This window comes from Neltuma alba, unplaced genomic scaffold, assembly GCF_004799145.2.
Source record: "Neltuma alba isolate B1F8T4 unplaced genomic scaffold, ASM479914v2 tig00012148_pilon, whole genome shotgun sequence".
Taxonomy (NCBI): domain Eukaryota; kingdom Viridiplantae; phylum Streptophyta; class Magnoliopsida; order Fabales; family Fabaceae; genus Neltuma; species Neltuma alba.
In genome coordinates, this window is record NW_021636697.1 from 572,849 (window position 1) to 644,755 (window position 71,907).

The window sequence follows — 71,907 nt, forward strand, 5'->3', positions numbered from 1 at the left end:
TACAACTCAGTTTAGTGAACATAATTTCTTAAATAAAAAAAATTATGTCGCACAGATAACCTAAATATTATTAATCTATTTTTTAATATAAGATCTATTTAATTAATTTAATTAAATGAAAAAAGTTTTTATATGACACGTTTTTCCTAAAATATCATAACTATCTTCCTTAATATTATTTATCTCTCTCCTACTTAATTACGATTAAAAAAAGTATCAACACGAGTAATTTAGAAACGATTGATAAATATGAAAATTGAGTCTAATATTCAGGACTAAAATTAACCGAACAATTATGTCTTATAGTAATATTTGGATACGAAAGAAATATTACAAATAAATCAAGGTACATATTGAGTCTTTTTCTTCGAACTTGCCTGTAAAGTTACCCTTGATCGCTAGTTACGCTACAATGGCATCCTCTTTGACGAAATCAGACCCTTGTTAATAGTTTAGAAATTATACATACATACCCACAAGAGAGAGAATCGATGAAAAAAGTTAAAAGGACCCAAGTAGTTAACAAACTGACGTGCGCTTTTTGCTTTGTTGATTAATCAGGTAAAAAAGAGATAGATCATGAGCAAAACCTACTTAAACTTAGGAATTTTACAAGATACTATATCACATACCAGATACATCTAATATCTGTCTTCATATTACCAATATTTCGAGACAACTTAATATGTTCAAATTTGAAGCAGCCTAGGTGTTAAGACAACTGCGATTCTCAATCTCACCTAGCAGTAACATTAGACAACTGATCAAACATGGTAGTTTCAGAGTGTATTTCAATACTAACATCTTGCTTCTCTTTTGCGTCATCACCATCATTATTATTATTATTTGCTTCTTGAGGAGAAATTGGGAGATCATGAGGGTATTTTGTGTCACTCTCATTGTCATCTTTTGCCTGCAAGAAAGCCTCTTGAAGTTGCAAAGCATACTCCAAATTCCACAACACATCTCCCATGGAAGGCCTATCTGCCCCACTATCAGCCAAACACTTCTCAGCAGCCTCAGCAAACTTGTTTACTGATTCTGGGTCACATGCTCCTACTAGTAAAGGGTCCATAACCTTCTCAATCGAGCCCTTTCTCTTGCACTGTAATGCCCAATCAGCCAAATTCACTTGTTCTCTGGGCAATTGAGGGTTAAGGGGGGCCCTTGCACAAAGCGCCTCTAATAGCACTACCCCAAACGAGTACACATCAGATTTATCTGTTAATTGCTGCAATCTGAAGTACTCTGGGTCTAAATACCCGAAACTACCCTTCACTGCTGTGCTGACGTGTCCTTGGCCCATTGGCCCATCCTTGGAAAGCCCAAAGTCAGCTACTTTAGCTGTGAAGCTATCATCCAAAAGAATGTTGGTGGTTTTGACATCACGGTGGATGATGCCTTGTGCAGTACCCGTGTGAAGATAATGAAGTCCACGGGCTGCTCCGATACAGATTTCCAACCTTTGTTTCCACGAAAGAGGGGGCAAATTCTTGCCGTACAAATGGTTCCTCAAGGGTCCATTCGACATGTACTCATAAACCAATATCATTTCTTCATTTTCGTCGCAATAGCCAATTAAGGATACGAGGTGTCTGTGTCTGAGCTTGGACAACATTTGAATTTCTGTCTGGAATTCGGTGATTCCTTGCTCGGAATCTGAGTTTCCTCTTTTAACAGCAACCTGAGTTCCATCATCAATCACACAAAGAAAAACGTTACCGAATCCACCGACACCGATGATGGTTTTAGGATCCCAGTTCTTAGTTGCTTCTTGTAATTCTGCCAAAGAGAAATATCTGCCTAACCCTGCTGATGTGCTCAAGTGGGAACCTGAGGTCTTGCTGCCTCCCATAAAGCTTCCATCACCTGTTCAGTTTTTCCCCCCGTTAATAAATCCATAAATGTGGACAGAAGCAGTAATCGAGAACAAAAATGGGATAATTAATCTAAAAGTCTTTATAGTTTCAACTAATTTTAAATAAGGTCTCTATAATTTTTTTTCTTTTTATCAGGTCCTTATACTTTTATCTATTTTTAATTAAGTCCTTGCATTTATTTTTCTTTTTATCAAGTCCTTATAAATTCACCTTATTTTTAATTAAGTCCCTAAATTTTTTATTCTTTATTTTATAAATTCTAATATTACTATTCTATAAATATAAAATAGTATTTATTATTTAATATTAGTTATAAAGAATAATATTTTAAAAATAATAAATTATTATAATAATTTTTTTCAAAAAAAAATAATTGTTCTAACTTTTTTTCCTGAATTAATTAATTATATTCCTTATCTTTTATTATATAGTTATTAATTTAATTTAATTATTAATATTTTATGTTTCAGTATTAATTAATTTAATTAATTTTATATTTAATTAATAAATAAAAATTAAAACTAGATGAACCTGATTAAAAATTTAGTGAAATTATAAGGACTTAATAAAAAGAAAAATAAATACGAGGACTTAATTAAAAACAAATGAAAGTATAAGGACTTGATAAAAAGAAAAAAAATTATAAGGACCTCATTCAAAATTGGTTGAAACTATAAGGACTTGAGGATTAATTAACCCAATAAAAAATTAATGGCGTGCAGTATTTTCTTTGCTAACCAAGATGAGGCTGGAATTTTATCATTTTGAAGACTTTTTTTTTAAAAATATTATAGAGGAAAAATTTTCCTAATTTTATGTAATTGATATCCCCCCCAACCAATCTGAATATTTTGTTGTTTCATTATTTACCTTATTTTTTATTTTAATTTTTTTAAAAAAATGACCGCATAAATTGGGATAAATTTGACTAACCATGCAAATTGTCCTAATCCATAAGGTGATTATGTCTCTTGTTTAGCCTCTAGATCCCATAGAAAAAAAAATAAATTGATTCATATAATCACGGTTTGGTTGACGAAGACGCGTACCTGCATGGAGAGGAAGTAACCATGAAGAGAAGCTATTCCTTCTGTCCCAGTCTTGAGGCCTCTTGTGCCACTTGATGACCATAGCACCCAGACCTACAAATGCTCCAAACATCATGGCGAACCCGACCGCCGCCACTGCCGTACGGTTTGATCCGTCGCCTTCCTTTCCGTCAACTCCAAATTCCCCATCCAAGCTATTCACTGGATTGCTCATCTTCATCACCTCAATTCCGTTCATTATTGCATTTGCCGAATTTGCCGGTCCAATCTGAACAGTTAATCCTCCTGTCATCAATGACACGTCCACTACAATGTCTTTGAAATACGGTACTGCCAGAGCTCCGTTAATAGCCGACAAATCCAAATTAGAGACCGCCATTTTCTGATTCACATACACGTTGAAGTAGAGATCGTTCAGGCTCTTCGAGACAATGTCGCAGAAATGCAGTCTGACGAGGTAGCTGAATGAATTGTCCACGTCGAATTTCCATGTGAGGTTGTAATTTGTGTTGGTCAAATTATCGGCCATTGCGGTGGCGGAAGCGTATACGGTTTGCGGTGCGATTACAGGAGAAATTGATGGGCTATTGGGGAATTTGATGGCATCTGTAGCTACAGAGACGCTCTTCGCCATGTTGCTGTTGGTGAGGAAAGGCTGATCGGAGACCCAAACCCTCCCGAGCGTGTCGTTCGTAGAAGTGATCAAAGGTCCGCCGTTGTTCAGTCGGTACACTGGTTGGAAAGCGTAAGAGGTCAGGCCGTTGAAGTCGCCGACGGGGAACAGGGCAGCGCCTTTGTCGGCGATCAAGATGTTCGGAGCTGAAACGATTTCAATGGCATTGATAAAAGCAGCAGAATTCTTCAAGGGAAGAAACGAAATGGTGAATTGAGCTTCAGTTGCGTTTATGAGGTATTCCTTGAGGATAGGGTTGCTGTTATTGTCCACATTGAAGCTATGAAGCAGAACATATTTGTTTGCATTTACAGAGAATGAAGCTTGCTGAAGATCGAAGACATTGTTTTTTATAGGGTAGAAATGTAGGCGAACCCAATGGAAGCCTGGCTGAGTCAAATTGAAGGAGTATTTAGCTTCATCTTTGAAAATCCTCGCGCTTGAGTAAATAGGAGAGGAGACATTGGCGTCATTGGCTGAGACTTTATAACCGTCTTTGGCTTGTAACAATGAACTGGTTTGTGATTCTGATTGGAATTGTCTTCCATCTGGGACCTCAGTTGTATTATCTGAACCACAATCAACGAGGAAGTTGTCTTTGGGAGTGAAGGTGTCAGATGGGGATTGTGAGAAGGCAGTGGAAGAGAAGGACAAAAAGATAATGACCAGGAGGACAGCCATTGAAGGAGACATCGATGGCAAGGAGGATAGAAGAATTTACAGTTAATTTATGGTTTTTCTTTCTATCTTCTCCATATCCTCCCGGCAAGGAGGACGAGGATTCTACAAGAATCAGACGGAACGAGAAACCTCGTAAAAAAGGGATGCCATCTTTTAATTGGTGTCTTCAGCAGTAACATGTTGTTTTGCCTTATTTCAAGATTTTGATTGGGAGTGGAGGAAAATGATGACAACTATGACAGGAATTTGGTTTCCCAATTTTTAGGCAAAGAATTTCGCAAGAATCGAGATCTTAGGTGGTTCTGTAAATTTAGGTAAATTCTCTTGCCCTCTTTTAGAATTTACCGAGGAGAGATTTAGTCAAATTTAGTAAAACCAATTTCATTAATAAACTAATTGAACACCTGCCTTCTCCTCCAAGGCAAGGCAGTAGCGAATTTTTTGTTTAACTGGTAGATTTAAATGACATTGAGACATTGAAAACTTACTAAATCTGAACATATCTGGTATGAACTTTTCTGATACGTTATTTTGATGAATATGTGATGGTTTCTCAACAATAAGCCCGCGAAATGTTTGCTTCATAGAGTTTCTGAGCATTCTCATGGCTCTCTTAATGTTAAGTGCTCAATGCTGTGACTTAGCTCCCATTGGATGATAGGATTCCCTTGAAAGCTCATTTAGATAGCTCCTGTTAATTTTGTCCTGACACAATTTGAGTGACATTCTTCCAGAGGCGTCTCATATGTGCCTTTTCATAAATAAATTTATTATCGCCTCAAACCCAAGTCAATAAAAACTTGAGGGATTTAGAGAAGATATATTATATAAATGGATTGAGGAATGAATCTGCGTTTTTTAATCTATTATTACCGTCTTATTGATTCGGGAAGCTTAATTTATTTGAGTGATGTATTATTCAAAGCTAACATTTCAGTCCCCTGTGACATTGGTCCTTAGTCGAGTCTAGTAAAAACAGAGGTTCGGTTATTCCCCGTTCAGTGTATTTACTGTCAAGCCCTTGTCATATGCTTTATTTATTTTGGTTTACTAGAAGTTGAGTACAAAATTGCATCTTAATTCCATCCCCTCCCAACAATAAATATTTGGATGATTTAATTCGATCCTTTCCTTAACATCACTCTACCTCCTTCTTGGTGCTTAACTTTTTTAATTAGTATTTTATTAAAAAAATACAGTGAAAAATTAGGATTACAAAAAGTATTAGTTGTTTTTCAAATGATTGATTCACCTCCAAAAATTAGGCTGTAACTTGTGACACGAACTTTCATTAAAAGTTTGTTGCAAACGTAAAATCTTAATTTTATTTCTTCTATAGAAAATGTAAGCGCACACCCAAGAAAAGGCTTTTTCGATACAAAAGAAATGCCAAAGCCCAAAAAAGGCCGAATGTCAGCGACAATGTGACCAAAATATGCATCAAGATGAAGCTATCTTCTGCAATTTTAGATGTAGTTTTGAATTTAGAATATAGCAAAAAGAGTTAATCTCTTACAACATGACGAATCAAGATTCAAATTCTTGTTGAGAAATATATTAGTATCCTTCAATAGGAGGATACCTATACTTTGGGGGGGGAAAATATTTGGTTTTGAGTAAAATGAGGAAGCCATTTCATGCAATTCTTAATTTTTCTAAAAATATGCATCAGAAGTCACTTGATATCTTCAACTAAATTGAACAGAGGGAGATTTTGGTTGATAATATGAAGGGCTCTATAAACTCTGCATATATTAACCTTCTTCAACCGTTTTCCATCAAAATAACAATAACAAACCTCTTTAATGAGCTTCGCAGTGGTACCTGCGGAGATATTAAGGTACCATTTGGTGCAAAACATTAAAGATAAAGATAAGGGATTGAGATTGAAAAAATATTATTTAACACAAGAGATTATTTGTTACACAGCATCAGACAAATTCATATATCTGGAATTGAGGAATACTATAAAGAGAAGTGGTATTCCCTAATCCTATTTTTATGAATTTATCTAATCTCATAGAATAAATAATTACTTATTCTAAATACTTTTTTTAATTATAATTTTAGTTCTTATCTCTTTTTTTTAATACTTTGTACTAAATGGACCTAACTTTTTTGGCAAAGTCACAACCCAGATCCGCCGATGTTGTCCCGTATCGGCCCTTGTCAAGGAAAATTTAATAGCAGCACTACATTTTTGTTTCAAAAACATAAAAATATTTCTTCCATTCTAAGTATAAAATCTATTTTATAATATAAATCACATCGTTCGGTGACGTTTACATTTACCACCGAGCGGTAAGATATTACCCACGGCTTTTAAAGAGTATATTATATTATTTTGATTTTGTTTCCTTCCCTGTAGTTTTCTTGTTCGAGCGGCAACTCCCACCCGCCAACCTGATTCTTTTTCCACTCCGAAGCTGACACAATAGCCTTCTTCTCCGGCGAAGCTCAATTTCAGAAATGGCTAGTGAGGCGGAAGAAACTGTACGACGTCGCGTAGCGGTAACTGAGTATCGTAGGAAGCTCCTCCAGCATAAGGAACTCGATTCCAGAGTTCGTGCAGGTCCACCATCAAACCCTAACACCTTCTCTCTTTCTTTCACCTTCCACTTGATTTTTTCTCTCTGGACTACCAAATCAGTTCCACATTGAGAGTAATGCAATCTAAACGCTTTGTCACTTGAATTGAAATAGGTTCTGCTTGCTTCTCTGACAATTGGTTTAACTCCTTTTTTCTTTTCATTGATTTCTTGTTTCCTTTTTCTGACTTCGGTGGCATCGAAACTTCTGTTACGAGAATTCCATTTCAACTATTAAGTATTAACGCATATATCATGATCACCCACGGAAGCTAGGGGCTAGGTGTAGGACAGGACTTCAACTGAAAAACCTTAAGTGCTATTTGGCTAAATTTGCACTAGTTTCTTGAGTGATAGTTTGTTAACGTTTCGTTTTACTAATTTGATTTTCGATTTCAACTGTACTCAGTTAGAGAGAATTTGCGGACAGCGAAGACGGATTTCTCTAAAACGGAAGATGATCTGAAGTCCCTGCAGAGTGTTGGCCAGATCATAGGCGAAGTTCTGAGGCCTCTTGACAATGAACGCTGTAATTATAATTTGTTCTGCACCTATCTCTATCAACTCCCAAGTTTTGGGTAGTTCTGAATCCAACATTATATGTAGCTGTGTAGGCATTATTTTTGCTGGATAGGGAACTCAATCATTCTGTCAGATTCAGAGTCTCTCCTGATGATTTTTTTCCTCCCATAAAATCTATATTGTCTGTTGTTCTCTCAAGTCTAAATTATGGACAAGGGAGGAATGGTTTAACAGTCATAAAGTAGTAATGCTTATAATCTGAATTGTTCAGTGATCGTTAAAGCAAGCAGTGGGCCTAGATATGTGGTTGGCTGCCGCAGTAAGGTTGACAAGGATAAGCTAACTGCAGGCACTCGAGTTGTGCTTGATATGACTACTCTGACCATCATGAGGGCTCTACCCCGTGAAGTATTTCATCATCTACTATTGGACTGTTTGTTACCATCCTGCGTACATTCCTAAATTCTTGGCTTGTTTACATTTTTCTTTTTTCATACATGATAGGTTGATCCAGTGGTATATAATATGCTTCATGAAGACCCTGGCAATGTTAGTTACTCTGCAGTTGGAGGGCTTTCAGATCAGATTCGAGAGCTTAGGGAATCAATAGAACTGCCTTTAATGAATCCTGAGCTGTTTCTAAGGGTTGGCATCAAACCACCCAAGGTATGGTCATGCTGGAAAAAGTTGAATGGCTTAGCACATTATTGAAGAATAACAACTAATGAATCTTGTTTTTCTTTTTACAGGGTGTTCTTCTTTACGGACCTCCCGGAACTGGAAAGACATTGTTAGCTAGAGCAATAGCAAGCAATATAGATGCTAACTTTTTGAAGGTTTCACTTCACTCTTTGCTGTGTATATAAATGCTTGATACGTGGCTTGTACTGTCAATTGAAAATTTATTGCTGTCCAGATTGTATCTAGTGCTATCATTGATAAATATATTGGAGAAAGTGCAAGATTGATTAGGGAAATATTTGGATACGCACGTGATCATCAGGTAAAAACTTCCATTGAAGTAAACATGCTTCCTTAGATGCCTCTATTAAATTGACTTTAGCTAATACCCTCTTTTCGTGTAGCCTTGCATCATATTTATGGATGAGATTGATGCCATTGGTGGGCGCCGTTTCAGTGAGGGAACAAGTGCTGACCGGGAAATTCAGAGAACACTCATGGAGTTGCTTAACCAGCTTGATGGGTTTGATCAGCTTGGAAAGGTAATTATCTGCTCGTATTAGTTCATAATTTTTTGAAAATATGCAATCGGTGAAACAAGTCTGACCATATTGTTTATATATATTGGGATGACACGGGCTAAAAATGTAGGTTAAGATGATTATGGCTACAAATAGACCCGATGTGCTTGACCCAGCACTGCTTCGACCTGGCCGACTTGATCGTAAAATTGAAATCCCATTGCCAAATGAGCAATCAAGGATGGAAATCCTCAAAATTCATGCTGCCGGAATTGCAAAACACGGGGAAATTGATTACGAGGCAGTTGTTAAGCTTGCTGAGGTATTTCTTCAGTGTCCCTGTCCATGTCCTATCTTCACGACTTCTAAAATCCCTTGCCTAATCATTTCATGTATTTTATTGACTTCAGGGGTTCAATGGTGCGGATCTTCGTAATGTTTGCACTGAAGCTGGGATGTCTGCTATCCGTGCAGAACGTGATTATGTAATTCATGAAGATTTCATGAAGGTAAAAGACTTTCCCATTTCAAAAGGTCTAGTTAGATGCGTAATGTTGTTGTCGTGAATGGAGTGATAAAGTTAAATTGGTTGGCTTAGTGGCTGTTCATTAGGTAAATTGTAAAATATACCATCCACTGTTTGTCGTTCACATCGAGGCATGTCTGATCAGAAAATCAACACTGCCCTCTTGCATAGCAAATCTCACTTGAAATAATCTTAGCTGGCGTTTTCATGGGCGACTTTTCATTGTGGACACCAGAGTTGTAACTGAATGCCCACACTTCCTACCAAAGAGTTTAAAATTTGCTTCCGACTTTACAATTGAAATTTCCAAAGATGAGCCGTTCTATCCATATTCTAATGATTGAACTCCATTTCGTCTTATTCCAAATAATCTGTGGTTTAAATCTAAGGAGGTCAACTATTTTTGTTTATCAGTACAAATATGATCAGTTTGGGTTTGAAGACCTATGTTCTAGACCTATGTTCTACCCATGTATGTCTTGTTCTTAGTTACTGAAGTTTCCCCCACTGTTTTGAGCACTTCTCATCTTAACCTTGTTTTTGTCTTTATTTCAGGCTGTGCGCAAATTAAATGAAGCCAAGAAACTAGAATCTAGTGCCCACTATAATGCTGATTTCGGGAAGGACTGAAAGCTTTGTTATGCATCTTTCATCATCCAAACACTTGTGTAGCAGGGCAGGAATGTTATTATTGTCGGGCCTCTTCCTGCCTCAATCGGATGAAGCTACCTCAGCCCCATCCAATTCTCTTCAGCCATGCATTCTGCTCTCGGTTTGTTGTAGATTGTAGAACCTTGTGTTTCATGATATTTACATTCTCTTTTAATTTCAAGTAAAGGAAGAAGTTCCTTGTTCTTTTGTTCATTATTGTTGATAGTTAACTTGTTCCTAGCTGGGCAGAAACAAAACTACAGCTAAACTGCATGAATATTTCTTCAGTTTATTAAATAAATACCGATCAATTGTTCCGCCATGCACACCTATAACATCTAGGAACGGACGCTAGTTCTTCCGGATGATCTTCCCTTGAGAGGTCCAATATCATAGTCTCATTCAAATTCAATCCGCGGTCTCTGGTATTTGAACGGCATCAGATGATGTCAACTCCGCTGTAATGAATCTAGAGCTTGTCGATGAATCTGTTTGTCTCCAGCTGCCAGAACATTAAAACCTGGCACATCCAACTCTCATAAGTGAGAATGGAAGCTTAATCAAATTAAATAAGACGATGGAACTAGCCTGACTTTCTCAGCTCATTCATTTGGTGGCAAGGATAAAATTAAGCAATAACGGATCAAATTAAAAAATGGGAAGAGTTCCAAAGGCGCAAATATTCAATGAGCACGTACTTCTTGCAGGTGAAGTTGGAGAAGCTTCCCAATAGAGTTCATCGCCTTTCCAGTCAGTTATGACACCCCCAGCGCCTTCTATAACGGGGATCAAAGCAAGAAAATCATAGGGCTGCAACACAATTTAATAAAGTTAAGATTGACCTTGCTTATCCAAAAAAATATATATATCGAGCTTCAGTATGCATGACTGGCTCAAAAGTCAAAGAGACTCAAAAGTCAAAAATGCAACCAAAGGAGATGATGCAGTTTGGCTAACCTTCAGACCAGACTCAACAACGAGATCTACAAAGCCAGAAGCCAGAAGTGCATATGCATAGCAGTCGCAACCATATAATGGAACTTTAACCTGTAAATCATCAGAAAACCAAAAAAGAAAAATAACTGAATGTCAACGGAAGACATCGTAAAATAGAAATTTGAATTGTACCATCGCAGTTGGATTCAGTCACAATTTTCGCTCAAGAAAATTCACTCCTCAAAGGGTGCCATAGATAATATGCATAGGTCATAGAAATTACTTGTGCAAGAGATGGAGCAATAAGATATGATAAAACGAAAAAGCAAGTAGATTATGGTGTCATATAAAATAATGATAACTGCTTCAGTAGAAATTACCGAATCAATTTTACTGAGGGAAAAAATCATGTCTCAAACTGGATTGTGAGTAAATATTTCATTGTAAAATATCATTTTCCCAAACATTTTTAAGATGAAGCAACAATGCCATGTGCCACCTTGTTTCTAACGCGGACAAATGCGTCTTCTGCATCTCCACTGAATAGATGTGGACTTGTGGTGTACCTAAATAGGGAAAATTTCTGCTATCAGTTAAGACTTGTAATCCTACACATATCATGTGAAAAAACTACGGATAAAAGATGAGTGACGATTCTTTTGTTTCAAGAATCCCTCTTAATCAAGAACAGTCATTAATAAAGTTCACTAAAGAGAAGAAGAAAGCATACAAGTACGCATGAGAAAGATTTGTGCAACTGCGTGAGGAGACTTCCTGTCCATTCAGCCTAGTTTTCTTTCCAGATATCCCAATCCATCTTTCTCTTAATACAGGCTGATCAATTATGCCAAGGATCTGATGAAAGTAAACCGCACTTAACGGAAAGTTTACAGGTCAAATAACTCTAAATTATGCCAAAATATACAAATATATATCTATAAATACAAAAATTTGTGATGATGCTTATATCGACTTTTAATAAGACATTCACCTTCATTATCCTTTCCTTCATTTCCACATCATAATGAATCCAGAGAAAAGCGCAGATAAATTTACAATGACAAAGAAATGACAATGAAGATGGTGAAATATCTTATTTGTCTTCATTTATTAGAAAGAAAATATCAAGAAATGTGCTGTAAAACTCTACAATGGGCCAAAAAAAAAAAGGCAACTCTTCTAATTAGACGAAAGCAACGAAGTACAAGAGATCCTTACAGGTTTACCATTTAGTAGAAGGGCAATGAGGGTACCAAATAAGGGTTTCCCTGAAACGCATGCAAACTAAGATTACATGATGAAATTTTAGAACTCCATGACAAAAATAAGAATTTAGTCATCACTAAAGAAAATTACCGGTGATAAAACTTTTTGTCCCATCAATAGGATCCAAAACCCAAACATAGTCTGCACTACTTTCTTTACACCTCCACCCTTTTTCCTCCCCATAACTGCACTTTTGTGAAAAATTTCAGGCGCTTTAGTACTTTAATTACAGAATCTACCATCTCATCGATAGCTACGTGTTATTTCGTCAAGTTGCAAGCGAATCTTAGTCAAATCATTTAAACAGGCACAACCACACTCATCATAGGATTCCAGTTATTACTCTTATCATATGAGAATGCAGTAAGTACTTCTACAATTCATTAAGCGATAAGAGTAACTCGCGCTTTCAGTCATGCTGGCGTACGCATATAGGCACTAAGAAAAAGGAAGGGCAAAGATATACTAAACGTTACATTGCATGAGAAGGAAAATGCTCAAGAATGATGGAAACCATAGCCTCCTCAGCAGATTTATCAGCGATTGTCACGGGACCTGCAAATATCAAGTAAAATGAGACAACATCATCCAAAAATAAGATTGAAAATTATTTTAATTTCTCTTGAAAATCAATTAAAACTTCGAGACTCTCAAAATTTGAAAGTACTCGAAGCCTTTCAACATTTTACTGGTTCGGCAAGGAAAACAGATGGACCATATATAACTCCATTCCAAACAGAAGGAAATGAAATCCACAAATCCTTACTTACAACTTACTGGAATCATCTTTATCAATAATATCGAATTTCTGTCTGAAATACTTCCGAATAACTTGACCGGCGGCATCAGCGACCTTGTTACCAACCTCAGCCAATCGATTGATATCGGACTCATTTATCGCAAAGGGGGAGGAGTGGCCGCCGTTGCTGACCTTGGAGCCGGAGGCCATTACTCTGGTGGAAGGAAATCCGAGTCGAACAGAAGGAAAGGAGGTGCGATTTGAAGAAAAAGAAGAAGAGAATGAAAATGTAGGGTTCAGACAAAGAAGGTGGGACTGGGAAAACATTGAAGCAGAACAGAGACGAGAGAGGCAACGAAGGTAAGGACGGAGGGGTAAAGCAAGTGAAACGAGAAGCGAGGTGATGCCGAGCGGAAACTGGCGCTAAAGTGAGCGATCCAGTTGACCAAACATTATGCTTCAACTAGCCAGCTAGGTTTCGGTCCCGCGCTCATGCCTAAAGCCACTGTTCAGTTTTTTAATGTAACTCCGATGGTTCCTGCCTGTGTCTCTATAAGAGCTCATGTTGTAAATATAATTAAGATTATAATTCATTTTATTTTTTATATTTATCTATTTTATTTTAAGGTAGTTCTTATAATGATAGTAGTTCTAGCCAATACTCTTGATTAATAAAGATATTTTAGGAAAGATAACACATATTTATTACAAATAACTAATTTAACCAGTTTCCTTAATCTATTTAAATTAGTCAACTATCTCTAAGATCAGAAATAGTATGAGAGTTAGTTTAATTTTTAATTTAGTCCTAAATATAAGATATCAATCCAATTTATCTTTTATATTTATCTTTTTTTTTTAAATAATTCTTGTAGTAGTTGCATAGGTTAAATGTTCCATCAAATTGTTATTTTAGCTATGTATTTAGGTAATATGCATGATTAGCAAAAATATTATTAAAAAAACACTTGCTTCTTATAAATAAGTAAGTGAACTAATTTTCTTAATCTCCTCAAATTAGTCAATTAGATCTTATACTAAGAACCAGCATATTTTTTTATTTGTTTTATACACAAATATATGTAATATTGGCCAAGAATTTTTAATTATTCTTTTCCTTATTTTTCTCCCAATACATCATTTATATTTATATTATAATTTTCTGTGAAATTATGTTCTCATTTTTGAAGTTAATCATTGATTGAAAACACAAATAAAGACATTAGTATTTCAAATTTCTTTGAGAAATTATAGTTCATAATTTTTTTTAAAAAGAAAAAAAGACAAATAAAGGCTCCTGAATTATCAAAATTACAAGGAGGTCACCTAAATAAGTCAAATTATCATGAGGGACTAATCCCACATTGCAAATATGAAATCTTGATAAAATGTCTGAAATGCCCTCAGCCAAATGACAAATTAACTATAAAAAATGACAAGTTCACTTTAACGAATGACAATTTCAGTAAACCAAATCACAACTTGACTGAGGTTATACCAAATAACAAGTTGATTATGGGAAATAACAAATTCACTTTAACGTATGACAATTTCAATAGATCAGATCACAACTTAACTAAGAGACATTTCAGATCACAACTTAACTAAAAGACATTTCAGACATTTCACTAAGATTTCATGTTTGCAATATGAGACGGATCCCTCATAGTAATTTAGCTTATTCAGTTGACCTCCTTATAATTTTGATAATTCAGGAGTCTTTATTTGTCATTTTCTCTAATTTAAAATACATTAAGTTAATCGAATGATCTGAAGTCAGAGAGATAAAAAAGATCAACGCTATATTAACAACGTTTTTTTATGAAAATTATTCGTTAAAAACTGTGATGTTTTTATGTAGGGATTCACTACTCAACTTACAAATATAATGGTGAGAAACCAGGGTCTCCATTTTTTCCCTCCTCAATGGAATTTAAAAGAATCTCGATGAACAAGACTTACCATTGAAATATACCCTTTTCATTAAAGCAACATGATAGAGGGGGACACACACACACATTTATGTGCTCACACAACATTTAAGTTATAGGTAGCCATTTATGAAACACATAAATCTGATCTGAACTAACATAATAAAAAAACGAGTGGAAGGAAACATGCACAATTGAAATTACAATGCAGAAAAAGTTACTAAAGAGCAGGTAGCAGAAGGAAGGGGTGGTTCAGTGATGAGCGCCAGGCAACTTCTCTTTGATCTTCTCCATAATGCTCTTCTTCTCATGGTGGTCATGCCCAGCAGGGTCGTGGTGTTTTCCGCCAGCACTAGCGGTGGTCGTCGTCGGAGTTGGAAGTTGGCCATGACCAGTAGCCATGGTTGTCGTATAAGTACTTGTAGTTGTCGTCTTCACGTGCGAGTGATTCTGAGGATAATTCAAACCTTCTTCTCTTTCTGTGCCTCCTGCTGCTCCTGCCGGCAGCTTCTCCTTTATTTTCTCCTTCCATCCCTTCTTCTTCCTCCTCCCGCCTTCCCCATCATCCTCTGACTGTTCATTTCAACAATACTACTATTTCAGTCCTCATTACATCCACAACACACGCACACCAAATATATATATAACGTAAAAGTTAATGCAAACGTAATTTATCCAAAACCTATTCAAGGAGTGCCGTTCAAAGCGTGTGTATATACATATAGATCAGGAACTCAGGATGATAGCTTAAAGTGAATCACATATATCCATACCGAGCTAGAGCTTGAGCTGTTGGAGCGACGAATTTCTCCGGTGTGATGATTTTTTGTGTGATCACTCATCAAATCCCCCACCGTCGTACCGCCACCGATACCTGTTCCGCGGGTTGCTCCCCCACCGTATGTCCCTGTGCCGTACGTGCCAAATCCACTGGTATTCGTTCCCGTTACAACACCGTGTGCCCCAAAACCGGTGCTGTGGGTTCCTGCGGTGCCGGTGGCTTGAGAGCCGTAGTGGGATCCGGCGGCAGGAACGGTGGTGGCAACACCGGTGAGGTGGACGGGATTGCCGTGCTCGTCGGTCAACTTGACGGGGTTACCGTACTGATCGGTGAGTTGGATAGGATTACCACGTTCGTCTCGTAGTTGGGCTTCGGCCATTTCGATCGTTCGTACCAATGTTGGGGCTTCGCAAGTAGGAGAAAAGCACTCTGGTCTCAACCCCGGGGGAGGTGATCTGCTTTTAAAGGGGTGTTTGGATGCCTTTAAAATCACTTTTCAGAAGCACTTTTTCACAAATTGAGACAGTCTCCTCCACATATTTGTTTCGTATACCGTAAAAGCACTTCTGAAACCATGGTTTTGATCTTATCCAAACACTCCCTAAATTAGGAAAATCAATGGCGGTGAAGATTGATTTTGCATGCAGACCTGGGAAGTACACGTGGGGAAGGAACGAGAGAAGATATAGACACATGTTGCCACGTAAGAGACTCGAGGACACGTGTCACTTTACTATGCATCAGTGGCTGGTTTATCCACCAAATTTTATGGGGTCGACGCCTCCACGGGAAGCCAAGCGCAAATTTTCATGCGTACCGAGTCCATCAGGATGTTTGGATTAGACTTTTAAAGTAATTTTATGATCCCCGAATGTGATCAGAATTCTGTTTGGATGTAGAAGTGATTGTGAGGAGTTGAAACAAGCACCTCCTGAGTTCAAGAAATGACCCTTATTGTTCATGGCTATGAATATGATAACTGGATCGAGTTATAACCACTTTGATGTTTCGGACCCAAAAATACTTTATTTGATTGAACTTTAAAGTCGAGGTTAATAATTGAGTTTAGTTACGTACTAAGTGACGAGAATATTTTAGATTTGATAAAAAATATAACATGAAAAATAAAAAGTTCTATATAATTTTTTAAAAAAAATTAATCTCTCAGTTTCTTATAGTTTTAATTTCATTATGACTCAATTTTAATATTTTCATTCGATACAACTTAACCTTTATAGTGTTGAAAACAACTTAATCTTTATAATCTCCATAGTGTTGACTTGATCGTAACGATTTATAAGAACTAAATTACATAAAATAAAAATTCAAAAACAAAATTATAATTGAATTAAATATATAAGAACTGCATTACGCCAAGATAAAATTTAAAAACTAACTTACACTGAGTCAAACTATATGAGCAAAACAGTTGACTTTTCCTTGTATGAAATCACAATTTACATCAAAATAGTGATAATATTAGCATAAAAGGATCGGTACATGTTTAAATACCAAATTTGTATTTAGCTTTCCACATCCGCCACGGAAGTAAAAACAGATTTTTTGATAAGGGAAAATTAGTAACTTTTGTTGAAAGTGCTTTTCCAATGTAATCTGAATATACTCTTATTCTGTTAACAATAAAAGCCCTAATTGTGTGTAAGTGTACCCTGAAACTGTTCTTTCACTAAGCACCCAACTTTTAAGTCAATCAAAATAATTGGTATTGCCTAACACTGCCCAGCAACTCCCAAAAGGCAAATGGCATACAGTTTCAGCATTCAGAAGACCCATAGACAACAAAATATCATCTGGATATATGCATTATATCCATGCAATAAACAAATTAATCTGTACACAATGAAAAAAAGACCCCTGATCCCAAAACACTAACTTCATTATATTCATCGAATCCTTCTGTATGCTTTCCACATTTCTTCTTTACAAATTAACTTCAGCCACTCCAGTTGAAATCATAGATCGGTATATGAAGATGCTCAAAAATCAGAGATTGATGAATTACATCTTGCCCTTTCACAATCCTGAGGTTGCAGAGAAGATCGACGGGTGGAATCTGGTTACAAGGAGGATAACGCATACAAGTCAGAAAATTGCTTATGCATAGCACGCGAAACTCTTTACTATTTAGACTACATGATGAGGCACATTAAGGTTTCAATTTGAATTTCTGCTGCCTGGGAACACAGATCAAATTACATCTGGAGGCAAAGCAATCCCTGACTACAAAAGGTAAAATAGAAAAACATCATTTCCTTATGCTAATATGGCGTAAGATAACAGACAAAATAGAGAGACAGAGCAACTTACATCTTAACAGCCAACAAACAGCTTATTCCTTGCTAGATCTTGCCCAAAAGAAGCCTTTCTTTCTTGTAGGATGATTATCTAACAAGGTTCTGGAAGAACCCTTCGAGCCAAATGAAAAGTGTCGCCTTAAAAAGGGCTTCCCAAAAGAGCTTCTCCCACTGGAACTGGATTCCATCCCGGGACCTTTACCCTGGCACCCTCTCCCTCTAAAATGATCGAACACAACAGAATCATCGTCAACATCCCTATCAACAACCCGGCTCCTTGATTTCTTGTTTCTAGCCTTCAAATCCATTTCAGCTTTCAAAGCTTTTTCTGACAGCTTAAGAGTTTGATGCTCACCAAAAGTGCAAATTGGGCAAGCCGGGTCATACTTGTTAATCTCGGGTGTCATACTTTCCAAACATTCAGCATGATAAACATGTCCGCACATAAGGACCGCAACTATTGAAAGGTCATTACTCGCAATTATCTTCTGGGTGCTCCAAGAAGACTTCTCAGATAAAAGCTTTGAGCATACACCACATGCTTGCAAATCAACAGGTGAAGTTACAGTCTGGCTACTGGATCTAACCAACCTTTCACGATTACAACCAAAGGACTCACTATCAAATGACCATCTTTCTCTATGGGAAGTGCCCATCAGGTCAGAAAATCCAGGTATAGACCAACCATCGGAAGATCCACCACGGGAGCACCTACCTGATTCATTGCTCCATGAAGGAAATGCTGGTCTTTCTTCAGACATAGAGAAGCTGCTTGGTGACTTAAACCCTGGCATTTGGCTATCAGAACCTTGCCAAGGTAGCTGGTGTCCTGGGGAACGGCATGGCCACCTTACAGGGGTTGAAGTGGACGGAGGCAGGTGACTTCGAGATGACAAGGGAGATGCTGACAGTGAAGTTGAAGGCAACGAAAGTGATGGTTTTGCAGGAGATGGGCATGATACCATTGGTGATTCAGCCAACCCCCTCACCTGAAAATATCCATGCATAGAGGCCTTGTCAAACAAATCACATGCAACAAGCGAGCAAAAGCGTGTAACACAAGAAGTTCCTTCATTACTGTAAGCTCACCTGATCCACGTTGACGTCCATGGAGGCATTACTTGAAACAAATTGTTCTGCGGTGAAAATAATAACCATGTCAAAAAAATACATTAGCCAGTTAAGAGATTTAGCATTCAACAGTGAACCATTCACAACTATCAGATTACAGACACTTATAGCAGGGTAGATGTCTCGCATGAGACAGACAGCACAGCAATAATTCTTCAGCAAAATCTAGCTTTTCCTAAACCTCCAATAAAGAATATGACTATTCCATAGTTAGTTACTGTTTGGAAGAGCTCCAACATGTCTGCATTTTTTTTTAATTACTTTAACAACTGCCATCAGCGATATTATCAATGTTTAACATGGATTAATGAAGCAAACAGAGCTTTTTTTTATTCCATTGTTGGACATAGATTCAGATTATTTAAGAAACTCGGGCCACTATAGTGCTAGGGGACGCATCAGAATACCAACATAATGAAGCTTAGAACAGATCTCATATCATCTTGCCCATATGATGTCTTACCATGGTAAACTTAGACACTTGTCATTGATTTGTGTCTAACTACGAACTTCAAAATCTGCTTTGAATAAGGTATCTTTAAGAGTAAAACATCACTTCAGACAAAACCATGCAAATTAAAATGGAGGATTTGTATCTTAGTTAAAAAAATTCAATAGTGTCCACAGATCTCATATCTATGATAAATGTTTATAGAATAATATGAAAGAGCGGGCTCAATGGAAGTTACCTGAAGTTGATGTCCTCGCCTGTCCAGGAGTTCCTTCAGAAATTGGTGATTTCTGCCATCTATGCCTCTGATAATTCTGTGAAGGGCTCCCATCCTCTGATGCATATGTTGATTCATTCTTATTTTCTGATCCCTCATTCCGGCTAATACCATCAGAAAACCAATTTATAGAAGTATCTTCACCAGCTACACGCCCTCGATGATCCCAGCGAAAGCTCCATGTTGGAGAGTAGCGGATGTTCCTATGCAAAATTTCATTAGCTGATCCACTTTGTATGGTTTTATCTCTGGCAGCCACACAACAAGAAGCACCCATCCTTGAATACACAACAGTTTCTGGCTCGTTATATTAACACAACCATCAATTACATCTTCAATTACAAATATGCACCATTAACCGGTCAATACAGTTGTTCGCCTGCAATGTTAGTGAAAAGGGTATATCATCAGTTGAGATTATCAACGAAGTAACACTTGTAAGTACACTCGGAAAAAATAAACAAGTTCATAAAGATTTTGACATCTCTATCATACAACTGAAATCCGTTGTTTCTTTGACATACACTTCACTCAACTCAGAGGCCATTGCAGATTACAGCATCCAAAAGAGTTAGAAAGAAAATCTCAAGATATAGACTCCAAAAAAGGAGCTCAAAATCAGAAGAGCATGGAAAATGGGGAGAGACTGAGGACAATCTACTGCAGAGATAATTCATCGAAATCCATATGATTTTAGGTTTCAAGAATTTTTCTTGCAAACAAAAAAAAAATGAATACAAGTAATCACAATTGCAACAGCAATCTTAAGTCAAAAAGAAGGCCGCCAGCAAAATTAACACAAACAGTTCAATAGTGTGACTTCTACAGAAACAGAAACACACCCCATAATCTTATTCTACTCTCATAATCAGTGATGGCACCAACCGCAAATAATCTAACAAACAAATCGCAGGACTTCAACAGCATCAACTAAAAAAATCCGTGAAAAATGAAGATAAGCGCCGAGAAAATGATGAAATCTGATACTCATAGATGAACTGAGAGTGAGTATAAATCTAGAACAACAAACAGGCCAAAATTAGGAGGAAAAAAATCACCACACTGAAAAGTCATAACGATCCGAAATTAATGCAAAAATAACGGAACTTCAGTCAAAACCACCGAAGTTTCCATAAAACTAACAATAATAGTCTATTAAACAAAGAAAGCCCTCTATAATATCCCCCATATTGTTGTATCCAGGAAAAAAAAAAAAAAAATCTCCCACATATTGTCATCGCAATATGAATCTCCGTATACAAAAACACTATGATCGAACCACACGTGATCAAGCCATACCTTTCCCGAAATCAAGCCCGCCAGCTCGCCCTTGGAGTTGTAAAGCGAGATTCTAGAGAGAGGAAGAGGGAGGGATGAAGAGCGAGAGTGTGGGCAAGTGATGTTTGTTGCTGCAGAAGAGGGAAGAGAGATGAAGACGAGGAAGTGGGGGATGCCTTCGGACGGTGGACTTAACCCCGTTACATAGTGTCCGCAGCGCAGTTCTCCCCAGTGGGGTAGATGACTGTGACGGAGTTAAGTGACGCGCGGCATGCGAATTTGTGCCACGTCGGATTAAAGTTCTTTCCTCATTAATTTACTCATATTATATATATGTGTATATATATTTCCCATTATATATAGTATTTCTATTTCGCGGTATAAACAAAAAAAGAGTTGACACCTTTCCGCATCTCCTCTGGGCTGTTGCTGTGCTGATGCATGCGGAGTGTGGACCCTTAAAATATGGAAATTCATTAAATATAATTTAATAAATTAATGGCCCTACAAAATTTTCTTTCAACAAATTGCAGGTATTTTCAGATTTTCTGTTTATGGATATTATTGCCTATGCATCCTTTCTCTGTCTTCTGTCTTTTGGCTCTCTAATTTTAGTTTATGCAGTTCATTTTTAATTATAAAAGTCATTATTAACCATCATTTTTAATATTTGTAATTTTAAAAGGAATTATTAACCATCATTAACGATCTTACATCACTTAAATGTATTAATAAATAACATTAGTTTTTTTTAATTGAAAAAAGGTGTGTGAAAGGGAGGAAGGGGGAAGGGGGGAATATTGGTGGGGTAAAAGGTTAGAGGGGCCAATGTCTTGTGCTGTACTCGGAGTGGGCACTACGCATTCCATGCTTCGGCATTCCTGATGAGAAAAAAAGCTCACGAAAGAATCCTAAAAATTAATATTTTCATGAGAGATGCTTCAAGAAAAACAAAAAGGCATTATTCTCTCTGATAAATTCCTTTCTTGTAATTTTTAGATTCTTTTTTCACCCCCTTAAATTACTTATATCTCAAACTTCTGTCCATGAACAGTCACAAGCCCCATAGCACGTATGTAAATGTAGTTACGTTCTAATTCATTACATTTTTTGTATTTCATCATACATTAATATGTTGAATAAAAGACAAGGATATATTTAAATCAATATATATAATTTAACTCTAGGAAATTATATGTTTGATTATATAACTACCATTGATCAATATCATCTACGGATTAAATACTGAAAAATAAATTTATTCAATCAGTTTTTACAATAATTATTATGTGCTTGTGCATTTTTTTCTCACTTCTGGTGTTTCTTCAGGCTTTCTTTTTGGAGCCCAGTTTATGCATTTGCTCTCGCCTGATAATTAGGATCCTATAATTCCAATAGTTTAGAAACACAAAACATGGTGATATGAAATATCTACGTAACACCAATAAGACAAAGCATATACATTCAGTATCAAAATGATACCTCGAACAAGATTATTTTTAATAAAAAGATATTCGTGTATAGAAAAAAAATATTTATATATACACACAGCGTCTTCCATCTCATTTGTTATAATTTATTAGCCTACTTATTAATATTTTTTCTTACGTCAATATAATCTCAAATCTGAACGCTTTTTTATTATACTCCGCTCCATCTAAGCTCACCTTAATGTATCTACTCGTACTTTAGCATTGGAATAACTATAATTTTGAGATGAAGAAATCATACATCGAAGTGTGTGTGTGTGTGTGTGTGTCTACAAGTAACATTTGGGGGCACACAAAAAAAAGGTAGGGACAAATCATCCCGTTGAGATTTTGAGAGAGAGATCCAAGACACTTGTACATGCAAATCTTGAGTTCTTAATTTTTTCCGTATAAAAAAATAATAAAATAAGGATGAACGAGAAAACTATGGGCTATTTAATATAATTAAGCTGACCATAGAAATAATCGTTCTCATAATCAAACAAGAGAGGAACCATTTTTCAAAGTAATAGAAATAGATGGGGAGAATGATTGAAATTAAGTTGAATTGGGGAATACATCATTGGTTCCAGATGAATGATGGAGAAATCACGGGTTGCAAATTCTGCAAGTCAAAAAACCACATGGAATATGGAATAGCAGCATAATTACAATACACAGGTGTCCAAAAGCCATTCATCATAATTTCTTCCATCATACCTGCAATCTATTTTTTATACATATGATTCAATTCTCCTGTTGCTTTCATCTGTCACGTAAATGATTAGGAATGCTTAGCTTGTTTCTTTCGCACTACTTTCGTTTGTTATATTTTCCAAAGCTACATAACTACATACGCAATATTTACTGTGAAGAATGAAGATAATTAGAAAGATGCCTTTTTATTTATAATAAATATGTATTATCTTCTATAGAATACTCTCATGTATATCACATCCAATTCTTAATATAAAAACTAATTGACTAATTTCGGTAGATTGAAAAAATTAGTTATTTGTAATAAATAAATATTGCTTAAAATACCATTGTTAATCATATATAATAGTTAGAACTATCATTTAATGAAAAATTTAACACGCGTAACTACAACAAGTACTGTCTTAGGAAAAATGGATAAATATGATAGGCAAAGTGAATTGGGATATTATAATTAACAACAAATTGAATGTTAAACTAGGTCTTATATTAAAAGACCGGAGGTAGTATTGGTTAGAACTACCATTTGATAGAACATTCAACGTGCGCAACTAATACAAGACTATCTTTTAAAAAAATATAACAAATAAAGTAGATTATGGTTTTATATTTATAACTAAACTGAATATCAAACTAATTTTTATAGTAATAACCGATGTAGTATTTACAAAAGGTTGGACTTATAATTTTTATTCAAATTAAGACTTTAAAAAGTGTTTGATATCATCAGTTGAGCCAAACAACTCTAACATGAAAAGACTAATTTATTAAATTATGGTTTTAAATTGGTAATGTTACGATATAAAAATTATTTTACACGGATGGACTCGAATTGGAAAAAAAAAAAAACCTTAACATTAGTTTCAAATTTTCTTTTGAAAAAACAGAACATAAAAAAGCCATAGAAAAATTAATATAGTCTTCACCTGATTTTTAACAAGGTCTATGTAATTTTTTTATTTTTATTACATCCTCATGGTCTCACTTAATTTTATTTAAGTGTATGTAGTTTTATTTTCTTTGTATCATATTAATATAGTTTCCTGTGAGTTTTAATTAGATTCCTATAATTTCATTTGAGTGATAAAAAAAAAAAAAGCACATAGGTAATAAAAGCCAAGTGAAATTATAGGGATCTGTGAATTAATTTTTTAGTTAGACTATTCTTAATCATGCTTAAATTTGTATTAGCGAGTAGCATTAAATATTATATAGGTGTTAAAAATTATTTTAACATGAATTCTTGCTCATGTTTTCAGATTACTTAAGGACAGTGAGGTTTTCATGGAGAGCAGTGAATGTCTTATAATCAATAGATATACAGAGTACAGACATTAAAAAAACGAAAAGAAAAGAAAACAAACCCTTCTCCACCACCATAAAAAAAAAACCCTTATCCATTAGATTCATATAATATTATTCTAATACTTAATATAAAAACTAGCTAACTAATTTAAATGGATTAAAAAAAGTTAGTTATTTATAATAAATAAATATTATCTTTTTTAAAACATCTTTATTAATCAAATGTATTGGTTAGAACTATTATTATTATAAGAACCATTTCAAAAATAAATAAATAAATATGAGAGACAAAATAGATTAAAATTTTATACTTAGAACTAAAATAAAAGTCAAATAAATTTTTATATTAAGACCGAAAGTAGTATATAAAAGTTAGGACTAAAGTTAAGTCCTCCTTCGACTATTTATTTAAGTAATTAGTGCTTCAATTTTTTGTTTGGGGCCGTTTAGTGCTTCAATTACTTATACCAGTTCGAATTGATTTAGTAATTGCTAAAAGGGAGTGAGCGAAACGCAGAGTCGTGCACGCAAATGGAAAGTCGGAGGTGCGAACATGTCAGTGTGAACCTAAATATGCCTTCTCGTGGGTCCACAACGCCCGCGTGTTCTTCTTGTCACACGGCACCACTGCTTTTCCCCAACATGCCCTTCTTCTGCTGCATCTGAGCCGGGGGACTCGAGGGTATCATCGTCTTTTGGAAAGCGACCTCTATGAGCGGCCAACTCCATCTCGGTCGCTCTCAAGCGGTGCCATTCCTTTCTAATAGTCACACACGACACTTCAGCGAAATAGACATTTTAAAATATTTTTAAGTTAATGTTTGTTTCTGTGCGCGCTTATATCGCTGAAAAATTATTTCTGGAGATATTTTATAAAGAATAAAATGACTAAAAAAGACTGAACGTTTATAAATATAAAAAAAATGTTAATAATTTTTTTTTATCAATTACAAATTGAGTATTATCAACACCAAATAAAATATTATTATCAAATCTAATTTGGGACTTACTGATTTTTAACTTCTTTTTTTGTCATTCTCTTTTTTATAAATGCTGTGATACAAAAGTGTTGACATCAATTATCATACTCCTCTGGTCTTTAATACTACCTCCGACCCTAATTATAAGAGCCAGTTGACTAATTTGAGGAGATTAAGGAAACAAGTTGAGTTAGTTATTTGTCCTAAATAGGTGTTGTCTTTCATAAAATATCCTTACTAATCAAGTGTATTGACTAAAACTATTATTGTTAGAAGGGTTACTTTAAAAAAAAGTATAAATATGAGAAACAAAGTAGATTGAAATCTTATATTTAGGATTAAAATAAAAGTCAAACAGGGTCTTATATTAAAAACCGGAAGTAGTGTAAGACCTATTTAACTAATTTGATTAGATTAAAGAAGTTAGGCAAGTTAATTAATTATAAAAAAAATATGACATATTTTTCTTAAAATATCATAATCATCTTTTTTAATATCCCCATCCCTCTTCTATTTAATTATGGTCGATGGAGTATCCATAAGAATAATTTAAAAAAACTGATAAATATGATAAGTATATTTTATATTTAAAACTAAAATTAACTCAATAATTAAGTTTTATATTAAGAATAGAAAGAGTATTTAATATACACTGTTAATCACATTTTTATGTTGGGGTACTGTAACTAAATGACACCTTTACGTAAACAGTTGGCGTGCGCGCGCCTGCGCGTATTATATTGCTTTTTTCGTCTGTTTGGTTTTGTTATTGTTCAGATTTATAATTGCGATTGTTTTACCCTCATAATTATTTAATACAATCATTCGATATTGGATAATATTAATTAATCCACATACGTTACTTAAAGTTAAATTTTATAATATGCACAAACCAAAACACCATATTATGTATAATTACGTAATAATGATCAAATAATAAATAATATTTGACTGCTACTGGTAAAAAGATATTTGATCAAATTCATCAGATAAGCTAGAGTTACAGTTATAATCATACTCATTATAGAAATCATGCCATGAAAGCATTAACTAATGACGAATTCAATATTCAAGAACGCTGAATATTTTATATTTCATTATATAATTAATACTCCTCCGGTCCTTAATATAGGATCCAATTCTTGAGTTGGTTTTGGTCATAAATATAAGACCCATTTCTCATATTTATCAATTTTCTCTAAATTATCCCTATAGATACTCCCTCAACCATAATCAAATAGAAGAGGGAAAGGGGGTATAAAAAAGATGATTATGGTGTTTTAGGAAAAATGTGTCACTTTTCTTATAATTAACTAATTTAACTAACTTCCTTAATCTAATCAAATTAGTTAAATGGGTCTTATATTAAGGACCGGAGGAGTATAACAGATCCGCATAGCATATAAATAAAAATTTATATCAAAATAACCTGAAAATAAAATTATTTGTTCTCAATAAGACGATTCTTTCATTATAGGCATCCCAGTGCATATCTTCCCCGTCTCTCCGCACCCCCTCACCCGGTGGCCAAAAAATTTTTTTTTATTTAAATTTAAAGACTAAAGAATATTTTTCGTATTCTAATATTACATAAGGTTTTATTTTGATTCTTTAACTTTAAAAAATAAATTTTTAGTCCTCTAACCTTAAAACTGTAAACAAAAAATGATAATATTGAGCTTTTGAATGCTGATAAAATATTAATAAATACTAACATATTAAGTTTAATATTCAAAACAACTATAATTATTACAAAAAAATTATCATTTAAGACTAACAATTTTAAGGTTAAAAGATCAAAAATATACTTTTAAAAATTAACAGACCAAATTGAAACCTTACATAAAATTAAAGAACCAAATGTATATTTTAGCCTAAATTTAAGTTAAGCCTTAAACGGATAGTTTCATCTTTTTTTTTTTGGAAAAAAAAACGCAATGATTGCTGTCAATATGATTTTATATGTAGATAATAACTAGATATTGTAGTTCGAAAAAAAAAGGAGATATTAAAATTGGTTGGCAAAAAAAGTGAGATATTAACTCATTATTGAAAACTGGGAACGTGGAGTGGTGGCCCAGTCAAATTATTATGTGAATAATTTTTAAAACAGTGGGGGTTTTGACATCAAACATCGATAAAATAGAGTTGTGTTGTGAGAAGACACGGTAACGTCCAAGGAATGGATTTTCAATCTTAAAAATGTACGAAGGTTTTATCCGTCAATGAAGTGATGGAGATCATGGGGATAATCTTGTCCTTCTGCCTCTAAAAATATCTTTTCTCAACAATTTATGCTTGATTTTTGTTCAAAATAACAATTCGGATATATTGAACCGATATTTGTGGGGGGAAAAATGCAGTCGTTGACCACTACCAAAAAACTGTAACGTATGGTTGGGTTTGCCATGAGTTTGATTTACACAAATTATAAAACACAATTTAAACCTCTTCTGCCAACAAATTATACATAATTTAAACTTGATAAGTTAAACAGAAGATGAAAACTAACTTCCTTTTTTTTTTTTTTTCAATCCAGGAAAACATAAACTTATTGTCAAATGAGAAAGAACGCTCCTTTGCATCATTGTATTAATGGGCCGGATGGTCCAGTAAGGCAACTTATATTGTGGGCTAATGGGCTGAAATTTATTGGGCCGATTAACATCACTTGACCCAAATTAGGCTTCATTTAAGATGTGTGCGTCTACCAAAAAAAGGGGCAAAAAATATCTTTCAATACACGCACGCATGTATATTGTCTGAGGATTTATATAGCGAAAATCTCACCCAAAAAAAAAACCACTTGAATTGTAAAATTTCAAATCAAGAATTCCTACAAAAAAATTGTTGTTATTTGTGATATTTTTCTATTTACACGTATTAGACCCAAAAAAAGGAGATGTGGGGAAGGGTCCAATGAAAAAATAATAATACAGAGTGAAAGTGGCCAAATGGGTATGTATGAGTCTTTTGCCCCCCCAATCAATTTTCTCTCTCTTATAGCTTCAAACTCCATACAAAATTATAATCAAGTCTAAAAAAATTAATTGCTCATCTCCATGTGAGGAAAAAATTAAGACAACAACTCTTTTAGTTTAAATGATCCGCATACTTAAAAAATAAAAAGACTAATTGACGTCATTTCAAAAAAAAAGAAATAAGGGTAATTGTAACTAAAAACAATTTAAGTCAATCTTTTGTTTTTCACTTAACCTAACTATTGAACTAAAAACTCATTTGTCTCTACCATAAATCCAAGCTTTTTCCATCTAACTAGCTTTTTGGATCAAAATGCAGTTTGGGGCTTCTCCGACAAATCATTATTAAAAAAAAAAAAAAAGCCATGCCAAATAATTTACTCTAATACATGAAAAATATATGATAATTCCCCGTCAATTTTGTATAAGTTTAGCGGGGGGGTGTGTGTGTGTAGTACACAAATATAAGATGAGGATGAAAAGAGTAAAGCTCGTGCAGCAAGTAACTAATGTGGACATGTTCCAAACTGCGCCTTCCACATTACACATAGACACACACACATATAACCTATATATATCTATATATGTAACCATATATATGTTCCAAACTGCGTATTCTCACACATTAAGGTCCCAAATTGGACGATTATTATATATATAGAGAGAGGAGATGGCAATGGAGATTTAATTAGGAATCATCTTGTGGCGAGGCCTATAGAAATTTGGGGATGGATCGTATCTTCCATAATCTCCCCAGAGAAGCCTTTCGTGGTTGACTGCTATTTCTTCTTTGTTCTTCCATCTTCCCTGCCACGTCAAATATATGTGTGCAGATATGAATACAGATATTAACATATTCCTCAAAGTAAAAAAAGGAAAAGGGCAGTGTGTGTGTGTGTGTGTGTGTGTGTGTGTTGATAAATACAGCAAACTTCACCACTATACCTTGAAATGTCTTCATGAATTACGCACGGCACAGGAACTTCAAAATTATACCACTCTTGAGTTCTATATATATAATCTTTCATACAAAATGCATTATGCTAGAACTAAAAATAATTGAGAAGCCAAGTGTTTCTATAGCCTTTCAAAAATGAAAGCTATGTATATACGTCGTATGCACATATTAATAAAAAGAGAAAGCATTAAGGTGATGAGACAAAATTGAGCAAAAGGAATTGCAACTATAGATAATATATAGTTCTCAGACATACATACCTCTTCGACATGATATTCTGCATCCGACTTACTGACAAACTTGGATCCTCTTCCTGCAATTTTAATGCATTAAGCTCACCCACATAGGCCTCTCTCCCTCTCTCTCTCTCATACACACACATATCAAAAACTATAATTAAGCAAAAGAAGGAATATGATAAAGCAATAAAAAACTCATAAATTTTCCGCAAGCCAAGTAAAGCTAACCAAAGCTTAATTAATATGCACGTATATGCATTCGATAAGGTAAAATTCCACATTGTTTGTATCAGTTATGAGGAATTTTTTTTTGACTTGTATATATATCCACCTTGCTTTTAGCAGTGCAAGCATGTGTGTGAGAATGGGATCGTCAGAGGCTGATCAGAACCAAAAGCTGCAAATTGAAAGAAAGATACGAACCTGCAAAAGTAGTAGTGGAGAAAAGTGATGCAGAAATGAGGAGGAAGAAGAAAAAGCTGAACTTGTTGATGGTGATCAGAGGCATCATATTGAGAGGCATGAAATGGAATAAAGCTCTGAAACGAGAGAAGCAGAAGAGTGATCAGTGGATAGATGGATGTTTCGTATGTATAATATTTCCCAAAGGGAAGCAAACCCCAAAGGGAGGGCTTTGAAATCGACACAATGACACTTGTGCAAGCTGTTTAGTGCAATTTACTAATAAATTAAGCCACAGGGAAAAGGTAAAGGAAAGCACTTTGCTTTTGTTTTGGGGCACTAATGAAAGTACTGTTTTTAAGGTAGTGGGTTGATATATAAAATGCTTGAGCTTTGACCTTTCTGCAAATTATTGGGCTACTCCTTCATTATGCTTTACAACAAATCTTATTCTCTCATTTACCCAAATTACAGAAAAAGAAGCCCTGTTAGTTTTATTTTTGGCATGCCATTAATTTACCGATATTAATATCATCAAAATAAAATATATAAAAATTGAAGAGGGCCAAATTGTTATTGTTTCATATGTCATAATTAAGCAGTATAATTTATAACTTATGTTAGACGCTCTGCATGCATGGGAAAACACAATACTTTTCCATCAACACACACACACACACACACACACTAGCATCATAGGGTCAAAACAATTCATTTATTTTGAAACTAGAAATATTACAATAATATTATTCAAATATAGATAGTAGGTATTAAAATTAATTCAGTTAGATATTTATTTATCTCAATAATTAATAGTTAAGAAATCATATTTGTAACAGTTTTTTCCGGTGATTTAACTTAGAATAGAAGAAACATATACTCTTGCATACTTGCTAAAGACTCAAAAAGATATCATAACTGGAGAGTAAATTAATCTCTCACTCTTTCAATCATATGCTTAACTTAGACAGCAACTTTTATCATTATGACCAAAATGCACACGAATCTCTTCCAAGTTAAAATATGACGAATACACTCTCAAAGATGATACCAATTTCCATTATTTTCTGCAAAATGTAAAGCATTTTTTTTTTGCCTACAAAAATGTAAAGCACCATTAAAAGCATCTTGCGCACTTTATTTTCATGTTCACAGAACTATTCAAATATTTAGTACTCATATGATTATATAAACAACAAATTGAATTCTATTTTAATCAAAACAAATATAACTGCAATTTATCAATTGATATATATACAATAAAATCATAAAATGTATAGCGTGTTGCACTATTCACAAATCATGAATATCAAGGCTTAATCTTTTGAACTTTGTGCAATGTATGGAAGAATATTTCCAGTCGTTTTTCCCCCCAAAAAGTCGTAGTGCATGTTTCGATAAGTACTGTAGTCTTAAGATAATGGAGGATCATCTAATGTAATTTAGAAATATTTTCTTAAAAGAGGTGATCATAGAATACAAAATTCTTTTATTATAACGAGTAAGGAGACCAGTTTTTATAATAATTATGAGCCAAATTAAAAAGGGTGTGGAAAGAAAACTAGGAAGCATGCCTAGCTATGCATAAAAGATTAATAAATGAGGCTGGAAATGAGGGATTAGGTTGGCATAATAAAATAATTAAATGTGGAAGACAAAGTGCTTTCAATATGATCCTAAACGACAAGAACGAAGCACCAAATACCACTCTGGTGGAGAATAAAGGGATGCTATGTGATAACATTAAAACACACACAAACACGGTCTTCTTATCTTCTCCGTTTCTTTTTCCCTCAAAAGTAGTCTCTAAGGCTAGCATGCTTATCATTTTCTTGCAGCCTCCCTAATTCAAACATTATCATCTTAGCCTTTAAAAATTGCTCAACTCTCAACGCTAACCAAAAGGGTTGGTAATTTAGCATTGCCCATGTTGTGAGGAAGCACTTTGTTACTCATATATTATCTCTGATTTTAATCATAAGACTTTATTTATAAACTATAAACGAGATTTTATAATTAAGGCTGAAGGTAGTATATAATGTAAGGTTAACTGTATAATATAAAAGGTTTTGCTAATAGTGGACTCTATAATGTTGCATGCATGCTTCTAGAACAGTTAAATATCAAATTGTAGGGTGGGATGATTTGTCATCATAGCATAATAAAGCGTTAGTAATGTGGGTGAGAGTGCTCTTTTGCCATCATCACTAGTATTGCATATAGCGGACCTTTCTTATTTTTAAGTCGGGATGAATTTTATTTTATACCACTTCACTGAGATTTTCGCGAGATTTCAAATCACACTGTTATTTTAATTGCGTTTTATTTTTTCTTAAAAAGTTAATATTGAAAGAAGAATTAAATTGGGAAAATTCCAATTAAATCCATTTGAAATAGCAAAATTCTAATTTAAGCCTACACTTTTAACAAATTCTTAATTAGGCCAAGAGGCCTAATTGGGGATTTCTAAATGTTGTTAAAAGACCAAAATGCCCTTCATAATTAAAAAGCCTAATTTTAGTTTTAATTCTTTTAATTGAATTTAACTAACATGTTTTTTCTTTAAACATTATCACATGAAAATTTGGCCAAAAACATTATAATATAAAAAAAAGAAAAATCACGATTATAGCCAATAAAAAAAATTGAAACTAAGAAAGCCCACGTCCTCATTAGTAAATCTACTAGAATAATTAAAACTAAAATCAGATTTACACCTACATATTCAATTTTCCTTTTTTATTACAAAGAGGCATTCCAGTCTTTCAGCAACATTTGAAAATCCCTAATTAAGCCTCTTAGCCTAATTAGGAATTCATTAAAAGTATAAGCCTTAATTAGAATTTCATTATTTCAGATAGATTTAATTGGGATTTTTCCAATTAAATTTGAGTAAGGCTTGCGTTGTTAATGATCAATGTCCAATAATTAGATTAGTTCACCCCCGTTATGCCCACTTAAGAATTCCTGTCTAAATGTATCTCACTTTAATTGAAAGTTCTATTGAGAGTCCAGACTAATTTAGATGGAACCTAGTAAAGTCACAAAAGATAGCAAAGCTTTACCTCCAGGTTTTTAACATTACTACATTCTCAGAACTCAAATTAAAAGCCTCCAATTAAACTAGTAAAATCCCACAATTAGTGATGATCTGATAGCGTACGGGATGAGTAGGGTAGTAAATAATGCATAGTGCAAGTCCTTGACACCCAATCATCCAATTGAATGTATTTTTTAAAGTGATATGGTCGGTATTACCTACCTCAGAAAAATTGTTTATTAATAATATGAAATAAAAAGTAGCCCTTCAATAATGTAAAGTTACATGCTAAGATATAAGAATATCAATACCAACATATATAAAATATTCAAAAAGAGTCTCACTATTATTTACCTTAGGCTTCATACAATGCACGGGGCCCACATCTAGTGTAACCCTAAAAATAAAACGACACTTAATTCTAGTCCAATCTACAAGTCAAATCGCATACCAGGCTCCCCCGCGACCGCTCAGGAACTAAATAAATCCAACAAACTCTGATACAGGACTGTGATGACCCAAAAAAGAAAAAAATTTACATGCCATGCACATATACTAATAGCGTAAGAAATAAATCAACTCAACACAAAACACTATATTGAACACAATGAACATGAAGCACCATTCCCATTATCTCCACAAAGCACCAAAGTGACTATGATGATGAACCTGCATCTCCAGTTCCGGCACTTTCATGGCGGAGACTGTTTTCTCTACTGTAAGGAGCCTTGCACCCTGAAGTGAAAATGAAGCACCCTTAATTATATATAAACAAGATAACGAAGCTGATTATTGAAATGACTGATCCAAGCTCAATTAGAACACTCTTCTTGCAGAGTCGCACAAGTCACTGTAAACTCGTAAAGGCAATATTGCAAATCATCACATAAAACTTACTTGGAAGACAGCTCCTAACTTCTTCAAGGCTTTAGCCCGTTGTTTCAACACGTCTCTGGACACGCTAGGATCTTTAAGAACCTGAGAACAATAACAGGTGCGAGAATGGTCTTTGTGAAATCTTGCAAGTAATTGATGCCTTAAAATAAGTAACTGTTAGCACAATGTTTACACTTCGGCTGAAATGTAACTAGCGATTACCAGCACTCAATACACTCAATATACTTAATCAAATCACTAACATTATGATTGCTTGATCGTTTAGGGCTATTAACCTCAACACTAAAAAGAGTGCACAAGTGCCTATATGATGAATTCCTGCACCTTTGTTCTTTCAGCATCATCTTCTGGTAGGTTGATAAATGAATGATGTGCAATGAGTTTTTAGTTTAATCATTCTGAACCTAATAATGTGAGTTTGACATCAAAGATATAGCACATGTTGGGCCGGCCCAGCAAGCGAAGACATGCTTGAAATATTTCACTTTTGCAACATGCAACTTTTCTGGAAGTCATTAGCCAGCAGACAAATATAACATTCTCAAGCGACAGAAAGCTTCAAACTAACACTTACAGCCTGGCAAACATGTGACAGAGTTGTTTCGATATCAACCACATTGATCTGCCAAAGGAATTAATCATAGCATCCTTCTTATCTTCCATAGCTTTTAGTATATTTTCTTCTTTGTTTTCTCCATCATCTAGCTTCTTCTTCAGCTCATCTTGTATTTGAATTAAGGACACGGCGCCTACAAACAGAGCTCAAATTCATTAAAACCTCCACAAATATTTGAAAAGACCTAGATACTTTTCACTGGGTAGGATATCCAGATGTTAATTAATCTATTACCTGAAGCTGCCATCACTTGTGACTTTATCATATGTCCTTTACCTCTAACCCACTCTGCCAAAAAAGGAACTTTCATATACCTCATGTCCTTTCCCAGCTCTTTTGCAGCCTTTCGTGTGTAGATATAGCCAATTGTATGCAGCATGGCCTCGCCAAAAGCTGAACATGAGCTATAAGTTAAATAAAAATACCAGGTAAAGGAACTCTAAGCATAATTTTTAGAGCAGGGCTCTAATATCATGAAAATTTTCAGAGATCTTCATCATCAATGAAAATTATATCTCATGGTAGCAAGCCGTGCAAATATTTAATGGATGATGGCCACTAAGCCAGCAATTCAATCCCAAGAATCTACGAGCAAACATGGACAGATAAAGTTGACTAAAAATTTGTTAATAACAGGTTCAAATCATAACAAATATCATCAGCGACAGCAAATATCCTGTGATTCCCAGTTTCAGATAAGCATGCATTGGAGCATGGATACAAAGAAGTATTTATAAGATTTATATAAACTTTCCAAATTGACAGATCGTCCTAGAAAAGGGGCCATTGGTTGAATTGAAGTGTAAATGGGAAAACTCACCAGCTTGAGAAAGACGGCGTGCTTCTGAATTTGCCCATTTGTGAACTCATCTACTTGACCATCGACAAATGGTTGCAGGCGATCTTTCAAAGTTGCAATGAGCTTTTCTTCCCTTTCCTTCTGCCATTTCTATGGCAACAAAAGTAGGAACAGCTTCAGCTACTAGAAGATGGGAAGAACAGAGTGCGGAAACAGGGAGTGAGGAACTCAATTAAAGCACTAGGAAAAGACATGTACTTTCATCTTTTTCTTGAATTATTTGCCTACGAGTTTTCAGGATCATGTGTGTCTTCCTCCTCCTCACTTCTATAGATGCCAGAGAAGCCAGTGCAAGTTCTCCAACATATTCTTCAAAATACTCACTTCCAAAAAGCATTCCAAATACAGCTGCAGGATCAATCATGCAATCTCTGCACAGAATAATAGTAATAAGACGAAGAAGTAAGCTTATTATTATACTTGTTTTCTTTGTTGACAAAGAAATTTAAAACCAAATGTTGCACACTGAGTTTCATTAAAAGAAATTCAAAAGAAATTATCATTAGCAGTTAGGCAAAACTCCTGGACATTAGGTTCTTCGCCAAAATTTTAAAATTTTACTGCAGCTACTTGGACATAACGATATTAAATTATATTTCAGCCCTCAGCAAACTGCTCTTAACCTAAACAGCCCTCATACTGAAAATACCCAGTTAATTTTTCTTTCTTATATAAAAGCTAGAACAAAAGTAAGCATCATCAGATCAATTTGTTACAAATACTATTTCGCAACAGAAGAAAACAATGAGAAAAGGAAGTGTCACTGAAGAAGATGAAACAAATAATTAAAAAGTTTCATTTTGAATACATGGATTTCAGCTTCAAGCTGCAAAGACAGAACTTCAGCAAACGATAAGATACTCACAAACTTTGATTATTTTTCAATTATAGATGGTTGTTAAAACTTACTGTGGCACTCCTGCCTTTCCATTCTTATCATATGCTCACGCTTCTCAGGATCACTCAAAACTGGTAAGCCTCACCAAGTACCTGAGCATGGATACCACATTTTAAAATATATTGAGGGGTGGAGGAATGGGTTTGAAAGATAGAAGAGATCAAAGGCTTGTGGAAGAAAACTGGTGATGAAATAAGTTAAACATTCCTGTTTATAGGTCTTGAGCTACCTTTCCAATCAATCCAACCCATGGAAGAAAAAATCGTTACTTACATAAAATTTGAACAAAAAACACTATAGAATTCCTTCTAACACCACAAAAGTGTACTCTTTTGAAAAGGGAAAAATTGCCTTCCCACTGCAGGGCAGAACTTTACCAAATCTAGTAGTAACAATCACCAAATCATAACTGTTTCACATAATATATGTAGTAACAATATACTCAGAACTTTATCCTTAAGTAAATAGTTTTGTTAATAACCATCAGTGCCATCAAATCTCTAAGAAGCGAAAAGTCTGTGCATAAGATGCATTCATTAACATACCTGAAAATTTTCTGCAGCCTTAGGATCTCCAGGATTTTTACTCTGGATGTACTACCCTGCCTGCAAAGACAATAAAATGGAAACAAAACGTTCTAATGACGCAAGAACAGTGCTTATGTTTAAAATAATAGTGATAATGATAATAATAATGGGAAAAGATGAAGGGAACCAACAGGATAAAGATGGTATTTCTACACACTCAAACTAAAATTAAGAACAAAAGACCCTTTTTCGTCTTTTACTTGTCTTCAGCTGACCAAAGTTCATGCTCCCAACATGGAAAATAACTAGACGTTTCCAAGGAGAATGCATCAGAAGGTGACTAGCTGACTGATAGTCTGGATCAGAAGCGCACAGCAAGCTACCATCTAATGGATGCATTTACAGGAAGAATAAGAGGACTAGACAAGATCATAAGCTCATTATTGCCTGCGCATTATATTGAGCTCAGAATTCTCATATAACTCGATCTAAAAGAAATTGTAAAAGTCAAATAAGTGAACAAAAACCGCATAATTTAACTATTTGAGAGTCTCCGTTTAATGAAAGAACTGAAATGATTGTCCAGCTGCTTCCATAATACACTACATTACTTGCGCACATGGACCATATCGGGTAAATTAGAAGCCTGCTCAAATCTCAATTCTGTACTCATATATACTTTTCAAATACACAAACACGATTAAAATTATTACCTTCACGTAGTAGGCCTTCTTGATCTCTGCAGGGGATGCGTCAACCTTAACGCCTATATGTCGTAGTATGTGGTGTCTTTCCCATAGCTTGATTTGATATTTGAATCGCGATTCACAGTCTTATAAGCGAATGAGGAAAACACACTCAATCAGATAGAACCATGGTTTCATATCATACCGTACTATTTTAATCGTTATATAACAATGACATTAGCAGTTTTGAGCAGTACCAAAGCTGAAGACAAATTATCAACAAAGTAAAAATTACCCCAAAAAAAAATCGACAAGACGTTGAGTAAAGAAAGAGACATGCCGATTATAGCGAAGAGGGAGAGCAAATCACACTGAACGCAAAGCTCCTGGTGCAGATGATGATAATTCTCTCTTTGTTTGTGTTCAAGCAAATTACAAAGCAGCGGTAGACAAACGACGGAACGAGATTGGAATGGTAGATCCGTTTGCAGAGGAAACGGCCGCTTTTCAAATATGGCCGTGAAGGAAACTTCTGTTCTTGGCGCTTTTTTTCGTTTTTTCACCTACCTTTTTCCCCTTCATATGAGTGACAGTGAGACATTTACTTTTGTTTTATTTTTATTTTAATCTAAATTATATATTTTTAATTTATTTTATTTTTTATTTAATTTTTTTCTTAAGATAGTCTTTCTAATAATAGTAGTTCTAACCAAACTTTATTAGCAAGGATATTTTTAGGAAATATAACAATCTATTTATTACAAATAACTAAACTAACTTACTTTTTTAATCTCTCAAATTAGTCAACTAATTTTTAATTTATAATTCAACTCGGACAGTAATTACTAACATATTGATGATTCTTTTCACAGAGCCTGTACACCCCCAGCCGATGGATCTTCACAAAATAAAAAATATATTTCTTGACCGGAGAACAAGAAAAGATTATACTACTTACAAGTTACAAAGGAATGATAGAATTTTAGTTATTTATATAAAATTTTTCTGGTCCGTATGAAAGGTCCTACATGTAGTATCCTTACATTTAGACCAGTAGTTAAATTTCGTATTGATTATTTATATATGATATTAATAGGGGCTTAACTTAGTACAATATATTTTTCAAAAAATGGACGACACTTGGTCAATTTTTTTTTTTTTTTTTGCCACACTTGGTCAATTTCTTGACACGTTTGTTTCATCGTGATGTACACATGGTTACAGAGGAGGCGTGAAATGACTGTCTGTTAGAGCGCGTACACGAGGCCGAAGACAACACGCATTACGTGTTTACAAGCTAAGCAAAGTCGAGGAAATCAGATCGGGGATTGTGGAGTAGTCAGGTTCACATATTGTTCTGCATTAGTAGTATAATGACAAAAAGGAAGTGCTTTGTGAAATAAAATATATTTTGTCAGTTGTATGAAAAATAGATTATATATTTTTTGTGTTAGCTCAGCTGACATTTTTTTTTTTGTTAGACATGAATATCTTCTTATTGGTGGAGGAAGTCATGTTTGAAGTATTGTCAAATACTAAATAGATATATCTCTTAATAAGAATTTGAATTTTGATTCATCACATTAATTAACCTGGTTGCTGACAAATAATATATCTGGGTGGAGGTAAAGGGCCGTTGGTAGGCCTCAATCATATCCAGTTCAGCCCATTACTATCTAATCCCAAGAGTAGTAATATCTAGGGCTCAAAGCCCATCAAAATTTTCTTTCAGCCCACAAGTTCACGCCATTACCACGTAAGAAACCTACCTTAAAAAAGTCAATTTGCCAATGCATGCTTTTGTTAGGCCCAGGGGACATGGACACTACGTTTGATTTCAATCAATTCTTCTGATGCTCTGAGTTCGATTTCCATTACGAAAAAGATGTTTCGTTTTCCAAGTCATGAAGATCCTGATATATATCCCAAAAGCTTTCTCACCCCCAAAAAAAAAAGAAGAAGAAGAAGAAGAGAAAACAAAAAGTAATATCTCAAAAGTTAAATGTTAGGAAACAAACATCCATCCCGACTTTATTTTATCCAGTTCGATCTCGCTGGAAGCACACGAGGGGGACAGTGACCTGAAAACCTCCCTCTTTTTCTGAGAGCAGATAAGGAAAAGTAAGATGTTACTGTTAGAGTTTTCTCTTATTACGTAACTTGATAAAGGCGAGAAATCGATGGTATTGACTAATAATATCTGCAAAATTTGAATCCTCTAGAGCTCGGCTATTTTGATGTGCAGGAATATAAGACGATGTTGGGCAGAACAGTCTAGAGAATTCATGGTCATATATACATATAGACAAGAATCCGAAGCCTGGCGAAAAAGGAGAGAGGCCAAACTGATCAGAAAAACTGAGAAGAAACCTTTTCAAGGAAGGCAGCCAAATGGGAGCAGGCATTAAGTAGGCTTCTCATCTCATCTCATCATCTTCCATTCCTCACAAACAGATGTCATGTGAACTCATTTCTCTCTCTAAAAGTAGACTTCATCATATATCCACTTTATACACACACACACACACTCACACCTGTCCCTAATCAGCTCTCCTTTGCCTCATTTCTTTTCTATCAATATCTAAGGACCATGCATCCTTCTTTTTCCTCTCCCCCCCACGCGCTTACTATACTTGCCACAAGTCCTTTCAGTTTTTCACATCAAACTATTTAACTCATTTAACAAATTGAGAAAAGTCAAATAATTTAGTTAACTATAATACATGTGATCTCTCCGAAACAGTATCATCATGTATAACATTAGATTATATATTAGTTTTGTAAGCTGGGTAATTATGATTTGGGAAGAAATGATAAATACAAATTAATCAGGAGAATTGAGATATTTTATGTCGGATCAAATCCAATCCAACTCCTCAATCAATCTCCTATATCCGATATGGGAGCCAGGATGGGGCATGATATGGTATCAAATTATTATATTGACTTCAGTTAATCTGAAACAAGTGCGGTGGGACTTTAACGGTGGATCCCAATCAATGAGTTGTACAATTGTCTGAATACAGATCACTGATGATATGAGCCCGCACATAACTTCTATAGCGTCCCCATTACTGAATCTGAATAATTTTAATAAGATTTGCTCGCCCGTGTCTCTTCACAAACACCCACCCACTAATCACACAGACAATGCACCGACTCTGGGACAATTGGTCACTAAATAAAGTGCTTTATCGTGTTTAGAAATCTGTGTGTTTCTCTCTAGCAGAATAAAAATGGAATGGCATATATATATATATGTATCTATATATATATATATATTAATACTGTGTGTATGATGTAAACCTGCGGCTCTCTGCTGGCCACTGAATTGCTTCTGTTTAAGTAAATATGTCAAATATCCCATAATTAATGGATGCCATGCATTGCACCGAATATATTGGGGGATGGGGTGGAATCTCTGGTTCAATCAAAATCAGGTGACGCACAGAATATGATTCCTTTTAATCCACAATTTCAATCCATTTTCCAAAGTCTATGCTTAGCTGCAAGATAATCTATATAAATAAAGTGAGAAGTATAATAAATGAAAAGGTTCTAGCATTCATCATATATAGATATTATATATTCATATCATGGCCGTATATACAAATTAATATCATCACACTATATATCGCAAAACTTTTGAGTTTCGTGTTTATATTTAACACAAGCTTTTGGCACGTATCAAACACAGAATCCTCTGTGAAAGTGACTGCTTGCTTTATTAAATGATCGAAATTACTTCTTTTTTCCTTTCAGTTTCTCCTACCTTCAATTTTATTCTTTTTATTCCACCGCATTATAATTGCAATATATATTATGTATTCCAATGCCCACTGAACTTATCGTTCTTTTATAGTGTTTGTGTGCATGAGGAAATATTCTTCTCTCCATTCGGAAACCCACAGTTGGAGGAATATATATATATATATATATATATGTATATATGTATGTATCGGTATAAGAGTTCTTCCAAAGTGAAACATATATAACTAAGAAATGAAAGGAAAGAATCGTTTCAATATAATATAATATCGCATTACATATATATATAAGGAGTAGTTATTATTCTTTGGTGCAAGTTATTAAATTGCAGATAATTAACTTACGGACAATATATATGATCCTTTTCAAAGTTCTAAATTATTCTCCTAAATTATTCTCTCGAACTTAATCCGTAGAAATATACAAACATTACATATACGCCAATAATATTACCAGCATTAATTAATTAATAGCCATCAAAAGGCCTGATGGGTCCCTTCAGCTTTCTGCATTTTCCAAAATTCTGCAACTCAATATATATATGTATTGGTTCTGCTGTGTGCGTTAGCACGCATACATACATACATTACATACACACATATATCTTTAATCTTGTGTCACAGACATTTCACAGTGGGAACAGCTATTGAAAAACTAGCTATATCTTTCTTCCTCTGTTTCTATCGTTTCTCTCTTTTCTAGTAGCTTTTTTGGATTATTATATGCAAATGGGATAAGTGGATATGTTTTTGAGACTATTGTGGATATATATATAGAGATGAAACCGACTGCCCCTTGCAATTCGCTGAACTAATCATGGCTGCTTCTTTCTCTCGTTTAGCCGCCAGAAAGAGTCATATCAGGGGCTTGAATTATTCGTATACAGTCAATATAAGCCTTCTTTACTTTACAATATCTATATATATATATATATATATATATAGTGATCGAGAAGCAAATCACACTTAGCAGATTTAAATGAGTTTGATATCTAATGCATTAATTGCTTTGTCTAATAAGAGCGTCCTTATGCTTTACCCCCTCCACCACGCCTAACTCCATTCTCATTGTCTCTTGAAGTTGATTCTTATCTCTCACCTAATTTAGTTGCTATTGGGAAAAAAAACAAGGATACAAATCTAGATATATATATATATATATATATCATTTATACTACAATCTACTTAAATAATCCAATCACAGACTTGCTAATATTTTTTCCGGAAAAAATGTCATTAAAATTTTTACGAGGAATAATTAACCAACTAATTAGGATTTACGACTCAGCGCTCGGTTACGACAAAAAGGCAGAGCCGCTAAAACTCACCACGACAACGACGTACTTAATCATCGCTGGCCACTAAAAATTTATCACCCAAATCATTTTTTTTGTTGGGACATAATGAAATTCGTCAAAATAAATAAATTAATACTAGGTCCTTAATATAAGACCCTGTTTGACTTTTTGTTTGGTCCTAATTATAAGACCCCAATCCATTTTGTCTTTCATATTTATGCATTTTTTTCCAAGATAGTCCTTCTAATAATGATAGTTCTAGCCAATACACTTAATGAGCAAGGATATTTTAGGAATGACAAAATTTATTTATTACAAATAACTAACTTAACTTACTTCCTTAATCTCCTCAAATAAGTCAACTGGGTCTTATAATTAGGACCGGAGGTAGTAATAATAGTACTTGTCGTGATGAAGAGGTTGGGCGTGTAAATTTGGTGTATTCCCTGGGCATGCAAAGTCGTGGGATGGCATATTTGGCATTTCAAAGGTAAGCTGGGTGGGAGACTCTTGAAAAAGATAATTAATTATTTATGAAGAGTTAGAGTTGCGTAAGTGTTCACGAAACCACCATAAAATATATACTCCTCCGGTCCTAATTATAAGACCCAATTGACTTATTTGAGGAGATTAAGGAAGTAAGTTAAGTTGGTTATTTATAATAAATAAGTGTTGTCATTCCTAAAATATCCTTGCTAATTAAGTATATTGGCTAAAACTATCATTATTAGAAGGATTATCTTAGAAAAAATGCATAAATATAAGAGACAAAATGGATTGGGTCTTATAATTAGGACCAAATAAAAAGTCAAATTGGGTCTTATAATTAGGACCGGAGGAGTATATATATATATATATATATGTGAAAATGTCTCATGAGTTCGTGAGTTGTGACCAACAACAATGACAGCTTTCGACTCCTGACAACGTTCTTTGGTATCTTGTGCAGGGAAACAAAAAAATTTGTGGTATTAACTCAATCACCTGTTTGAGTTTGAGTTGATTGAAGATTCTTCCTTCATTATTTTGCTTTTGTTTGTTTCCTTTCTTTCTTTCTTTTTGTAATTTAAAGATATTGACAAGTGCAAACGTCGTTGGAATAATCTCCAGAAATCTACCCCCTTCCACTTCCAGTCTCTTGGAAACTCTAGTTGGATTCCATTAATAATATCCCCTCCGATTCCTTTAGCGTTACATGATCTAGGGTTTGTATATGTTTGATTTTTAATATTTTCTTATTTTATGTAAATATTCTCAAAAAAAAAAATAATTATTATTATTATATCATGATTCTCTAAAAACGCCTCAAATTCGAGATTTTCAGGCTTAATCTTCCGTTTACGAATTCCACTTATTGATCTCAACAAAATTACATATGCTAATAGTACTAATATAATTAACACTAACTTGTTCCAATCTTTATTGTAAAAAGAGGAAGAGAAATATTATATAAAGAAGCACGGCTTTTCATAAAAGCATGGCTAATTAATAACGTAAGATAGCATATGTTGTAGCCCTCATGTTTCCCTTGGGGATTTAATTAACACCACAAGATTTTTATAAAATATATATATATATATATATATTGCACGTGCTACAAGTTTCTTGTGAAATATTGACGTGAATTCACCGTTAATTAAATTAGTCTTATGTTTTAAATAATTCACACATCATTTATTTCACAAATTGTATCATTAGATCAAAAACTTTTATCGTCAAAGCATCGTCATTCCAGCAAACATCAATATATATAGCAGTATAATAATACTAATATAATATATATATATATATATATAAATTAAGCTTTTATTGTGCGAGTAAATGTGATAGTGTGACTTGGCATTGAAAAGGAATATGATACAGTGTGGTAAAGGTCACATAACTTAAAAAGTATAGAGTATATGGATAATTCAAAATTGAGCACGACCTTTTTCTAGATAATGGACTTTTCGTGGACAAACATGGTTGGTCTGGAAACTTTTTTCCAGCACGTGCTTATAATTCTAATTTCATCAATGGAATTTAACCCTCTAAAGAAATAATATTTTGTTGTGAGTTGAAATTTTTATGGTTGTATTAAATGAATCCCACGGCGAGCTCACTCACCTTGCTCATAGTCATATGTCTGCAGTCTCGTTTTGACCCAAACGGGAGCTTCCAGGAAATTGCTGCGGCAGCCTTGCCTTTAAACAAAGCTGTAATTTTGTTTACTTGTTAATTTTGCTTTTCTCTTCTTCTTCTTCGTGTTTTTTTTCTTTTTCACTTTTGCTCAGGCTTTTTTTTTTTTTTTGCAAAAAAAGAACAGACCTGTTTTTCTTTTCAGACAAGTCGAACCCCACTTGAGAGGCAAGAAAAATTGTATTCTTTTATTTGATTACATTGTTTGATTTACATATATAACTAGTGTAAAATAAAACAGATAAAAACTATCAAGTAATACTACCTCCGGTTCTTATTATAAGACCCCATTTGACTTTTTGTTTGGTCCTAATTATAAGACCCCAATCCATTTTGTCTCTCATATTTATGTATTTTTTTTCAAGATAATCCTTCTAATAATGATAGTTCTAACCAATATACTTAATTAGCAAGGATATTTTAGGAATGACAACACTTATTTATTACAAATAACTAACTTAACTTACTTCCTTAATCTCTTCAAATAAGTCAACTGGGGCTTATAATTAGGACCGGAGGTAGTATATACAAGTAAAGTTTTATTTACATGTCTTGATTTTTAAATTATATGGGAAGTTTTATTCCGTTGACTGGATTCGATTTTGTTTTTTTAACCATGAGAGAAAATTTTTGTTATTATTATATTAAAAGAGAAATGGAGAAACAGAAGAAGAATAAAAAAAGAAGAAGAGAGTAACTGTCATGGAAATTAATTTGCAAACTATCAAAGTAATAGGAGTTGAGTTGTTTAATAAAGGTTTAAATTATGAAAATAACGCGGTAGGATGGTCCCCATATTATAGCATTATATTGCCTTATAAGTCAGCTCCTTGTCTTCTCTGGTTTTGGTGCAATCTCATCCTTCCGATTATATTTTCACAACAGGATCAGCTTCGATTTAATTTCAATCCAGGTTCTTGTTCTCAGTAATCTATCCATCCATATAGTGATTTTCTAATTCAATTATATATGTCACATCAAATTTGAGCTAACCTACTTTTTTAAGTGGGTTGGTGGGTTTAAAAAAAAAAAGTGACCAAAAAAGAGTCAATGTTAAACAAGGCATATAACCCACATGTTGGCATGTTTGACATCCGAATTTAAAAGAAAAAAAAAATTCTCGTGGTTTTTGAATGTGAATGGTAATATGTTTCTTTATTTGTTAAATTAAACATGTAGAAATATTAATATAAAGCATATTATGTTTTCTTATAAGAATTGAAACCATACGGTGCAAATTATGGAAAATGCGTCTGGTTTTAAAGTGGGTTGTGTAAATTATATCGGCTGGTTTTACGCATTTAAAAAAATATCGTACCTTATATGAAAAATATGCCTAGCTCTTGTGAGCCTACCAGTCTATGGAACAGGGCACGTGCGATCTGACTCACATGGAATTGACTGATACATCCCCTGAACCCGAATTTTCTATTTGATTCGAGGGAAATAAAAAGAGGCAAGACCGTGGGATATTTTAATAAGTTTGATTTAAAATAAATATGTATAAATAGGATTACGATGATAACTTGATTTTTTTCTATTTTTTAAAATTAAATCCATCATAACTTTTCCTGTCCGCTTCTCTATTTTATTTCAGGGGAAATGTTTTGAAATAAATAAATCAGACTTCAAAATATATAAGCTAACGTAGCGGCAAACAAGGCCGGAGAGTCCACAGGCGCAGTGAACTTTTTGGGAGATAGATAAATGAGAGACACACACAGCAAACACGTGTTTGGGTGTCGTACCTGTTTCCCCATTTTTTTTAAAAAAATAATAATTCAATTCATTATTATTTATGAGGAGAATAGTAGACGATCACTTGCGCACCCTCCCCCTCCCATTCACTTGTCCCTTTCCTCTGCTGCTTCTTAATTATGTATTTTGGACTTTCCCCTCTTTCAAATCCAGTATTTAGTATTTACTCGCCTATAAATACCCGTATATTCATATTATGACGTATATTCCTTCAAAAAATTATCAATGTAAAACCGGCCATAAAGGACAAGTTTTCTAATTTTTTACTTATCATTTAAAATCTTTTACACATTAAATTAACAAATTTTCATAAAATAAACTTAAAGATTACTAAATTCCAGATCTGACATTCTTATAAAAAATATGTTAAATGTAGGAAATAATTATAATTTGAGTTTTACTAGATTTTCATTTTTTTTTTGTAAAATTTAATAAACACACCCACGGATCATAAATCATAACCTATCCAAGTTCCATGCACAACTAGTATTTTAACTAGCTCAAGACCTTCATCTTCTCAATCATTCACGTCTCAGAAGCAAGCAATCTCTGAATTTTCTACCATCTTCATTTCCAGTCAAATCAGATGACTGATCTCAGCAAAGAGCATAAAAAACTCAAAAAACTTAAAAATACATTTAGAGAGAGAATTTGACAGAGAAAATCATAGGTACTGTTATAACCCAACATAGGAGACCCACAACAACAATGGTGGCTGGACTCATTACCCTAGACATTACATCACTCTTGACAATACCTGCCCCTCCTACATTAACCAGTACTTACCTAAAGATTTAACACCACACAGTACAACAAAAGGCACACACATACACACACAAACACAATAAAAAATGATATGGTGTTCGAGTGTGATTTGACCCCGGATCACCCATAATATTACAATTCCAGTTTCAGGTTCCACTGCTGAAATTTTTATTCCTTAATTATCTTTTTTTTTTTTTTACCCTGACTGACTCAAATCTACAGCAACCTAATTAACAATCCCATCGTCTTTAAATCTCTGTAAAATCCGGTTGTCTTTTAACAGTACTGGAACATGTCAGGAGAAGCCATGATCGGGTGGTTCAGGCAGGTGGCCATGTTTAATGGGCTGTTGAAGAAGAAGCTGTTGGTGGATTCCATGAAGGTGGATGATGATGATGAGTTTGAAGCTGCAAAAACTGCAGAACTTGTGTTGACGAAATCCACATTTCGTTCAGAGATTGCAATCTGTGGGTCAGCTCGTTCATTTGGGCTCTGAGCACAGAATTCTCAGCCTCGACGGTGAGATATTGTTGGGTTGTGAGGTTTACGCTTGTGAGAATCTGATGATTCTCCTTCCTGAGCTGAGACACCTGAGCCGCCAGATCATCCAGATGCTTCTGTTTTCTCATTCTTGATCTTCTCGCCGATTCACGATTCGATATCATCCTCTTTCTCTTCCTCTGATCCATCAAGACCTGCAAATCCTCATCTGAACCAGAGTTTCGAACCAGGGATGATGACCCGGAAGACGTTCCACTAGAAGAAGCCATGGGATTCGAAAGAAGGAAGACCAAAAGAAGACGGACACTACTATTTTTGACGCAGGACCCGTACACCAAGAAACACACAAACCCAGAAAAACCAATGCAGAAAATAGTAATATATATGACTAATCCTGATCAACTAAGAGGCTCAAACAATCATGAGACGTAGTACAGCCAGTAGAGGAAGGCAACCGAGAAAGATTGAACAAGGTGGGTCCTGCGCCTGACAGTAGAATTTATCATACAACCACAAAGGAAGATTTCACTGAGAATCGGATACATGAATCTCAAACATCAAGAACATAAAATTGGGCATTTAAGACAGGCTTCTGAAAATCTACCAGAGAAAGAAAAAAACAGACGGCGACTTTCCTGTTCCACCAGATCCAACAATCAAATCCACCATAGAAAGGGAGGATCCGATACGTGGGCTATGGGTTTTTCTCGGAGGCTGAATCGAGGAGAGAAGAAAGGGAAGCTTTGGGAAGGATTTAGGGGTGGCTTTGCCAGAAGAGTCTGGAGAAATAGGGGTCTGAGGAAGAATAGGACGGAAGGAGAATTTGTGGAAGAAATGGGAGAGGACGGAGGGACCAGAAGCGAAATAAGAAAATATCTGCAACTGATTATCTTGAAAGTGTGATTAGAAACAGGCCTAAAAGGAAGAGGAGGGAGGGAAGTGAGCGTGGTTGAAGCGTCGAATTTATAGAACGAAAAAAGCCAACTTGATCACAAGTACAGTTTTATTGGTTATTATTTAATTCCCATATGAGGTGCCACGTCTTTCTTTTTCTCCAAAATAGAATTGGAATCTTTTCTTCCACAACGATAAAATATTACTTTCAACAAATCTATAATCACCTCAAATTTCAAATTACAAAAAGTGATATATATATATATATATATATAAAGGTTATGTAAAAAGTACGTGATAAATTAGGCGCGTCGTAAAAAATGAAAAAATGACTGAAATAATGTATTTTAAAAAGACGTATATGGTACTCACAGGAAGCTTGTTCAGAGAGCTTTATGCGATTTCCTGCATCAGAAATAATTAGCTATCACTCTTACAGAAGATTACAAAACAAGCATTCAGAAGGGTCCAGATACAGCTGTGAACCAAACATATATATATAACAACAAAACTCGCCCCACTATTTGTGATCATTCTTTTTCTTTTTCTTTTTCTTTTCACTTGTATGCTTTTGAATGACCAAATTCATAAAATTAGTTTTATTTTTTTGAAATAGTTAATTTACCTAACACGTTTGATATTTCTATGCTTCTGATTTGTTGATGGGAACATTTTCCAGCGTTGGAGGGGAAGTTGAGAAAACATTTCGCATGCGAGCTACAATTTGATAGCGATCGTAGTTTTTGCGTGGTCTAATATTATTAATTTTCACATTGCGCTCTTTAACATGCTCATGTGTTGAAGGGTAAATTGGTCCTAAAGTTTCAGTGGGCGCGAGGTGCCATCCTTTTATCCATTTTTTTTTTTTTAAACGAGAGAAAACAAACCAATTATCATTTTTTATACTAAAACTTGTTATTGCATATTCTCTCGTTGTGAACGGATTTCAAAGCAATTATGAGACCTAATTACCATTCTCCTTTTTTCCCTTATTATTCAAACATTCGATCTTGTTAACGAGGAGCATAAAATCCATTATATCTGAACTCGTTTAGGGCCTCTCACTCTACTTCAGTTGATCAATCACTAACAGTATAAAATACTTCTCTAGTCTAATTCTTAATATTAAAGATATTAATCAAATTAGTTAATATGATATTTTTTTAAATACTCTAATCATGTTCCTAAATTCTCTTCTTTCCTTTTCTTTTTTTGACCAGACTCTTTTTTTCTTTTCTATTTGATTATTATTGAGAGAATACTAATAAAATTGATTGAGAAGAAAATTAATAAACATATAAAATATGTCTTATATATAAAATTAATATTAACTTTCAAATTAATTCATACATTAAATACACGAGTTTTCTGGTCCAAAAAAGTTAAATGCATGAGTTCACGTTTAGTTTGCTCTACACTATATATAATATGAATAACGTTTAGTTAAGGTTATACATGTAATTAACGACGAAAAGACATGCAATGATACGGTCTGATTAATCAAGAGCACAGACGGATCAATAGCTATTTTCCAATATTATTATAAAGCCGGAAAAGTATTCAACTTTTTTTAAAGGAAATTTTTAAAATAAGAGCTTGTTAAAAAGAACTCATAAATAATAAAGAAGATTTGGAAACCCTCTGTCTCTCTCTCTCTGTTTTTTTTTGGCCTTGAAACTTTGTGTCTCTCTGACCATTAGGTATGCGCACACTATTTGTGTCACCCCCATATGGTTTGGGGGTCTGGATTCTCTCAGCGGCAGCATCTCCCAGCGTCTCTCAGCGTCCCAATATCTACCATCAGATTGATCTAAGAACTCATAATATGCCATATCATCATGCTATTAAAAATTAAAAATAAATCTAATTAATGCTATAAGATTGCCTTTTTTTAAAAAAAAAAAGAACTATTCTTTTTTTTAAAAAAATCTGAGTGCAACACCTAATTTCTTGGATCTACTTCTTTAACTGTAGAGTTTATTAAGAGTCCAAATTAATATAAATTGAGTTGGATAAAACCACAAAGAGAGGCAAAGTTCTGCTATCAAGCAAAAATACTTGATATAGTTTTGTCACTCTTTATGGTTTTGCCTGACTTGATCTGTATTAGATTGAACTTAGATAAATTTTCCAGTCTAAGATGGATAAGTCCAAAAAAATTATATATAAATATTTGATGGTTAAGTTTTTTCATTCTTTATGGTTATCTGGATAAGTCTGGAGTCTGAACGTCTCGTAGATTCTCTAACTAAAATGAGCCAGGTGAAAAAAAACTGAATATTCCATGCTAAAAATAATCCCAGTTGAAATCTAGTAAAAAAATTTGATTTATTTCTAATTTTTAATAATATCACAACGTGGCACAATATGATATGTGTTAGATGAATTTTAATGGCTGTGATTGCGCCGCTGAGGGACGCTGAGGGAAGAGGACGCTGAGAGTATCCTCTTCCATGATTTGGGATTTTCTGCGAGCTTCAAGTGATAGTTGCTCCGCTTGCTCATTTGCTTGTCTCAATAAATATAGGTCATGTTTTAAATTTAAATTTTTTATTATTATTTGCTTTCAATAATAATATTATGGTTAGATGAAGAGCATTAAATAGAAGATTTAATATTAAAAATAGCATAACACTAAATAGAGAATAAAATTATAAAAAATAATTCTTACTTTGTGCATATACATATATTCCTCCCGATTAAAAATAAGTTTCTTTCCGTCAAAATAAAAAATAGTAGTAGTAGTAGTTAACCCGTTAAATTTGATCTGCATTAAGACAAATCTTTTAATTTTGTCCTTGTTCAAATCAAATCTACATCACATATCTTTTTTCTTTCTTTCTGTCAAATATATGTGTCGCTAATAAATTGAGATGAAATTAGAGATTGGTAGTTGAGTAACTTTCTAAACGAATGAGTTATATTCCACAATTTTTTCCCAAAGAATCCCCCAAAATCAGAGATTGTTAGTGAAGTAACTTTCTAAACGAATGAGTTATATTCTACAATTTTTTTCCCAAAGAATCCCCCAAGTAAATAAAAATGGAGGAGTCTAGGAGTTTGTTTAATTAGAATAGCTTATAAACAACTTTTCAAGTTATAAAATATGAAGTGCTCCTCCGGTCCTTAATATAAGACTCAATTCTTGAGTTAGTTTTGATCATAAATATAAGACTTATTTATCATATTTATCAATTTTCTCTAAATTACTCCTATGGATACTCCCTCAACCATAATCAAGTAGAAGAGGGAGAGGGGTATTAAGAAAGATGATTATGGTGTTTTAGGAAAAATGTGTCGCATTTCTTATAATTAACTAACTCACCTAACTTCATTAATCTAATTAAATTAGTTAAATGAGTCTTACATTAAAGATCGGAGGAGTAATTGTATGGGAAAAATTTTATGTAAAAATGCTTACAAACACCCGTGGACAGCTGATTCAAACAAGTAACTTGTACAACATTAATTTATGGTCAAAACAAGATCAATTGAATCATCAAATGTTTTAGCAGATCATGTTATTGACGAAAGACTTGTCACTTATATATTCATACTAATTAAGCATTTCGATATTAATTTCAGATATACTTCCTCCATCTCTAATTATAAGATTGTCTTTTTAAATGAATTTTTCCCTTTTTATAAGGTCCCATTTGAGTTTGTCTAAACATTTAATACATTGTTACCTATTTTACCCCTAATAAATTTCATATATTACATTCTCTATTTATCTCATTATTACTCTCTTATATTTATTAGGAGTATATTTGGAAAAAAAACTTATACTTGTTACATATGAATTATTTTTAACTAATTTTAACTGTTTTCTTAAAAAGTATAATTAAGCTAAAATATTCTTATAATTAGGGACAAAGTAGTAAATTTCACAGAACTGCACCAATCTCGCAGTGGTTTTTTTTTTTTAATGTAGTTTATTTTTGTTTTACTTCCATACGTGATGGCTGTTTTGTGGATGGGACTGAGTAGCTGTAGCAATTATCAACCGACTGTACGGAATAGTAGCCGCCCACCCTACTTTTATTTTTCACCATCAGTGACTCCCTTGAGGGACAGGAAAAGCCATGCATTTATGCCTCACCCGCTCCTGATGTACACTCCCTCCATTTTTAAAATTGGTAATTTGCATCCACCTACGCAAAATATTTTTTCAAATATATTTAGTATCTGAAAATATTTTTTAAAATATGTCTAGTATTTTAAAATATGTTTTTATCTTGATATTAGATGTATCAAAAATATTTTTAGGCACCGGACACAATTAAAAAAAGATATTTTAAAGTACTGAATATACAAAAAAATATTTCAAAATGCTGAATGTACCATAAAATACCCATTATTTTAAAAAAATTTTAGGATGTTGAATACAGCTTATCCTTTAAAATTTTATTGAAGGAATAAAAATAATATGATTTTAATGTGTATTTTATATTTTATACTCACAACTGATTTTACTGCATATTAGATTATAAATTGAAATGTGAAGTATTGTAATTTTAAATAAGTTGACCTTTAAATTAATAGTACAAAAATATTTTAGTATGATTTTTGAATTATTACTTCCAAATGAAAAGAAAAATCTGGTGACATGAGGAGCCAAGTAGAGCCGGAAAAATGGGTTGAGCCCGTCGGGCTAGCCCGTTTAGATTCTGAAATTATGAGGGTCAGGCTTGATATTTTTCCCTTTAAATGAAAAATAAGCCCTGGAGGGCTTAAAAGGGCCTTTTATTTTTTTTGTTTTTAAATTTTTTTAATATAATTCTAATGTTATTAATTTTTTACATTGTTAATAATATTTTAAATATTTAGTTATTATTATCATTTTAAAATTAAATTTAGTGTTAGACAATAATTTATCTAATTAAATTTTAAAAAATAGGTTAATTTGGATTTTAATAATGATTTGATTTATATTATATGCGTTGATATTTTTAAACTATATATGTATATTTGATAATAGAGTATTTTTATACTTATATAACTTGTGATTCTATAATTTGAATTAGAAATTTATGAGTTTCAACAACATTGTTTCTCGCATTAAAGTAAAATAATAACTAGATTGTAAAATTTAAAAGTAAAATTCCTATAAAGAAGAAAAACTTGATATTTTTGTTACGAAAGAAAAGTATATTTATGAAGAAAAGTAATTAATTATAGTGATGATGAAGTTTCAAAAGATTAATGATAGTATTTATTTATTGCACAAGTGTACTATAAATAAAACTTTTGAATGTTGTTATCTTGTTAATGAATATTTTAGATGTTTTTAGATGTTGATAAATATTTATATATAATGATATTTTATATTTGTGACTTAATTTTTTTTCATATTTATGTCTTTTTCTTTAACAATTTCATTGGTTTATTTTTATTGTTTTATAAAAAATATGATAAATATAAAAAATAGTATTTTTTTCTTAAACGGATCAAAAGCCCATGGGTCGGCCCTGAGCCCTGTAGTTTAAAGGCCAGGCTTAGCAAATAGGGATATTTTTAAAATTTCAGCCCTGAAAAGCTGATCTTTTTAAGCCCACCAACTCTAAAAGATTAGCTCTAAAGGGCCGGACCGGCCCTAATTCTCATCTCTAGAGCCAAGGGAAATTGGACTCAGCAGTCAGCATAGAGCGCGTAAGGTGCAACGGCTGTAGTACCACTTCGGAGGGCAAGAGAAGTTAGGTTGGAAGTTGTCGTTCTCCATCACGCGAAGTAGGGACGCGTAGGAAACACAAACTGTGAATTTGCCTTGCCAGTGATAGCAACCGTGGGGGAGGGTGAGGCATAGGAAACTGTAGGCGCCTAATGACCAACAAAAAGTAGGGGAGAAGCAGCGTTGGTTCGGGGGCCCACCTATCGAATTTTACCTTTCTAAGGTCAGGCCAGGCCCTGCGATTGGCGTTTACCTTATTACCCTTCTTCAGGGGCTGGTGGCATGAAAATTATTCAAAAATCTCGTTTATAGATTTAATTTTATGTTAAATATTACTTTCTATTCTTCATGTACCATGAAATTGAATAATTTAAAAAAATTAAGAAATTTATTAAATTACTTTAATATGTATTTATTATTTTTTAAATTAATTTGACTCACTTATAAGTTGATAAATGTATTTTTGAGAGATCATGTATGTAATATGGGTTATAATTAAGTAATTTAATATTTTTTTTAAATTTTGGGTCTTATATTAAGGATCAGAGACAGTATATGAGTTGAATTTATTTTTTTCTTTAATATTTATCCATTTTGTTCCAAAATAAACCCTATAGTAACGGCACATGTTAAAAAGTTTTTATTAGGAAGTAATTTCAATGCACATAATTAATAAAGATATTTTAAAAAAAACAGCATATATTTATTATAAATAATTAACTTATCTATTTTTTTAATATTTGTAAATTAGTAATCCAAATCTTATATGAAGAACCTGAGATAGTATTAAATTGTTTGTGTTTGTTGCTTTAAATAAAAAAAATATTGCACTTCCTTTTTTGTCAATTACAATTATTTAATTTTTAACGAATTCTTTTAAATTAATAATAATTAATATTTAAACAAATCAAATTGTTGATGCTGCTTTTATATAAAATTTGAGATCAATTTTATAAGGGAAAATCACTAACAGGTCCCACAGAAGACAATTTATTACTCTGAGGTCCCACGAAATGTCAAAATCACTGACAGGTCCCAAGGGACCTCAGAGTAATATTTTCGTTTTGTAAAATGACATTACTGCCCCTCATATTCCAGATTCACATTTGCTCTGTCATTACAATTTACAACCTCAGCAGCGACTATTAACAACCTAATGAGAGGGCGTTAACAACCCTAGCAGTATCCGTTAACAACTTACTTTATAGAATTATATAACCTCTACATAAGAGTAAATTATAACCAAATAATATAATACAACAACTTTAACACTAAAATGGGAAGCTTTTTGATATCATTAAGAATTTTAACTAGATCCAATAGGATTATAATAATATTTTAATGCGAATATCCATTTACAATCTCAACAGCGATTATTAACAACCGAATGAGAGGGCATTAACAACCTAAACAGTAGTCGTTAACAACTTACTTTATAGAATTATATAACCTCTGCATAAGAGTAAATTATAACCAAATAGTATAATACAACAACTTTAACACTAAAATGGGAAGCTTTTTGATATCATTAAGAATTTTAACTAAATCCAATAGGATTATAGTAATATTTAATGCGAAGATCCATTTACAACCTTAATAACGACTATTAACAACCGAATGAGAAGGCATTAACAACCTAAGCAGTATCCGTTAACAACTTACTCTATAGAATTATATAACCTCCGCGTAAGAGTAAATTATAACCAAATAGTATAATACAACAACTTTAACACTAAAATGGGAAGCTTTTTGATATCATTAAGAATTTTAACCAAACCCAATAGGATTATAGCAACATTTTAATGCGAAAATCCATTTACAACCTCAACAGTAAGTATTAATAACCTAAGGAGAATTGTTAACAACCTTAGCAGTGTCTGTTAACAACTAACTTTATCGGATAATATAACTTCTAACTATAACTAACTAAATTATAACTAAATAGTCTTAAAGTTAATCTTATATAGTTGTTAGAGGTTATATCATCCTATAAAGTCAATTGTTAATAGATACTGCCTAGATTGTCAACAGCTCTCTTTGGGTTATTAATACTCACCGTTGAGGTTGTAAATGGATCTTCGCATTAAAATGTTGCTATAATCCTATTGGGTTTAGTTAAAATTCTTAATGATATCAAAAAGCTTCCCATTTTAGTATTAAAATTGTTGTATTATACTATTTGGTTATAATTTACTCTTATGCGGAGATTATATAATTCTATAAAGTAAGTTGTTAACGGCTACTGCTTAGGTTGTTAATGCCCTCTCATTCGTTTGTTAATAATCGCTGTTGAGATTGTAAATGGATATTCGCATTAAAATATTACTATAATCCTATTGGATCTAGTTAAAATTCTTAATGATATCAAAAAGCTTCCCATTTTAGTGTTAAAGTTGTTGTATTATATTATTTGGTTATAATTTACTCTTATGTAGAGGTTATATAATTTTATAAAGTAAGTTGTTAACGGATACTGCTAGGGTTGTTAACGCCCTCTCATTAGGTTGTTAATAGTCGCTGCTGAAGTTGTAAATCGTAATGACAGAGCAAATGTGAATCTGGAATATGAGGGGCAGTAATGTCATTTTACAAAACGAAAATATTACTCTGAGGTCTCTTGGGACCTGCCAGTGATTTTGACATTTCATGGGACATCAGAGTAATAAATTGCCTTCTGTGAGACCTGTTAGTGATTTTCTCATTTTATAATGTGCTTATATAAGTATAAATTCACTTATGAAAAAAAGTATAAATTCAGTGTGATTTTTTTTTTTTAAAAATCAACGAAACAGTGTTCTCAACTTTTTACTCTGTGCTAGTTGCTAAATGATAGTAGTACTATAGAGTAACAAAAGCGGGGTAAAGATTTGACCCGCCGCCATGCCCACCTGTGACGAGATTTATTTCCCGCGTGTGATGGACAATTATTCAACGGTCGATATGACTCAGAAATTACTTCCCATGCATGAAGTTTGAATTACATGTCAAATTTGAACTCCAAAAAAAAAAAAAAAACATGTTACTAACTTAATTCATAGATTGCCTCCAAGATTAAAATCGGTTTTCTTCCCCCTTCGATTTGGTTTAATTTTTTTTTTTTTGGGATTCTTTTGCGTAGCATTGTAATTATATCACTTAGTAACATAAATCATTTTTTCACATTCACTGTTTAAAAAAAAAGGGAAAATCACTCTTTAAAAATTTTATTAGTGAAAAAGCCTGATAATTTTTATATATAGAAAGTACCGGTAATTGATAAATTTTGTACACATAGAATATTAATACTCTAACTTGATCTCACCAGTAAAAATTTTAATTTGAGATCCCCCCCCCCAGTTTTTCCTTTTTTTTCCCCGATTTCATTCCAGTGTCTTAACTTGTATCAGAAAATCGAATTATTTTTATACGACTTATAATTTGAATAATTTATTATGGTTTTTTTTTAAGGTCTGTTTCAATTACATGGATCGAAACTGGTGTTTACGCTTCATTTCTTCTTCTTAGAGAGCCCATCGTATCACTATTGATCACATTACAACAATAAGGGGTGGATGATCATTTAAATAAGTGATCAAGCAGCTTGTTTTAATTAATACTATACTAAAAACAACTGTTTCAGTACTATAACATGAATCATAATTATTCTTATCCTTTAAAAAAGGTCACCGTGAAATGTTGAAAACAAACCTTTTAACCAATAAAATAAAAAGCGTGATTAATGTATCCAATATATCAATAGATAACAATTAAACTGAGAATCATAGTGAAATGTGTTTCTGATCCTGTTATCTATAAGGCACTGATAACAAGTTTTATCATTAAAAAATTTAAAATTTTATCAAATATGTTTTAACATTTAATAACTTTTTAATGTTACCACCTCTGGTTCTTAATATAAGAACTAGTTGACTAATTTGAGTAGATTAAAAAAATTAGTTATGTTACCAACGAGCAGTTGGTCAAGCTGGTAAGTGGGCTCGCCCCCCGTAAAGATGAGAACCTGTGTTCGATTCCCGGGAAGCGCTCTCGTTGGGAGAGGGACCAACCCCACCCTGTGGGTGGCACTCCGAACCCTCGAATCCGGACTAGTCGATCGCTCGGGTACATCCGGTCCAATGAACCGGGGCCCAGAAAAAGCGTGGTTGGATACCGGGTGGTTTACACCGAAAAAAAAAATAGTTATGTTAGTTATTTGTAATAAATATATGTTATTTTTTAAAAAATTATTCTTATTATTCAAGTGTATTTACCAGAACTATCATTATTATAGAACTACATACCTTGAAAAAAAAATGAAGGACAAAATAAATTAAAGTCTTATATTTAATTAAGATCAAAATAAAAGTGATTAAGGATTGAGGTAGTGCTATGTTTAATGTGCATATTATATGCTCTATGACTTGTCCTCATAGATAATAAATAAAAAGCATAATCATATATATGCATGAAAAATTTGACGAAGTGATTGATGATAAGATAAAAAATATTCTGTGTCTTATACTTTAACACATGGTCTCTTCTAATTAAGTTAAAATGCTCTAACACGGGGCCGTGTGAGAAATACACAAACAAAGCTGGCCCAACTATTTCATTATTATATATTATACATGTTATCATCATGTACAAGAATATTTAGGGATTAGCTTTTTTAATGTGTGGCCTTAGAGCTGATGAAGAGGTAAGATTTTATTTATAATGTTGGCTAGAAACTTTTTCCACTTTTGATTACTTTGGCCCCTGATGTCAGCACATTAAAGTGGTTCCTAATCATTATTTTTTTTTTAAAAAAATACAGGGTTAATAGAAAATTTAATCTCTTAAATTTGCCTTCATCTTAATTTTGGTCTCTTAAATTTTAAACCACAGGTTTTAATTTCTCAATTTTCTTTTCATTTAAAACATTGGTCTTTATAATACAATAAAAACTTAGATTATTTTATACAAAATAAGGGTATTTTTGAGAGACAAAAAATTATATTAACCTAAAAATATAAAACAAACTTAACTACAATTTTATTCAAAAACTAAATATCATCAGATTATTTTTGAAATCGTAATCATTTAAAAATGTGACTAAATCCACCTTAATGTTTTAAATACAAGTAAAAACAATGAAGATCCTTCTTGTTCTTCTTTGCTGAAATCACAACCGTATGTGCACCCATTAAGAAAACCATATAACTAGTGACATTAATATTTACGAACCACACTCAGCGCACATGTATGTGCATTAATTGAAAATATGGGGATAAGTAATAAATGGGTGGGGCAAGAAAATCTGGGGGCACTTAGATAGGAGAGTGACAAAAAAGACGAACATGAAAGAAAGCGAAGAAAAATATGTTTGCGTTTGGATTGGATTCATTGTACTTATCACATTCGAACTCAAATGTTATCCATATTCTCAGCAAATTGCCTTCGTTGATAAGCAAATTGTCCCCATTTCGTAGTCACTAGTCAAGCATTTCTGAAAAGTGAAATCCTCTCCCTCCCTCCCTCTCTCTCTCTCTCTATATATATATATATATTCTGTATTTCTGTTGTGATTCTTCTATATATCTACCTTTGACTGTTTTAATTGTTTAGATATATTTTTATATTCTTGAAATGGGTTCTGAGTAGATTAACAAATAAAGAAAACTATATGTGCTGTTAGTATAATGGGGTTTTGAACCAAAAAAAGATAAATAGTTAAAAATGAAGACAGAGACATCCGGGGAAAAAAAAAACATGTCCGGGTGGCGAAATCTAAACCCACCTTACGAGACTCTTGATTTTCATAAAAAGGAGACATAATTTTATATGTTTATATTCAATTACTAAAGAATTTCAATGTAAACTAAGCGCAATAAATGCTAAAAAACAGTAGAGCATAAAACTAGAATCATTTTATTCTTATGTTAGGTAACATTTATTTATCTTTTTTTATGTAACTGTGTAGTTCATTATAATTTATTATAAATAAAGTTACTTTTACTTTAATAAAGCGTTAAGATAACAATAAATTGAAAGCATGATAAAAGAATAAAAAAAAAATTAGTTTATGAAAAATTATAAATTTAAAAATGTATCGACCATTATTAACATGAGATTGTAGCGATCATGCTTTTATATGAGAAGTTTAAGAATAATTTATAACATTTTATAAAAAAAATTGTTTCATTATAAACAATTAGCATGCCGTAAAATTTATTTCTCACGCGAAGAGGGCATTATCTTCCATGGTTGCACGATTGACAAAAGCCAAGTTTGAAGCTAAAGGAGAAAATATAAGTGGTGAAAGTGCAATTTCTCAGGGGACAAGTACAAACTTTTAGAAGAGACAACTGAAATTTTTTCTCTTTAAAATTAAAATGTGCTTTCGGCCTCAGGAGGCCGGCTGCCCCAAAAACCTTACACATATAGGGCCATCCCAATATCTATTCAAACAAATATTAATGAAAAAACGTGGAATCGTAGTGCACGATGGATTTATATAATCATTTGACATTTGAATTTGTTTTTGGGACAGTTTCTGTATAATCTTCTATAGAGTTTGAATTAATATGAGTCAACCTAGTGAAGAGGAAAAATAATTTATCCAAATAAGCAAGAAACAAAGAATTAAGAAGAAAAGCAGAGTCAATTAAAGCCACCCCTTTTTTGTTTGGTAAGTTGAGATCCACATCACCAAATCATGCAAATATCTTCTTTCATCTCAATTCTCATTCACTTTTTTTTTTTTTGGCTAAAGCGTAGGTATCCTCCTATTGGAGGTAATTCTATTCGAGGTACTGTCGGGCACTAAATATAGGCACCTCTCTCACTGAGGATTCCAATCTTGGTTTATTACGTTGTGAGGAACTTGCCCCTTCCGCTAAACCCAACCCCCGTTGGTTTTCATTCACTTTTTTGCTAGCAACAAAGTGAGCTCAAGAAAAGAATGTGCCCCTTGATTCCATTTTCAAATCCACCTCCTCGTCCTCCCAAACTTCATTCTCTCATTCTTAGTTCCCGGCCCATGTTTATATTGCGCTTGTTATACTACTTGTTGTTTGTTTAATTAATTAGCTCTTTGTTTCTGACTCTTGATTCTGGATCACAAATAAATAATTAATAAATAAATTAACCCACTTGCAGGTGAAAAGGTTCCAATTACTTATTAAATAACTTGTATATATAAACTGGTGAATCAGTGTTATAAGCATGTTTGAATTGTTGTATCACTTTATATTCTTGATTTTCTTTACCTACCCACAAACTTTTTGTGCAGTGCAGAATGAGATGGTTCAGAAGTGACCTCATCGTTATCAACATCTAAATACCATCCAAATTATTATTGCAATATTTAATTGAAGATGTGCACCTATATGTATTTAGTGTGGATGCAGTTTTGACACTCGCATCACTTTTTTTTTGAAGTTTTTTTTTTAATGAGACATCAATGATGATAAAAATTTAATAACCTTGTTATTGCAGGAGGCCTATCTAAAAAGAATGTTGAATTGTCAACACAGGAATAATACTTCTAATGAGTATGGTTACCTTTTTCACAGTTTCCCCTGTAACGTTTATGACAAGCAACAGAAATTGATACTGACTTATGAAAAGGAAAACATTATGCACAGATGATAGGTAAGAATATTAAATAACAAATTAAGAATTTTTTTAAAGTTATACAAACTTTGCTTTTAAATGACACAATTTGATTTGTAAACATAAAAGTTTGACAGATAAACATAAATTATTAAATTTAATTTGTAAACATGACTTTTTAAGAATTTTCTGTATTTAATTTGTTTGTCTAATATTTATGAGTAATACTTTTAAAAAAAAAAAAAAGAAACACTGTTTCGGATGCCAACAAGAAGTAATCAGTTGAATTATGAATTTTAGCTCAACTTTCGGCTTCTACCGGTCTGCGCAGTACAATTGCCAGGCCGTGTTTGCTTACACATGAAGTAATTTTATCTTCTGGTCAGGCGTTGGACGAGGCAGGTGAAGCTGCTGCCTTGGCTAATTAAAGAAACCAGTTTTACTGCTCATCATTTTTTATGAGCATTATAAACTTAGTAGATTTGAATAATTCATATCTTATTTCGATGATTCAGATTTGATTTTTTATTTATTTATTTAAAATAATTATTTTAATGTGTATAAGATCTAAAATAGAGATAATATCTTAACTATCATTCATTCAAAAAAATAATTTTTTATTTAAAAATAATTAATTAAATATTTTAAATTTGGAATATTTAAATCAGATATAAACGGCCTAAATCTGATGAGTTTATGGTATTCATCAAGATGATGAGTACTGAAACTGATTCTGTGAATTAAAAATGTGAAAACTAAAGATTTAAGTTTTTAAGTTGGACAATATAGCAGCGTAATCTTTTACTAATAAGAAAACTCTCATAATACTCCCCATATGACCAAGTCAAATGATCTATCTCATCCGATTTCACTGGTAATTGTTTTCTTATCAAATGAAAATAAAAAAATAAAAGAGTAAAATATACTGACTGCTGGCCTATTTTATTTTAATTACAGAAATCTTTTATCTGTTTTGAAAAAATATATAAATATTTTTTAAAATTAAAATATATGTTACACAAATCTTCTATTTATATTTAAGATTCTATTTTCATCCACCCAAACTGTTAATTGACTGTTAAATTTGACTTTAAATTATTTTTTGACCAAAATGCCCCTCTTTAACATAATAATTATTTAAACATTTATATTTCCCAGTTTTTTTAAAAAAAAAAAATAATTCTAATATATATTTTAAAATTTCTAATATGTTATAAAATTTATTAATTTTGATGGAAATAATAAAATTTTATATTTTTAATTTTTAACACATTCATTAGAAATTATTTATTTTTATTTCTTTTAAATTATAAAAATACATTTCAAATACATAGTTTTTGTTAACTGTAAAATTTAAATGATATAAGTTTGAAAGATTTTGTAAATTATTTAAATTTATCATTCAAAACTTTTAAACACATTTTTATTACAAAAATTTATAAACATATTTAATTAAGTACATTTATTGAACAATTAGTTAGATTTTATTCAAATCTTTTATGTTCGCCTTAAGTGAATGAAATTCCCGTAACTATAAAAATATAATTTAAGAATTTATTAAAATGAGAGGTAAAATAGTAAATAAAATATATTATAATTTAATTTAAATTGAAAAATAATATTTTTAGGATATTTTAAAATATTCATAACCATTAAATATATTATATATTTTTAAAATAAAGAAAAGAACTATTTAATCGACACAAATTAAAAAGAAATCAGAGTATTTTACTCGAAATAAAAACATAGGTTGAAGGCTTGGAAAGTGGAGGGATCATTGCGATTGGATTGTCAGGTGTTTACATATAAATGGGCCCACAGCCCAAAAACCAAGTAGTCCAAGCTCTTTATCACCCTCTCGTCTGTGTCCCCCGTGGATAAGCCTGTGCCTGTTTTTTTTCTTTTAAAAAAAACACCGTCTGTTGAGTTATTTAAATAAATAAAATCTTCATTTTTTAAAAAACAAAACCATGTTTGTCATTAATGGGGTTGGGTTCAGAAAAAGAAATTACTCACTATTAATATTTGAATTCTCCCCAAAAAAAAAAAAAAGATACTCATATGACCATATCTAATGGGTCCAGCAAAAGAAATTACTCACTATTAATATTTGAATTCTCGCAAAAAAAGAAAGAAAAAGATACTCATGTCTAATGTTTGATAGCATAGTTGTCTCCAATTTTTTTTCTTTTTTTTTAAAAATCAGGTTTGTCGTGAAGACCCCAAAACAACAAAAGAAGGATTTGTCGGAGACATATATCATATATGGCCATAGCAACCCACGAACACAGTTGATCATGTTGTTCATTAAGGTGCCACTTTCTGTCCCAAACTCCTCACACCGCACAACCTTGTCCGTCCTTCTCTCTCTCTCTCTCAATTTTTTTATCCGGGGCCAGACGCCCAGCACTTCACACTGTTGATCATGGAACAACATGATTATGAAGTTCCCTATACTCTAGCCTCGTGATTTTTTCCTCATCTTTCATTTTAATCTCTGATATTCTCATCTAATGCAACTTTTATATTAGAATCAAGATTCCTAATTATTTTTCAAGTATAAGAATATTTCTCGGAACAAAAAATTATTTCATGTTATAGTTACTCTAAATATTTTTAGTTAAAATACTTTTTTACCAATGAACCACTCCTGATTCCTGAATAATTTAGGGGCCATCTTCCTGTTTTAATTCAGAAATCAGCTTAGATTATACGTTCTGAAAAGAAAAATAATTATTCAATTTCAGTTAGTTTTTAGAATGGGTGCGTGATTAATTTAGTGCAATTTATCGCTCGCGGCAGAATCAATCAAGCGATGTAACATAAAGCGAGTTAATTATTATTATTTTTTTCCTACAAAAGCGAGTTAATTATAATAATTATTATTGATTCAGAAAATGGTGCCGTACAATTATGGCCACCAGGCCACCAACAACAAAAAAAATGTTTGGCCCATAATCATTTTCTTGGGCCCCTCATAAGATACTCTAGTTGACGTTCCATCTATTTGTTGGATCTGGACCTTCAAGTTTATATGCCATCCCACTAAAAATTAAAAGTCAAATTTGTAAATGACCCATTTTCATTCTTTTAAAAAAGAGTATTTTGACATAAAAACATTTTCTCGCGCATTACATGAAATCTTAAAAATTATACACTAATTCATCACTAAACATTTGATTACCCGCATGATCTTGGATGACGGTGTTGAGTATTTTGGATAAGGATGAAGAATTGCATATATAGATTTTATGATTTTAAATTTGAACTCGAAAAAATAAAATTGGGTCAGTTTATTTATATTTTATTGGTTTAATCCGATTGCTTATGACATGAAAGCATGAAACTTGTTTGGTTCAAACTTCAATCCAAACAATTACAGCGACCTACATTGACACATTGATGCTAATTTAAAGACGGTGGTGCTGGAAACAGCAGCAATAAGTCTCAATTATTTGAGTCGGTGGCATGCAATTATATTATTTATTAACTTTTTACTGACTTCGGTCCTAAATATAAGAACTAATTAACTAATTTGAATACATTAAGAAAATAAGTTAAGTTAGTTATTTGTATTAAATAGGTGTTGTTTTTCCTAAAATATCCTTACTAATCAAGTTTATTAGTTAGAACTATTATTACTAGAAGGACTATCTTAGAAAAAAATAGATAAATATGAGAAATAAAGTGAATTAGGATATTATATTTAGGATCAAAATAAAAATCAAATAAAATCATATATTAAAAATCCGAGATAGTAATTATATTAAGAAGGTGGCCATTCTCAATCCGAATGGTCCATCTTATCCCGTTTCCGATAGATAGATTGATGAGCATGGCATTCAGTGAAAAAAAAAAAAAATTGAATCCAATGGTTTGTCACCGAATTAAAGCCAAGTGGAGCTTTTCTTCAGAAGCAAGTTACCGCATAATGGTATAATTAAATCGGGAAAGGTTCGGTGGAACAGTAAAGTTGAAAATGACCACAAAAAAGCATAATAATAAGGCTTTATTTATCATCACGATTAAAAATCACTTATAAATATATTTCACGTAAATCACAATTGAAAAACTACTTATAAACTATTTCAAACAAATTCTAATGTGTTTGTTGGTCCAATTCAAATCACGCTGTGCTCCTCCCATTTGTCCCTCGTATCACAACACTTACAGCATGCTTTTCTTTTTGGCCCCTGCATTTTTAATCTTTCTTTTTGTGTGCGTGTATTTTGTGCTCTGATTAAATCATATAGATGTATATTTTGTTTTTTTAAAATTTATTTAATTCTTTCGTTATACGTGATGGCAAAAAAAAAAAAAATCTTCCATTATACTTATCCAAAGCTCTCTGGTCCTTTCGGAAGTAATTTTCATGGATTGCAGAAATAAAAAGTAAAATATTTCAATAAAATATATTAATTTTAAAATAATCAAAGCATTTTTATAATTATAATAAATAAATTTGAAAAAGAGTTACTTGATTTGGTTAAAATTCAATTAAAAAAAAAGAAGAAGTATAATTATGTGTAATATTTTATTTAAGTGGGCACAATGCGTGCTAATTTTGGTTATCTTATCGCAAAAATGTTAGCTGGCCGCACAATGCACGCACAACTCCGCAGTTTGAACTTTGAACTTTGAACTTCGAAGCATGCATCGACATCATCTCACGCGGCACGACTTTATTTATTACTTATTATTTATTATTATTATTTTAAAATATAAAAATGGCCACGCCACCTTCAAAGGAACCCAAAAGGTGCAGTGCTATATCGTGTGAGTTAAATATAATTATCGAGGGGCATTATTCTCTAGTTGCTTTTACTATGCTCGTTTTTGGCCTAATCTTTCCCTGTAAAACTTTACATTCTTATTTTAGTTTTCCATAATATATTGCCTTCTCGATGAAATCTTCTGTGTAAACCGTGACGAGACTTGACCCGAAAAAAAGTCGTGATCACAATGATGGACAACATCTCCAGGTCTTGAGGATTTTTTTTTCAATAATTAAGGCAATTTATGAGTTTTATAAGCAACTAATACAATGCCTATTTTATCTGTTGGCAAAAAATCTATTTTATCTAAAATATCCTTAAAAATATATTAAAATTACTTGTAATTATTTAAAATAATAATTAATCATTCATTTTGGGAAGGAAAAGTTAAAAAATAATTTAACTAAGCATTTTCAGAGGTAGCCCCAAGTATGTGTTAAGTGTACTCCTCTGGTCCTATCTATAAGATGGAGAAAAGATTTTTTTTGTCTTATTTATAAGACATTGAGAGAAATTTTTTGTATGGATATACAATTTTACCCTTCATTTATTATTTTGTTGACTTTGTTTACATTAGATATAATATATATTAAATAAGGATAAAATTAAAAAAGTATTAAATTTTAAATGAGAATTAGTGAAGTTTAAGATTTTTTTGATATGCATGAAATATGCTGAGGATGTCTTATAAATAGAACAAGAGGAGTAATATGTAGGCTGCTCCTGCTTACATTATGTTAAATAAATTAATAAGGTCAAAAAAATAAATTAATAAATAATTGTATGATTAAAATGAAATTAAAAAAAAAAAGGACGCGCGCACCAAGACATCGTGTTTCCAACAAATGATTATGCCTTGGTTGTCTTTTTCCTTTTTAGGGGCCAGAAACCATGCTTTTACGCTTTTCAATTACCCTTTGTGATTCTGATTACTGGCTAAGGCTACCCATAGCATACTCCGACCCCTCAGAAACAATTGCTCCTACCTATGTATATCATCCTGTTCTCTCGCGCCTAATGGTACTAGTCTCACGATATATTAAATTTAAAATCTAATTTCTCTTTCTAAACACCTCAGATAAAATTATCTTTAATTTTTATAAACAAAACTTTTTAAATAGAGATTTATTTTCAATATTTTTCCTGAATTTAATTAGTTTGTTTCATAGCATCTCTTTTAAAACCTTTATCTAATCAAAATGAAGGAATAACTTGCAACTTGTTTTGTGGTCCGATTTCAAAACGCCACAATAATGTCTGTGATTTGTTGATGTACTGCTCTTTAATATTTTTATAAATTGACCGTAATTGATTATTAATTTTTTTTTAAATTTTTATTATTAAAATTTTACTCTTTTCCTGAATTTAAAAAATAAAAAAAATAAATTGTTAGACAAATTCAAGTTATAATCCTCTGATCCTTAATATAAGACCCATTTAACTAATTTGATTAGATTAAGAAAGTTAGGCAAGTTAGTTAATTGTAAGAAATGTGACATGTTTTTCGTAAAACACCATAATCATTTTTCTTAATATCCCCTCTCCTTTTTTTACTTAATTATGGTTGAAGGAGTATCCATAGGGGTAATTTAGAGATAATTTGATAAATATGAAAAATATATCTTATATTTAGGATAAAAAAATAACTCAATAATTAAGTCCTATATTAAAGATCAGAAGAGTATTTTATCAAAATTAAAACACGTTAAGATTTTAATATTTAAGTTTTAAAACAAAGGGGGCGTAAAATACCTTTATAATGTGAGAAGGAAGAGCACATCTGCGCATAAATTGCGGGGGGAAAAAAACAGAGGCGGCGAGATACGAGGATGATTGGTACTCATATCGGAGAAGGCGAGGAAAACGAGGCGGGTGCGACAATGATAATGCTAATAAATAAATAAAATAGTATAATAAAATAATAATACTACTCATAATTAAAAGAAGCGAATGCGTCCATAAAGGAAGGTCAAAGACACCAAGCTCAACTGGTTGTACGACATTCCTTACGTCGCTTCAAGTCCTTTTGCCCCCCATTAAAAAAAAGAAGAAGATATTAGTAACTGTTTTGTTAATTTGAGAAACGGGTAGATTTTCACACTTTAATTAAATTATGACCATGTGTTTTTTTGCCTGCCAAGAAATTTAACGTCATGATTAGGAGTAATGCTTTCTATACATCTCTTATGTATAATATATATTGTACATGGATGTAATTTGTGTTTTGATTTAATCCATATCAATTTAATTAACTTCTTATTGGAAAATATAATGCCCTCCAAACAAAGCTATACAGCATGGACTTTTTTTTTTCCAAAAAAAAAAAGATAGATGGACGGATTCTAAGTCAAATTATGAAGCGTCGCTCAGAAAAATTATTAATTACTTTTTTTCCCAAAGATTTTAATCCAAAAGAAAATAATCTCTCAGAAGTCAAAACAATCGATCCACCCTGTTTTATTTTGACCAATACATTACATTGTTGTACTGTATACAGCCGTGGTCTGATGGATTCTTCTCCACTTTTCCTTACTGCTTCTCACGGGGTACCCCTTACATTTTTTAAGATTGGCATTCTTGATGGCAACGTTTTAAATTGGGTGACCCAAATTCTTATAATTTTTAATAATCTCAACTAAAGGATTACTTCAGTATTTTCACACCATAACATACCACTGGGGAAAATTAACATATTAAAATTCTTGAAGGGGAAAACGAAAAAAAGATAAATTCATAATTCGCCTCAAATTTCACTTGATTACCCAGGTTAAGCTATTTTTCATAATAATTAAAACAAAAAACAGAAAAAGATTAGCGTAGGTTTGGACCGGCGTGGAGGAGGAGGACCCTTGGGAATAAAATACCTCATCTTAGCTTATTTCTAGGATTTTTGTATGAAAGTTCTAGGGTGTGTTTGGATGAAACCAAACCGTGGTTTGGAAAAGTGATTCTGGAGAATAGATTTTGGGGAGAATAGATTCTGTGAATAATAGATTTTGTAAAAAAGTAATTCTGAGAAGTGAGAGTGTTTGGATAGTTGTTATCAGAAGTACTTTTTATATATACAAATTACTAAAAAAAAAGACATAAGTTAATATGATAATTACAGAAAAAATAGATTTTATGATATATTTTAATTTGAAGGAATAAAATTGTTAATAATATATTTTTTACCAACATAATTAATAATACATAAGATAATATAATTATTAAATAATTAATGTGTATATATATTTATAAAATATAAGATTAAATATGTTTATCAAAAAATATGTTTATAAAAAAAATAACAAGATACATATCATATAGGCTCTCACACTCTCCTTTTTTCTCCAAAAGCAAAAATTTTTTACTTTTTCCAAAACCATGGTTTTGGTTTTTAGAGGGGGTGTTTAGGTGATTGACACCCCAAACCATGATTTGAGGTGTCACCCAAACACACCCGTAAAGAAAATCATTAGGAAAAAAAACAAAAATGAGAATCAGACGTTATTATGGAGTTTTCAAAAAGAGGTGCGCGAGTCAGGGAAGGACTGAGGTGATAGCTCACCGTGGGTGACCGAATCATTGACCTTGTCGTTGTATCTCTTCCCTTCCATTCTTTTGGCTCCTTCCGCATTTCCTTCTCTCCCTTTATAAACCCTAAGGCCGGCGATTTCATTCCTTCATTTCCCTCCTCCTCCTCCTCTTCCTTTTCTATATCTCCGCCCGCCACGTGTCCTACGTAGTACGTACCGTGCTGGGACCCACGCTCTACCTCCTCCGACCTCCAAGCGCACCAAATTCTGAGCGCCATCTCTCTGCTTTCATTCTCTGTCTCTAGCTGTCTCGCTGACCTTTGCGGCGATTATTTTTTTTCCAATTATAAAACTTATTTAGTTTTGTTGAAGTCTGCTGTTCTGCCATTTGTTGCGTTACAGCTTGAGATCGCGTTGTCTAGCTTTGGTTTTGGTCTCATTCTTCGCCGTAGATCAGGTACATTCGGAATTTTCTCCTCGGCACAGCAGCGCTCTCTGTTGGTCTCCGATTTCGTGTCCGATTCGTGGAGTCTTGGGATCGGACTTGGGGCGACGCTCATTGGAGGTCTTGATTGATGTAAAGAATTGTTATCGGTACAATGTCCGGCCCTTTGGATCGTTTTGCTAGACCTTGTGAGTTCCTTTCACTTGCATTTTGGGTGTGTAGTAAAGTTGGTGTTGTTTTCATTGCATACCTGGTGAATGCGTCTCAAATTTCCCAGTCTAGGGTTTGCTTGCTTGTCTGCTAGCATTAAAATGGTAGGAAACATTTATATCAGCCAAATTGAGCAAAAAACACCGTGTTTAAGTGGTCGATTTCAGCTTAAGCAGATGGAAATCGTTGTTTCCCGGTTCCACAAAGTGATTTGGCGAAATTATTCAGTCGTTAGCTTTCAAAATTTCTAGACCTACGGACAAAGTGATTGATCTGTTCATTAGGGTTACCTGCCGTTGACAATTGAACTGGACAGGCTTTAAATGATTTAAAATTTTTGAAATATCGGATTTGGGATTTTATGTGATAAGAGATTGACCATCATTTAAGAACAATATATATCTGCTCATATAATTTTCAAAAGTACTCCTTGAAATGTCAATTATGTTGATTGTTGTGATTTGATGTTGCTAGGTTTTGAGGGTTTCTCTGGTAGTGATGAGAAAAGAGAAAGAAGATCTGATTTTGAGAACTCTGAGGATGAAAGGAGGACAAGAATTGGATCTCTTAAAAAGAAAGCAATTAACGCATCTACCAAATTTAGGCATTCTCTCAAGAAAAAGAGTAGCAGGAGAAAAAGTGATGGCCGTGTCAGCTCTGTGTCCATTGAGGATGTTCGGGATGTTGAGGAGTTGCGGGCTGTTGATGCATTTCGGCAATCACTGATTATGGACGAATTGCTTCCAGAAAGACATGATGATTACCATATGATGTTAAGGTGCTTGTTTTAGGATGGTTTTGAATTACTTTTTCCATGATCTTGGTTTGACAAATGGGCTTACATATATAATATATATACATCTGTATGTTTTATGTAGATTTCTGAAAGCAAGGAAATTTGATATCGAGAAAGCAAAACATATGTGGGCTGATATGCTACAATGGAGGAAGGAATTTGGTGCTGACACTATTATGGAGGTAGATGCAGATAAAATTCTAATGATGATGGGACTTTTCCAGATTTAAATTTAATGGACAAAAGTTTGATTTGACTTCATCATATTTAACGCTTGATCAGGATTTTGAGTTCAAAGAGTTAAA

The 71,907-nt window shown here is 33.0% G+C and overlaps 6 protein-coding genes and 2 pseudogenes across 9 annotated transcripts in view; 2 read left to right on the forward strand and 6 right to left on the reverse strand.

Moving 5' to 3' along the window:
- Positions 1-638: 638 nt before the first annotated feature.
- On the reverse strand, positions 639-6,697 carry LOC114723666 (probable receptor-like protein kinase At4g39110). The gene is made up of 3 exons (XM_028909889.1): positions 6,687-6,697; positions 2,930-4,349; positions 639-1,869 (listed from the first exon to the last, which is right to left on the reverse strand). The coding sequence occupies exons 2-3, from the start codon at positions 4,293-4,295 to the stop codon at positions 737-739; spliced, it is 2,499 nt and encodes an 832-aa protein (XP_028765722.1). The 5' UTR covers positions 4,296-4,349; positions 6,687-6,697; the 3' UTR covers positions 639-736.
- LOC114723669 (26S proteasome regulatory subunit S10B homolog B) lies at positions 1,636-10,094 on the forward strand. Of its 2 annotated transcripts, XM_028909893.1 has the most exons (11): positions 1,636-1,640; positions 6,845-6,855; positions 7,281-7,400; positions 7,665-7,801; positions 7,898-8,059; positions 8,143-8,229; positions 8,310-8,396; positions 8,479-8,616; positions 8,726-8,917; positions 9,006-9,104; positions 9,677-10,094. In XM_028909893.1, the coding sequence occupies exons 4-11, from the start codon at positions 7,763-7,765 to the stop codon at positions 9,749-9,751; spliced, it is 879 nt and encodes a 292-aa protein (XP_028765726.1). In that variant the 5' UTR covers positions 1,636-1,640; positions 6,845-6,855; positions 7,281-7,400; positions 7,665-7,762; the 3' UTR covers positions 9,752-10,094. The 2 variants fall into 2 exon arrangements, with proteins under 2 accessions (XP_028765726.1, XP_028765725.1); XM_028909892.1 differs by lacking the exon at positions 1,636-1,640 and having other exon boundaries at positions 6,685-6,855.
- LOC114723670 (bifunctional phosphatase IMPL2, chloroplastic) lies at positions 9,924-13,156 on the reverse strand. 2 transcript variants are annotated; one of them, XM_028909894.1, is made up of 9 exons: positions 12,752-13,156; positions 12,451-12,529; positions 12,065-12,159; positions 11,927-11,976; positions 11,439-11,563; positions 11,208-11,274; positions 10,730-10,819; positions 10,471-10,582; positions 9,924-10,292 (listed from the first exon to the last, which is right to left on the reverse strand). In XM_028909894.1, exons 1-9 carry the CDS (start codon positions 13,038-13,040, stop codon positions 10,222-10,224), a joined length of 978 nt encoding a protein of 325 aa, XP_028765727.1. In that variant the 5' UTR covers positions 13,041-13,156; the 3' UTR covers positions 9,924-10,221. The 2 variants fall into 2 exon arrangements, with proteins under 2 accessions (XP_028765727.1, XP_028765729.1); XM_028909896.1 differs by having other exon boundaries at positions 12,745-13,156.
- Positions 13,157-14,896: 1,740 nt separating this feature from the next.
- Positions 14,897-15,804, reverse strand: LOC114723682 (late embryogenesis abundant protein-like). The gene is made up of 2 exons (XM_028909908.1): positions 15,418-15,804; positions 14,897-15,217 (listed from the first exon to the last, which is right to left on the reverse strand). Exons 1-2 carry the CDS (start codon positions 15,802-15,804, stop codon positions 14,897-14,899), a joined length of 708 nt encoding a protein of 235 aa, XP_028765741.1.
- Positions 15,805-17,025: 1,221 nt separating this feature from the next.
- Positions 17,026-21,003, reverse strand: LOC114723667 (uncharacterized). 2 transcript variants are annotated; one of them, XM_028909890.1, is made up of 5 exons: positions 20,899-21,003; positions 19,561-19,978; positions 18,830-18,876; positions 17,754-18,729; positions 17,026-17,666 (listed from the first exon to the last, which is right to left on the reverse strand). In XM_028909890.1, the coding sequence occupies exons 2-4, from the start codon at positions 19,874-19,876 to the stop codon at positions 17,776-17,778; spliced, it is 1,317 nt and encodes a 438-aa protein (XP_028765723.1). In that variant the 5' UTR covers positions 19,877-19,978; positions 20,899-21,003; the 3' UTR covers positions 17,026-17,666; positions 17,754-17,775. The 2 variants fall into 2 exon arrangements, with proteins under 2 accessions (XP_028765723.1, XP_028765724.1); XM_028909891.1 differs by lacking the exon at positions 20,899-21,003 and having other exon boundaries at positions 17,026-17,499; positions 19,561-20,648.
- Positions 21,004-33,264: 12,261 nt separating this feature from the next.
- Positions 33,265-46,977, reverse strand: LOC114723602 (chaperone protein dnaJ 10-like; annotated as a pseudogene).
- A 98-nt stretch (positions 46,978-47,075) lies between these two features.
- LOC114723603 (bZIP transcription factor 11-like) lies at positions 47,076-48,592 on the reverse strand (annotated as a pseudogene).
- A 21,698-nt stretch (positions 48,593-70,290) lies between these two features.
- LOC114723601 (phosphatidylinositol/phosphatidylcholine transfer protein SFH8) overlaps positions 70,291-71,907 on the forward strand; it is a 5,275-nt gene continuing 3,658 nt past the window's right edge. Inside the window, exons 1-4 of the mRNA XM_028909798.1 lie at positions 70,291-70,784; positions 71,281-71,584; positions 71,685-71,784; positions 71,885-71,907. The exon at positions 71,885-71,907 is cut by the window's right edge and continues 244 nt beyond it. Of these exons, the coding sequence (XP_028765631.1) occupies positions 70,751-70,784; positions 71,281-71,584; positions 71,685-71,784; positions 71,885-71,907 (461 nt within the window). The 5' untranslated portion in view covers positions 70,291-70,750. The remainder of the gene's footprint in view (positions 70,785-71,280; positions 71,585-71,684; positions 71,785-71,884) is intronic.

Coding starts and splice junctions, on each gene's coding strand:
- LOC114723666 (XM_028909889.1), bottom strand. CDS start 4,295: ATGTCTCCTTCAATGGCTGTCCTCCTGGTCATTATCTTTTTGTCCTTC. Junction 1,870..2,929: donor GTTACTTCCTCTCCATGCAG/GTACGCGTCTTC, acceptor AAAACTGAACAG/GTGATGGAAGCTTTATGGGA.
- LOC114723669 (XM_028909892.1), top strand. CDS start 6,753: ATGGCTAGTGAGGCGGAAGAAACTGTACGACGTCGCGTAGCGGTAACT. Junction 7,802..7,897: donor TGAGGGCTCTACCCCGTGAA/GTATTTCATCAT, acceptor CATACATGATAG/GTTGATCCAGTGGTATATAA. Junction 8,918..9,005: donor CAGTTGTTAAGCTTGCTGAG/GTATTTCTTCAG, acceptor TATTGACTTCAG/GGGTTCAATGGTGCGGATCT.
- LOC114723670 (XM_028909894.1), bottom strand. CDS start 13,040: ATGTTTTCCCAGTCCCACCTTCTTTGTCTGAACCCTACATTTTCATTC. Junction 12,160..12,450: donor CATTTTCCTTCTCATGCAAT/GTAACGTTTAGT, acceptor ACAAAAGTGCAG/TTATGGGGAGGAAAAAGGGT. Junction 11,977..12,064: donor GACAAAAAGTTTTATCACCG/GTAATTTTCTTT, acceptor CATGCGTTTCAG/GGAAACCCTTATTTGGTACC.
- LOC114723682 (XM_028909908.1), bottom strand. CDS start 15,804: ATGGCCGAAGCCCAACTACGAGACGAACGTGGTAATCCTATCCAACTC. Junction 15,218..15,417: donor ACAGCTCAAGCTCTAGCTCG/GTATGGATATAT, acceptor TGAAATGAACAG/TCAGAGGATGATGGGGAAGG.
- LOC114723667 (XM_028909890.1), bottom strand. CDS start 19,876: ATGGGTGCTTCTTGTTGTGTGGCTGCCAGAGATAAAACCATACAAAGT. Junction 18,877..19,560: donor GGCGAGGACATCAACTTCAG/GTAACTTCCATT, acceptor TTTTCACCGCAG/AACAATTTGTTTCAAGTAAT. Junction 18,730..18,829: donor TGGACGTCAACGTGGATCAG/GTGAGCTTACAG, acceptor GGATATTTTCAG/GTGAGGGGGTTGGCTGAATC.